The following is a 72,089-nucleotide window of genomic DNA, read 5'->3' as shown; positions in this document are numbered from 1 at the left end:
TTCTGTAGGAATTTATGCAATACAAAGGTGCTTTATAGCCACCAGTGTTTCACTGCAAGTTAAGTATCAAATTACCTGATCAAGAAAAACAAATATCTCATTTACCTCACAAGCCATATACCGAGGGGCCCTCTAAATTCCCATCACCCATCAAGCTTCCAACTTTGTTGATATCATGATTCCTAACACACAGTAAATAAGAAGGCACAAGCACAAGCAAGGGTACAAAGCAAGCAGCACCCCATCCATGGGTTCTGGTCTTGCTTCCCACCAGCCCACTGGAAATGAATTCCTCAGCCCTTGTGACCAGTGCTGATCAGATAATGCACACTGAGTTTGTTAATTTATTGAACTTAAATATCCAATTCAATAATGATGGTGATGATGATAAAGAAATCTCTGTAGGAGAAAACTTCTATATTATTTTCCTTCCAAGGGAAAGGACAAGGATCCAGAAGTTAGGTTCAAATGGTAGCATATCTGTCTAGCAAGTTCAAAACCCAGTACCACCTCTCCCTCAAAAAAGTGTCTAGATTAGGGTACACTAAAAGCAGGGATGGGGCCTCTCCTTTGACTGTCAATTTGATTGGATAGGGAGATGCCCAGAGATTAGTAAAGCATATTCTTCATGCGTCTGGAAGAGGGTTTCCACACAGGAAGACTTGGCTTTCAACGTGGATGGTGGCAGCATCCCTCAGGCTGGGGTCACTCCATGATTGATGAATGTATAACAAACAAATATCCAGCATGCACCAGGTAATTAACTTCAGCCTTAACACTGATTTTAGCCTTAACACTTTTTTTTAGCATGAGTTGGGTCTATTTCCATTCTTCAGCCAAACGTCTATATGTATTAATGCGACTTTATTGTCATGAACTGGAGCACCTTAACAGCCAATGAGTCCTTCTGTGAAAAGATGTTAGCTTTTGGCTAAGTCCAGTAGCTCATGCCTATAATTCTAGCCTACTCAGGGAGCAGATCGAGATAAGGAAGATCACTCTTCAGGGCTAGCAAGGACAAGAAGGTCATGAAACTTCGTCTCAACTGAAAAAAAAAAACCTGAGTGTGACAGCAAGTGCCTGTCATCTACATATGCAGGAAGTATAAATAGGAGGTATGCACCCCAAGACAAATCTGATACAAATGTGAGAACACATTTTTTTAAACAGCAAATTATTTTTTATTTTATTTTTTTCATATATTTTTATTTTAATGAATAGAAGGGTTACATTAAATTCACCAGATAGAAGGTGCATTACTTCACATACATTGATACCCTTTCTCATGTCATGGTCCCCATTTCTCTCCCCTCCCCTGACCCCGCCACTCATGTTGTTTTCCCCCTTCCCTATCCAATTTCAAATAACCAATCAAGCATATATACAATATATCAGATAACAAGGTGAAATACTGTAACAATATGAGAAAACCAAGGGACAGCAAAAGAGATGAGAGATAATATAGTTCATTAAGGACAACAATCACTCATTATATGGCTTTTGTTTCTATATCCTAGAGGTCCTTTCATTTAGCCTCATTCTATATGGCCTTATGTATCTAAGTTTTGTTCTGTTGTAAATCTCTGCTAGGAGAGCCCAAGGTTTCTACAAATTATTCCTCTGAGGTGAGAACACATTTTTAAGGCAGACTTTGAACTCTTGATCCTCTGCCTCAGCTTCCCTTGTACTGTGACTACAAATGTGTGTCACCAGGCTTGGTTCCAAAAACTTTGTATTTTCTAATCTGATATCTGCATTTCTGCATGCTTTCCTCTTAGCTGACAGGATTTAATGAGGATTAAATTGAATACCATCTCAGATCCACTGACTCTTCCAAACAGCCAATCTTAGATGACCACTCCAGCCTCTAAGCAAGCCGCACAGTCAGTCCATGGCAACCCAGTCCCAATTTGGTTTTGTTCATTTCTACATTGCTTTTGAGACTACCAACTACTGAAAAGCTTCTGAATGCACATCACCTGCTCATCTCTGAACCTGCCATGGCACTCAGCACAGTGCCAATCAGCCCGGATTTGTTCACGGCCTGTATGGCTATTTAGAAGCCCAGGGCTAGATGGTTTTAAAGAATGGACAAGAAATGTATGAGCTAAGATTTTGACCTGGCCTTGACTCTAAGAAGAATTTATTGGTTCATGCTATGAAAACATGGGAAACACATGGACGGAATTGGTTTTAGTACATAGGTACAGTCAGCAACTCAAGTGCCCTTAGAGTTTCCTCTTCCTCCAATTCTCCCTATTGATACGATGTAGCCTACTCCACTGGCATTCATCGGTCTATACCCTTCCTGCCATTTAACATCTTCACAAGTCACCTTGATTCTTGCTTTGTTTGTTACCCCCCTCTGAATTTCCCACTTTCACCAAGGAAATTCCCCAGAGAAAGGAATCTCCTGGTTCACTGCTACTTTTCTAGTCAGCAAGTTCTTCACGCAATGGGTAAGGACTATCCTTGCTGGTCCGATCACTGTTTCTAAAATCTGAGGTACCATGGTTTATCTTGAGTTGTGCTGTTGTGTCGGGCTAGGAGGTATCACAGAAAAGAACTAGAGGTGGAGACATACCTCTGACCAACAGTGAAAGTAAAGATGATTTAAGAGGTAGTCTCTCCACAGAAATGGACAGACAAAGGGTGAAGAAATGCAGCAGTGATACTCACAGGACACCGTGTTGAAAATGAACCATACAATTTATGGGTAGGGATGGGAGGGGAAATCTGGGAGACAGTGAGGGAAAGAGTGACATTATCCAAAAGGATATGTACTCATTACATGACTTATGTTCCTGTAACCCTTTGGTACATCCCTTTTATGAAGAGAAGAATGCTAAAAAGAAAAAAATTGGATCATTAAAAAATAGCTTCTTCCATGGTCATAAAGGAAATGCAAATAAAAGCAACCCTAAGATACCACCTTACATCAACAAGAATGGCCAAGATTTTGAACTCAGACAATGACAGATGCTGGCAGGGTTGTGGAGAGAAATGAACCCTACTATGCTGCTGGTGAGATTGGAAACTAGTTCAGCCACTCTGGAAAGCAGTGTGGAGGTTTCTTAAAGAACTGAAAATTGACCTTCCCTACGATCCTGTCATACCTCTTCTGGGCATCTACCTTGAACATCATAATCCAGGATATGATAAGGACACCTGCTCAGCTATGTTCATCTCTGCACTATTCACAATAGCCAGGCGATGGAAACAACCCAGATGCCCTACTGCAGATGAATGGATACAGAAAATGTGGTATATATACACAATGGAATTCTACATAGCCAACAGACAAGATAAAATAATGGCATTTGCAGGGAAGTGAATGAATCTAGAGTGAATCATGTTGAGTGAGACAAGTCAAGACCTAAGGAACAAAAGGTGCATGGTATCCTTAATTTATGGCTATTAGATCCAAACAATACAAGAGCAAGGACTCAATATTTGCATACCCAATGATATGGACATAGTACGGGAAATATAAACACAGCTACATAGACATAAAAACTTATGACTCTATAGACATAATGTTTTATTACATTGATTAATATGTATCTATGATATACAAACCCTTAGCCTAATTTTGATTATGTTCTAAAAATTAAGAGCCTGTGGTTGTATATAGAGATTCCCTTCTTGAATACTTGTTTGTTAAATGTGTCATTTGAAATATGATATAAAAATCAATGTTAATAAATTCTTTAATTAAAAAAAGTGTCCAAAAATAGCCTCTGAGTTCTTGCTTAATGTAAGGTTCTTGTTCCTCAGTTCTCCTTGGAAGCATATGGGCACCATGCCCTCCAGTATTCTAGCTTGTGAGTTATACTGATTTAGATAGATAGATAGATAGATAGATAGATAGATAGATAGATAGATAGATAGACAGATAGATAGAACTATCTTTCAAGCTTGAGTAGTGACAATATTCTCTCCACCAAAATTCACTGGTTCAAGGCCATTGAATATGGAACAAAAAGATGCAGACTCATTCCAAAAACTTCTCAATAGATGTTGGCAATTCCTGTAGGTGTTCACTCCCAAGTGTGTTGGGCAGGCCAGTCACCTTTTAGGCCTTGACCCCATGAATGGCATAAGAGTGGGCATTATCTCACACACATCACTCCCAGTCTTGCTTGCCTCTGGTATCCAGCAATGAATCCAATTTCCTTTAACTATTTGGAAAAGTGGCAAATTATAAGGAACAAATGTCTTTTCCAGCAGCAGAAGAGACACCTGCCTAATGAATCAGCAGTTACACAGATGGTGAGACAGAGAAGCCAAGCAGGAAGGATCTGCAGTCTGCTTGTCCTGATGGGCAATCAGTGCCAGAGCATCTTCCCTGCTCTCTAATCCTGCTGGGCTGGACCACGTGGCTTTGCACACAAATGTAGGTCATTTAAAATGCTGTCAGCAAGCCACAGTTGTTATTGCCAAGACACTGGAAAACCTATAGTGACTAGGAGAAATTATTTCCAAGCTGGTGCTTCTCACTTAAAATAGAGAATCTGGACTGTAAAAGCTGCACTCTACCATTCTACACTGAAGGCCAAATTTATCTTCCAGTGATGTCCAAATAGCCATCGAGTTTCTGCATGTGTTGGAAAGGAAAGGGAGGAGAAGAAAAGGCAGTATGGGCCCTGTTTTTAAAGGAAGGGCCATATACAATTTATTCTTTTTTAAAAAAATTACACATTCTATTATCTTCAAATTGTACAAAGAGATTACCACTCAACAAATCAGTTGGTAAGTATGATGCATCTTGATAAATGCCATCCCTTATAATTTACTCTTGTAGGTATTTTAAAACATTCCATGTGTTTATCAAAAGAATCAAAATATCATCATTTTTGCCAAGACAAGGAGAAAAACATTTGGTCATTAACTTGGCTGCAAAAGAAAAATATCTATTCTGCTGATTGAATTTACCATTTTGCAAAAGTGTCTCTGTTGAATTCATGAAATTTAATCATAATCATGCTGGGATTTATTGCTTCTCATTAAGGTTTCCTTTGAAGATGAGTGGAAAAACCCAGGGTTGAGAGGAAAGAAAGATTCTTTCCAAAGTACTCTAAGACTTAATTTGGACTTTATTAAATCTCGTTAGCTCACTAATATAGAATTTATGACACTTATAACAGAGAGTCAGCTGGTATTTATCTTGGTTTAATCTATGAAAAAGTGTGTTTTCTCTGCAGGTAAATGATATATAAAAGGTCTTATGGGAAAAGTACACATAATAAAATAAATATTCATTAGACACTTGATTTTACACACAAGTGCTGAACTGCTTTCAATTTTTTCCTCCTTATATTTTTAAAAAGTGCTAGAGAATACCACTTCATAGTACTTTGCTGCTTTGCTCACTATTATATTGCTTGTTTATTTGTATACTCTAGTCACTTTGAAAAAGGATCTAAGCCATCCTCGCGAAGAGGGCATGTTTATATAGATAAAACGGAGTGTTTTCTGATTACTGTGCTACACAAAATGTTGAAACAGATTTTTCTCTCAATTCAGAGGCTATTTTGAGGACTGTCTATCTAAAAATATGCAATAAATGTGAGTTCATGTCGAAGAGTTCTGAGAAGTGCTGTAAGAAGATAAGGTAGCAGTTTTTACTGGAAATCCACAAATAACCAGGATGTTTTGACAATGTAAACATATATTTCTGACTCACCAAAGAGAAAGCTCTCATGAAATAGGCCAGACTTTCTAAACAGAGGAGTTCTGATAGAGGAGGCCCTTAGGCTTCGGGACCCAGGGGTTCTCAATTTGTTCCATTATCTTGGTGCTGGCTTCTGTATTTTGGATACCCCACAGCCAGCCCAAGATGGCTACCGTTTCCCAGACAATAGGTGGGATAAAGAAAGACAAAAATCTTGTCTTTCATAATGAGTCAGCACACTTAATTAATCAAGCTTTAAAGAAACACTCACAAAATGTACACTGACAACTCATTGGCTAAAGCTTCTCATTATAAAGAAAACGGATATGAGGACGAACCAGCTCGTCTTTGCCACTAATAGATAATCATTCTCCTGTACAGCTGAAATTGTGACATAATCACTGGAGTGGGAGGGAGAAATAGAAAAACAGGAGCATAGAAAATGAAAGATTTGACACAGAGCTTCTGAGGAGTCAAGATGAAAGGCAGTGAATTATTGGTACGAAAGAAGCAAATACATCAATTTCTTAGCAGAGGCACAGTTTATGCTAGAATTCAAGTCTAACATTTCTCACACAGTGAACACATGTAAGCATAATAGTCACATCTTCTGAATTTTAAAATTACTTGCATTGTTAAATATTCTATCCCCTTGTACTCTTTACATACAATCATCCATGCATATCCAATTTCTAGTTCAGAATGGCCAGCCTCAAAGGATGTTGAACAGAGTGAAAGGCAAATGAAATGTTCTGAAGACATTTTTTACACCAAGTATAAGAAGTGGCTCTGTGGGGATCCGTGGAAGGAATGAGCTAGAAATGTCTTGTGGTATCATCCATGTCAGACCTTTGGGATAGAGGCCTGCGGACCGTATCCTGGCCAGGCATGACTAAGCCTGGAAAGTGGACTCAACTTACATAAAATACACACGAGATGGAGACACATCTGTAATAAGATAAATGTTAAGGTGACCGAACATGCCACCATCGGTGCATTATCTCTCTCTAGTTAAGGTATTTGGGAAGCCCAGAATTGCTCAGATGCTACATGTGGGGTATATAATTGTTTTGTTTTGTTTGCCTGTCCTGGGGCTTGAACGCTGGGCCTGGACACTGTCTTTAGGCTTTCTCAAGGCTAGCACTCTACCCTTGAGTCACAGCACCACTTCTGGCCTTTTTTTTTTTTTTTTATGTATGTGGTACCAAGGAATCAAACACAGGGCTTCATGCATGCTACTCTACTACTCATGCAAGCACTCTACCACTAGGCCATACTTCCAGACCCCTGGGCATATCATTAAAAAAAAAAAACTCTATCATGGGGTCAAAACCCCTGTAATTAGTTCCTTTTCCTCTTGTTAGCAGAACTTCACAGAAATCCATAATATGCTATGAAAACAAGGGAGTAGAGGAAGTGCGCGTTGGTTTGAATACAAACTGTTTCCTCCTCAGCTCATGTGTTGGAGTCTTGGCTCAGACCTGATGCTATTTGGGGAGGAATTGGAAACTTTGGAGATTGGCTTAGTTGGAAGAAGTAAGTCACTGGCGATGTGCCACCTTAAAAGTAATACGTGCTGGGAGCTAGCTGGTGGCTCACGCCTACTACCCTAGTTACTCAGGAGGCTGTGATCAGAGGATCGTGGTTCAAAGCCAGCCTGGGTAGGAAAGTCCATGACACTCATCTCCAATAAACCACCAGAAAAACCAGAAGTGGAGCTGTGGCTCAAAGTGGTATAGGACTAGCCTTGAGTTAAACAGCTTAGAGACAGCTCCCAGGCTCTGACTTCAAGCCCCATGACAAAAAGAAAAGAAACGAAAAGGTAACATGCTTCTATCCTCCCTCTCCCTCCTCTCTCCCTGCTTCCTGCTTCCTGTTTTCCATAAGGTAAGCTGCTTTATTCTACCTTCTATGCATTCTGCTTTTCGATAATCACTGGTAGAAAGCTCCAAACTACAAGAGAAAATAAATCTTTCCTCCTTTATTATTATTTTTCTGCCAGTCCTGGGCCTTGACCTTAGGGCCTGAGCACTGTTCTTGGGCTTTCTCAAGGCTAGAACTCTAGCCCTTGAGCCAAAGCACCACTTCTGACTTTTTTATGTATGTGGTACCAAGGAATGGAAGCCGAGTCTTCACGCATGCTAGGCTAGCACTCTACCATTAGGCCAAACTCCCACCCTCTTTCCTTCTTTATTTTGTTCTCTTTGGTGTGTTGTCCCAGTGGAACAGATGCCTTAGCTTTCTTTTTCTAAGCTTTTATGGCTGCCTGTAACCCATTATGTGTCAAAGCATCCTTGAATAATATACAACAATCATATCATAGCTTCTTACCTACAAAGTTTTTGTTTGTAGACTGAGTCACCACTCCATACAATTTGGTAGTTTCCTCTCTCAAGAGTTATTTTGTATCCAGACTGATCCCTTGTGAAATATCTGGCCATTCTAGTCTTTAATCACCTTTTTTTTTTTAAACCCTCATGGCTTCATGCCATGAAAACAAATCTTTTTGGTCTTTAATATTATATGGATTTCTAATATAAAACTCACCCTGGGATAAAATGTTGGACATTGTGCCAAATCAGATGGTGTTTTACTCCATGGAGAAATTTGTTTTTCTTCAAGTTGAGGCCAGTGGGCAGTGAGAGTACTGCACTGGGTCTTGTCTCCCTCCTGAGGCAGTGTGAACGAAGAAGCGACAACTGTCGGGTGCCAAGGCATAGTCTCCCTCAGCACTTGCTTATGCTAGCATTTTTTCAAAGTGTGGGAATTCGATCTCCTTGATGAATAACTCCACGGCATCCCTAAAGAACCACCTTCCAAGAGGCCTGTGTTAGTCACGCGGTTTACTTAGGAAAACAGGTCTCATAGACTAAAAGGCTTTCTCTGTGATGTGCCAAAAAGAGGGTGGGGGGCAAGAAGAGGCACAGTACCTGGGTCACCTTTGAGCCCCCCAAATCAGATGAGTGATTTTATCTGACACTGCTTAAAACCCAGCTTCTATATTATTGCTCCAAAGGTGCCTGCTGCATGATTCACAAATTTTCCTGGAAGAAAGTTTGTGAAAACTCAACTTTCATTTGCATTTAAATCTTTGTGTGAAGACCTTGTCTACTGAAAATTTGAAATTCCAGCAAAATTGCAATCTGTGTGAAACTCCAGACCTAAATTTACTTAAAGGACTTAAAAAAAAATAGAATCAACAATCTGACAAAATTTCTTGGCAGTGGTGAAGAAAGGTCAAAGATGGTTGGCTGGGGTTGGAGGTGTGGCTCCGTTGGTGGACCACTGGCCAATGAGTGGAAGAGTCAGGTTCAGCATTTGAGTCCTAGTCTCAGATCCAAAAGGAAGGAAAAAGATTTGGTTAGCTGTTTCTTTTAAAGACTAACTGTAGGTTATCTCTGGATCCTCTTCTGACTCTACCTTCCAACACATTTGCAAATAATTCTATGTTAAAGATCCTCTATTTAAAAATATGTGATGTGGTTTATAACTTCTTCTCTGACTCACTACATTTTTTATTAAAGAATTTATTAACATTGATTTTTACATCATATTTCAAATGACACATTTAACAAACAAGTATTCAAGAAGGGAATCTCTATACAGTCACTGACACTTAGATTTTAGAACATAATTAAAATTAGGCTGAGGGTTTGTATGTCATAGATACATATTAATCTATGTAATAAAACATTATGTCTATAGAGGCATAGATTTTTATGTCTATGTAGTTGTGTTTATATTTCCAATACCATGTCCATATCATTGGGTACATAAATATTGAGTCCTTGCTCTTGTATTGTTTGGATCTAATCACCACATATTAAGGATACCATGCGCCTTTTGTTCCTTTGGTTTTGAGTTGTCTCACTCAACATGATTCGCTCTAGATTCATCCACTTCCCTGCAAATGCCATTATTTTATCTTGTCTGTTGGCTATGTAGAATTCCATTGTGTATATATACCACATTTTCTGTATCCATTCATCTGCAGTAGAGCATTTGGGTTGTTTCTATCGCCTGGCTATTGTGAATAGTGAAGAGATGAACATAGCTGAGCAGGTGTCCTTATCATATCCTGGGTTATGATGTTCAAGATAGATGCCCAGGGGTGGTATGGCGGGATCGTAGAGAAGGTCAATTTTCAGTTCTTTAAGAAACCTCCACACTGCTTTCCAGAGTGGCTGAACTAGCTTACAGTCCCACCAGAAGTGGGGTTCCTTTTTCTCCACAACCCCACCAGCAACTGTCATTGTCTGAGTTCAAAATCTTGGCCATTCTTGTTGGGGTAAGGTCATATCTTAGAGTGTTTTTATTTGCATTTCCTTTATGACCATGGATGATGAGCATTTTCTCATATGCTTTTCTGCCATTTTTACCTCTTCTCTTGATAAGTCTCTCTTTAGTTCCCTTGCTCATTTAGTGATTGGTTTGTTGGGTTTGGGGGGAGGGATTAGTTTCTTGAGTTCCCTGTAGATACTGGATATTAAGTATTTGTCTGATGTATTATTGGTAAATATCTTTTCTCAGTTGGTTGGCTGTCTCTCTACTTTAGTGGCTATGCTTTTATCTGTGCAGAAACTTTTTATTTTTAGGTAGTCCCATTTATTGAGTCTCTCTCCAATCTGTTGTGACCCTGGGATTCTGTTCAGGAATCTTTTGCCTGTTCCTATGAGTTCCATTGTCTCTCCAACTCTATCATGTAGCAGTTTCAAGGTTTCTGGTCTGACATTGAGGTCTTTGATCCATTTTGAGTTAATGCTTGTGCATGATGAAAGGCTAGGGTCAATTTTTAGTTTTCTGCTGCCCAGTTTTGCCAGCACCAATAATTGAATTGACTCACTACATTTTATATCATCCTCCAAAGCCATTTAGGATCCACTTGCAAACATAAGGCAGGCTACAAGTAGATGAAAAAGTAAAAAAGGAAATGACAGAACTTGGTGGCTAAATTATTGCCATCATACTGGATAGAACCAAAAAGAAAATCATCATGATCATATTTTCTCATCAGAAAAACTGGATGCAGGGGGAGATCTGACAATTTAGCAGTGGAGAGAGAATATGTGAAAGTGGGGGGGCATATTGTAGGAAATCTGGGGCATATATAGTTACTGTCACAAGACCAGAAACTAGAAAATGTAACTTCTTTTCCACTCCTAGGGCTTGAACCCAGGGCCTGAGCACTGTCCTTGGGTTTTTCCTCAAGTCTAGCACTCTGCCTCTTGAGTCATAGCACTACTTCCAGCTTTTTTTTTTTTTTTTTTGCCAGTCCTGGGCTTGAGCTCAGGGCCTGAGCACTGTCCTTGGACTTTCTCAAGGCTAGAGCTCTACCACTTGAGCCTCAGCACCACTTCCGGTTTTTTTCTATGTATGTGGTACTGAGGAATGAACCCGGGTCTTCATGCATGCTAGGCAAGCACTTCAACCACTAGGCCAAACTCCTGGCCCCCACTTCCAGCTTTTATATGTATATGGTACCAAGAAATCATACCTGGGTCATGGTGTAAGTGAGGTAAGCACTCTACTATCAGGCCAAACTCCCAGCCCAAAAATGTATATTTGGCCATCCATTGCTTGGATAACTAAAGTGGGAAAAATAAGCTGTTTTCTTCAAACAAAATCTTTCTGGGGGGGATATGTAACCATCAGATGTGGGCTTCCTCTTCTTCTGGAGATAGGACCCAGCAGTCTGGGTTTTAACAAGCTTTCCTGGTGTGTCTGGTTCATGCTCAAGATTTTAGTTATACCTAGATGGAGGTGCCAAACCCAAATACCCACTGAGATCACGCAATAATAATAATATAGTCAAAAGGAAATGTGATGAGGACATGAGCTAACTGTGCCTGTCATTTACCTGCAAGACACATAGCTCACACCTGTGATCCTAGCTTCTTGGGAGACTAGCGCCTCCTACAAAGATAGGATAGTGGTTTGAGGCCAAGCAGGGCAAAATGTTTATGGCTTCAAATACTCTTTCTCAACTGATAGCTGGGCATGGTGGCATGCATATGTCAATCCCAGATACACAGAAGGCTAAGAATGAGAGAATGATAGCTCCAGACCAGTCTGAGCTAAAAAAGTTCACAGAACTCCATCTTCAATGGAAAAGAAACAGAGTGTGGTAGTGCATGACTGTCACCCCTGCTATGACCCGAAATAGGACACAGGAAAAAAGCATTCAGGCAAAAAACAAGGCCCTTTGTATAATAAACAAATAGCCAGTATAAAACCAAAGGCCGAAAAGAGTGCATACCCAGTAAGTGTTCAAATCTGAGTACTTACAAAAAAAAAAAAAGGGAGGGAGGGAAAGAGGGAGGGAGGGAGAGGGAGGGAAAAAGAAAGAGTGGAAGAGAGAGAGAGAAGGAAGGAAGGAAGATACAGGTGGTTAGGTCTTTAAATTTTCAAGAGAACACAGAAATTTAAATATTTATATGCATTTACCAGATGTTGGGATGTTGGCAACCAACTCATGGTTCTTCAAGGAGAACTCAAAAGTCTTCGGGTATCACCTTCATCATCTCCCTGCTTTCTTATTGTGAATTGCCAGTTTCTAAGCCATACTCTTGGGTCAGTTTTTAAAGCACAATTAGAAATGGTGACGAAAAACAAAACAAAACTTATTTACCATGGATTTTGTGGCAAACATTAAAATGGGAGTTTACATGAACCATAGGCTATGAAGTAGAAAAGCCTCTAAAATGGCAGTGAAATGGCAGTTGCACTAGTGTGAGATATTGTTCCTGGACAGCCTTTTTATTTCCATCTGTATTTTCTCAGAAAGTCACCAGGGAATCCGTTTTCTTCTACGCAACTCAGTTAAAACCCGGGCCTGTGGTATATAGGCAATTCCCTGTTACCATGGCAACTATTATCTTCTCCTAATTCCTTTTCTTTTCTAAAAATAAAGTGCCCTTTCTCAAAGTATCTTTTTTTTTTCCTTTTCCTTCCGCTTTTTATTTAAATCTCACTTTTTGCAGAAACCTCATCTCCCTTTGACCTGAATGTTAACTTTTGTTTTGCTTGAGAAGAGCTGTGGATAACACATTCTGGGCCTGCCTGCCAGCCAGCTCTGAGTGTTAAATTAGAAGACTAATGAGAGCCACAGACACAGAGCTATGAAACAGCCCCACTGATCTCATGGAGGGGTTATGGTTCTGTTGCTACAACACAGATGCCACTTGGAACCATGTGTCTTCAGCCCGTTATTTCATCTGCTGCTTGCAAAGAACAATTTCCATGACAAAGAAAAGATGAAACCGTGGGTGGCAAGCCCAACACCCAGATGTTCTTATATGGGATGAAGCCTTAGACCCTGCTCCTTTCATCCCATAACCACACAATGCCCCTTCTCTTGGTTGCCTGGCATTGCCCTAGGTTTTCAGTGGCTGACAGAAGAGCCCTCATGATCCCCTTCTGTGGCATTAAAAAAGCTGGAGGGAAAGAAATTTAGCATGGGTCTTAATTTCGTAGCCTTTGTACATCAAAGACCAGGCCTTGATCAATGCAACTACCAAAAGTGGTTGCTTTGGATTTCTGATCTATAAAGGATATGTTCTATAGACAACGTCTTTCTGAGATTATATGCCATGCGAGGGCATCCTACCATGAGACATGATTGTAAGGGTTGAAAGGGTCATGACAAAATAAGGCAAACAGACCTAACTTCTGCTCTCTTTGAGTCTGTACTCAAACAGGACCAAACTCATGTGTCCAAACATGAATAGAAGGTGTGGGTGAAACAAAAGAGTCATGCCTGGCTTTCAGCAGAACATAAGCAAATGCACACTTCAGTTTTCTCAGAGTGGCAACTATGTCATTCTTCCTCCTTGCTCTCCATCCCAGCCTTAGCTGGCCTACTCCTGGACAGCAAATCCACTGTGAAGTCTGTGATGATGAAAAAGCCATTCTCCCCAGTCAAGCAAATGACTCAGCCGCAAATGGAAAAATGGGTCTTTGGCACATAAGCAATGTGTTTGGAGAGGCTTAAAGTATGCCCAGTATGCCTCAGGTTAGGCAGAATCATTATTTTCTTTCTGTTAAGGGGTTCAAGTTCTGTCAATCACTCTTTCCTATCATTATACCATTCTCTTGGATGGTAGTCCTTTGGCTTTCCGAATCTCGACTTGGAGCTTTGTGAGATCCTTACAGAGGAACGTCACTTACCATAACACCAACTTTACACTGTGCCCCTGGCCAGTTGGGACTGAAAATTGATTAGGAACTACTCATTGACCATGTGGCATCCAAGAAGTCCTGGATCACATTTTCATATTGCTCACAGAAAATTATGTTCACCCAGATGACAGACACCTGCCCAGTTCAGCTACAAGGAAGACAAAGGAGAATTTTGATTGTAGCTCTGCCACTCAGCAATCTTGGGACCTTACATGGATCATTTAACCTTTCTGTGTTCTGTCTCTGAAGTTTGCCATAAGAATTAAATGAGTCATTTTATTCACAGAGTGAATACTTAGGAGTGCTAGCACCTACAAATAGCCATATAAATGTTTGTATATTTGTTCAATAAAACTTAGAAAACATTTTAACACCCAGATTGATTCCTTGGCTTCTCCATTTGATCTTGTCTTCCTCATTCCCCCTACCAGCCAGGATTCCTGCATGAAAAATGTAGCCCTCACCCATGCCCTGGCCACAAACGGATAAGAGTTTCAGGGCAGAATCTTAGCTGTTACTAAAACTGGCTTCCAGACCTCATTTTCTAGTTAGTTGCCTAATTTAGAGACCTTGTCAATTTGCATTACATAGAAATAATGCAATAAGACTTCAAAGCTACTTGGAATTGTGCCCTGGAGGCCATCACTCTGAGCTTTCCAAAGTGGGTTGGAGCAATCGTAAATTATTCCACAGCATGAAACTTCTGTGATCACTGGAGCTGAAATATATTTTTTTAGGGGTTGGGGGGTCAGGGGATGAGGAGAGAACTTTATAGAAACAAAATGACCCAAACTGTGCTATTTTATACCTATACACAAAAGGGGAACAAACTGAAATCTCTTCATTGAAATGGTTCATTTTGGATGATAGAAATACAGATTCTCTTTTTAGTTATCTTTGATGCTGGTCTATTATCACAGAAATGATATATTGATGGGGAGTGAGATTAAAGATGGTATTGAAGAGGGATAATCAGGAGGCAACCATAGAATCCAGACAAAATGATGAGGAACTGGACATAAGAGTAGATATTGGGGTGGCACCAGTGACTCATGCTGGTAATCCTCACTACTCAGGAGTCTGAGACCTGAGGATCATGGTCTGAAGCCAGCCTGGGCAAGAAAGTCCCTGTCAGACACTTATCTCCAATTAACAACTCAAAAACCAGAGGTGGCACTGTGGCTCAAGTAGTAGAGTGCTCTCCCTGAGTTCAAAAAGTCTTGGGGACAGCATCCAGACCCTGAGTGCAAGCCCCACAACTGACAAAAAAAAAAAAGAGTGGAAATGGTGTGACAGAGATATTAAAAAGCTAGAATTCATCCGCTTTAGTGATCAACTAAGTGAGGGAGGGGAATGAGCCACAAATGCCTAGAAAGCTGAATCAACAGTGGCTCTCACTTCAGAGAACAGAGGAAAATAGGTCATAAAAATGGTGGAGGGGCTGGGAATATAGCTTAGTGGTATAGTGCTTGCTTAGCATGCACCTGGGTTTGATTCCTTGGTATCACAATAAAAAGAGAGAGAGAGAGAGAGGGAGAGAGAGAGGGAGAGAGAGAACGGAAAGAGGTGACACCTGTTCATGCAAGGCTTGAATGATAACTCTAAACCGTACTCTTCGTTGACTTGTGCCTTCCTTTTCTTGTTCTTTCTCGCCACTGGTTTGCGATTCAAGAGTCCACACATCCAGCTGTAGCCGTTTTATTTGTTTGTTTGGGACAAGCTCCCTCGCTAGGAGGCTTTATTTCCACAAAGATAGGGCCAATGCAATAGGCAGTGCAGGCTTGTCAGAAACAGGTTATCCGAAGAAAAATGATCCACAGCGAAAATTCAGTGACTGGTCCTCTTTATTACCTATGTACTCCAGACTGAGGAGAGCCATTTGCTATAATGAAATAGATGTATTAACTTATTTAATCAGACCCTAAACATTGTACAGAAAAGTAGCCCCGTAGAGTCTGCTAGACAGCAAAATAAGTTTTATAATTTAGTCTCCATCTAAAGGTTGAAGAAAGGTCATGAATGAACTTCCCCTCACTTTGGAAAACATTGTGCATTTCCTTCTATCACACACCTTCAGACATTCTGGAGGGAGCCCTACGTAAAGGTAGGGCTTTACAAAACCCCTTGTAAAGGGATTTGTTAATCAAGTTAATCCAAATGCAGTTTTCATAATGTTAAAAAAAATCAATCTCCCCATTCATTTCACTTGGTGGAATAACATAAGAAAAACAGCTAGAATTACACACACAAATATGTATAATAAAATATATGTATACTTACATAGATATAAATATGTTATATAGCTATATCTATCTGTCTGTCTATCTATAGCTTGAAAAATAGACAGCAAGAAAACCACAACTTTTTTTCTGGTCAAAAGCAAGCCTGCCCATTACAACTGGGGAGTTTAGATATAACCCAACTCAACTATTCTTGGAAAAGACATGACGCTTACAGCTCCATTTCCTACCCGCCTCTATAATTCTATCCCATCCCAACACCCACCTGCACGAATCACGTCTGTAGCTCATGTTTTCAACAGTAATGAACTGTAATCTGAGTCCATTTAAAATAGTGCGAAAAGATAGAATGCCCCTACTGCTCCCACTGCCATTCTACAGACTGCAACTTTGGTGGCAAGCATTTTCCCAGTGATATCCATTATAGTATCTCCATCTTCTGCTCCATTCCATTTGGATCCATTGTGGGCTCCTTCTCTTATAATTACAGTCTATAAGGGCCAATTTCACAATGAGTTGGCAACTAAATTGGGCCCGTGTCTTTTCCACACTATAGTTTCATTTTCCAATAGCTTGATTAAATAAGAAAGCCAACCTAGGTAAACCCCCTTATTTTAAGAAGGCATTCAGGGACACAGGAGGAAATCAGATCTCTTTCTTAAAAGTAGATCTAGGTGTAACATATCAACTAGAAATTTCAAATCAGATGGATGGAACTGTCTAGGCTTCCATGTAAAGCTAAGCCTAGCACAAAGATGCCTCCCTTCCTCCCTTCTGCATTGGTCCCCTTTCTCTCTTACATTACCAAGTTTTTCCCTTGTGAGATGGTTCTCTGGGTGGCTTTAGAATGATTCACTTCTTCCCTCTTGCTTGCTTGTGTGTATTTCTCAAGAATAACTGCAGAATGCACTACTCTGAAATGAGGAGGGAATGCCTGAAACTGCCCAGGCTTTGCTCATCTCTCTTGTAGAATCAGATTCTTTAGAGTTTTGCCCAGTGAGTCACGTAGTCCATGGGGGATATAACTCAGGGTAGGCTGCCTTTCAGGGTCTATCTATTGTGGTATAAAATGGGATACATGTACTACATCCATCATGGGCAGCTTTCTTGAGCCTTGAGAGACCAGTTTCCAGTGGACCTGAGATGTTTTCTGTTCCATGCTGACTATCTGTAACACCGTGTGTGACTTCCATTGTGAGTGTCCTAACTAGGTAGCTCTTTAGAAAGAATAGGTAACTAGTTAAGGTGGGTCTAGACAGTGACTCATGATGTCAAGGATATAAGTGCATGGATTCTATTTCTGCTGGCTGGCACAGTAATGGTCTTTGATATTTTTCACAGTTCAGTGAGGATACTCTTTTGCAATTAGGGATTATTAACAAACCTGCTTTGCACATCTCTCCACTGGATCACTCCTGTCAGCATATAATATTCCTTGCCTATTTAAAAACAAAGCCTTCATGGAATTATCTTTACAATCATAGGTTCTGAAATCAGATTGCCAGGTATTAGGACTTTGGTAAGAAAATCATAGCTCTCTGTACTTTTATTTTCTTATCATGAAATGGAAAAATAGTAACTTTCCTCATGTATGCAATGATTAAATTAGAATATTATATGTATGTATATGTATACACATCTATATGTGCATATATAAATGTGATATATATTACATATATGTATATATCACAGTATCTGGCACAGTATCTGGCAGTGATAGCTAATATTTAAATATATGGCACATGTGCATTTAAACATGGCAGTGATAGCTAATATTTAAACAATGGGATACCGTGTCCAGCAATACCCCTGAAGACTGACTGCTGGAGGGTCACAGATGATTGGATGAAGAGAGACAACATAGATGGTAACAGCCAATGGAGAGAAAGCAGAGCTCAAAGCTCACCGGCTCAGAGAAGCCCTTCTCAGTCACCCCCACCCAACCCCTTCCTCACACACATTTCTATTTTCTCTTTCCTGACAGCATGAAGTACCCCTTGATCTATTATCAGTAGTTCATCTGGATTCTACTAGACAGTAAGTAAAAGATAAGATAAGCTAGGCCGGGAGTTTGGCCTAGTGGTTAAAGTGCTTGCCTAGCATGCATGAAGACCCGGGTTCGATTCCTTGGTACCACATACATAGAAAAAAGCCGGAAGTGGTGCTGAGGCTCAAGTGGTAGAGCTCTAGCCTTGAGAAAGTCCAAGGACAGTGCTCAGGCCCTGAGCTCAGGCCCAGGACTGGCAAAAAAAAAAAAAGATAAGATAAGCTGAAAGATAAGCAGTGAACTCAGAGAAAGGTCCGACAGAGAAAGGTCAAATGCAGGAATACCTGTGGGGGCGAGAAACACAGACTTCTCCAGAACAGGTAAGGAGTATGGGGTGAAGACAGTGCCACTTCAGTGGTGGAACTCACAGTAGTGGCATACCATGGGACTTCACGATGACTTGAACTCATGATAGGGCACAAGCTCAACAGATGGTGGTAGCACTGCCTTTCTGATGTAGGGTCAATGCTCCATCAACCTTCTCATTTTGGTGGTACCAATGTTCCTGTGGATGATGGCAGCAGCCTGTGTGACAGATGCAAGCACGCTATAACATCTGTTGCTAGTTGGATGCCAAGACCTTTAGCAGCAGGGCTGGTGGGAAAACCACCAGCAAGGACCAGCAGGTTCTTGGCCACCCAACAAGGGGGCACCCAATCCCCTGCAGGCAGTTGATGTTACCAAAAAGTACCTAGCAAAGAAGATCCCAATGACTGACACATGCCATCCAAGAACCATGTTTTCCCACGTTTTGGGGGGAAAATATGGCTCTGTTGTGGATACTCCAAGGACCCATAGGAACAAAGGGCATCTTAACTCCATCACTGTGATAGGGCAAGAGCCTGAGTGATATTGTTCGTTCTGGGCCCTAATGTGGACTGGGAGAACTTGGGTGAGAGATTTAACATTATTGGTAGTCCTTAGTTGTGCTCCTACCTTGGTCTGTCCTCTCCAGATAAGCAGAGGAGGAAGCTAGGAAACTTCACAAGGTTCTGTAGAGCAGAACGCACTATGGATAGAAGATGGGATGATTTACACCTCCATGAGTGTGTAATCATCAGAGACCAGTAAGGACTTTCCTGTATCATCTGGACTCCGGATGATATCAGCACCCATCCTGCTTGTTTCTCCATCCCTCCCTTCTAGTCTTCTAATAATTTTGTAACTCAATTCCTGCTAATAAATTTCCCACTTCCTAAGTGCCTACCTTCTCCCTAATAATTTCTGCCTTCTCCCTAATAACCCTGACTGACACAAATATCTGTCTTCCATTGTACAAGTGTGTGGGATTTTTTTTAACTTTTGAATCATTTTATTTAAAATTTCTGGCAATTCTGTAATACTAACAAGTCAGAGACTCTCGTGAACATTTTGTATCAGAAAAGAAAGGCAGACTAGAGGAACCTCATAGCTCTCTTGTCTTTTCTTCCAAACATCTGCGTAATCATGGCTTATGTATTTAATTTTCCCACACCTCAGTTTTCACACCTGTCAAATGAAGATATTGGACTACAGTCATTAGTTTTTGAACAGTTTTCACTTCAACTCACAGTAAGAAATATATTGTATACCACCATCCAGCTCTTACATCTCCATGTATTTAAAACACTTTCTTGCACTAGTACTTCAGAAGATGAGTAAAAACTTTGATTTCTTTGTGATTCTTCTCCCAGACTAATTTACTGGCAGAGCAAGGTGTTCTATGTGCCCGCAGGAGAGAGTTGGCTTCTTTCTGTAGCTTGAATGTAGGTGGGGTTATATCCTATCTGGAATCAGCGGGTTTTTTCCCCTCTACAATCAGGAATGAGACAAGGATGTCTGTTCTCTCCCCTCCTCTTCAACATAGCATTAGAATTCCCAGCTAGAGCAATCAGGCAAGAAGCAAACATAAAGGGGATCCAAATAGGAAAAGATGAAGTAAAACTTTCCCTCTATGCAGATGACAGGATTCTGTATTTAAAGAACCATATAGACTCCACTTCCAAGCTACTCGAGCTGCTATGAAACTTTGGCAAAGTAGCAGGGTATGGTAGTAACCCTCAAAACTCGATGGCTTTCCTGTATATGAAAGATGAGAAGAGCGAGGCTGAAATCAGGAAAGCAACTCCTTTTGCAATAGCTTCAAAAATATACTTAAAAATTAACTAAGGAAGTAAAGGATCTCTATGATGAAAACTTTAAAAACCTGAAGAAATGGGTCTATAGTTCTCTTTCTTTGATGAGTCCCTGTTTGGTTTTGGGTTGAGGGTTATGCTGGCTTCATAGAATGAGTTTGCTGGAGAACTTGAAATTTCATTGAAGAGTCTGAGGCGTATGGCCATTTTCACAGTGTTAATCCTCACAATCCAGGAGCATGGGAGGTTTTTCCACTTCCACAGTTCTGCTTGAACTTCCTTCTTCAGGTAGTATCTGGAGAATTTTGATGTCTCCCAATATTCAAATATGGGTAATATGCTCATTATTCTGGTGTTATTTTTTAAATAATGGAGCAGAATTTGATTCATTTTCTAAGAATACAGGGATGCACAAAATATGAAAAAAGCCAGGTGCTGGTGGCACACACCTATAACCCTAGCTATTCAGGAAGCTGAGATCTGAGGATCGTGCTTTCAAGACTAGGGTCATGCTTTCAAGCCAGCTGTGGCAGAAAAGTCCATGAAACTATTGTCTTCAGTTAACCTCCAAAGAAAGCCACAATTGAAGCTGTGGCTCACATGGTTGAGCAAAAATGCTGAGGGACAGTGCCTGGCCCAGAATTCAAGCCCTAGTACTGGCACAACAGAACAAAAAACAAAACTAATAACTGTTTAAAAATAATAAAAATAGGGCTGGGAGTTTGGCCTAGTGGCAGAGTGGCTGCCTAGCATGCATGAAGACCCAGGTTCGATTCCTCGGTACCACATACATAGAAAAAGCCAGAAGTGGTGTGGTGGCTCAGGGTAGAACACTAGTCTTGAGGAAAGTCCAAGGATAGTGCTCAGGTCCTGAACTCAATCCCAGGACTAGCAAAAAATAAAATAAAATAAAATAAAATAATAACAATAAATTCCTTAAAATATGAGTAAGAGAAGGCCAAAGAAAGTTCGATATATAAAAGATTTATTTCATTCATATTCTCTTTTTATTTGCTACGTTTCAGTCGCCCTGGCCTCTTCTGTCACTAATAGCTCAAGTTTTCTTTGCCTGAGGACCTTGGTATTTTCTGTTCCCTCTACCTAGAATAACCATCTCCTCTATTTCCTCTTTCATTTTGCTCTCAGATCCAATAGCACCTTTTCCAAGAAATCTTCCTTGGACTGCAAAGTAAACAACTGCTCCCATCCCTCTGCTTCCTGACACAATAGCTCATTTTATTTCTTTACTAATAATGCCATGATAAGTGGTTACCTCATATCTATTTGATGCTAACTTTGGCTTTCTCCTTTTGGAATATAACATTCAAACAGTCCAAACTGTTCACAGAATCCAGGCCAGTCTGTATGACCTACATTCGGTCCTGAACCGTGATAGTATAAGTGAATGAGTACAATCTTAAAAGAACACAAGGTCGTTTTGTAAAGAAGGAAAATTGGGGATGGGCATTCTAGGCCAAGAAAATAGAAGAGCTTGAGTGGTTCAGCACTGAGGAATAAACTTTGGGGAAGAAACCAATATGATCTATACCAATAGGTCAAGAAAGGCTTGTATGCCACACTGTGCTACAGAGTAGAACTTATTTCTGCAGGGAGCCAGTGGATACTGACCTATTTTAATCAAAAGAAAATGGAACTGGACTGAGACGGGAGCATGACGTCCGTAGACTGACCTACAGGGGTACAGAAAGTCAGCCGATGAAGGAAGGAAGTGGGGTGCTCAACATCTGCCTGAGGACCTCAGATTGGATCTGCGACAGCTGGGATATTAAATGGATTTGGCAAACACAGTAAGATGAATTGGGGATGGGAGTCACCAGAGTCAGAAAGGCTAATTAGAAGTTTTACATACCCCAGACAGTATGTGACTAGATTCTAAACAAAGATGGCATAATTAACAATGACAAATGGGGAGTGGAGAGACATAGTAATGAAGCAGGAGGCTTTCGTGACAAATTGGCCATTGGGGAAAATGAAGAGTTCAAGTTAACTTCAAAGTTCAAGGCTTCAGAAATGAAGGACGACTGAGGTGATTTTTAAATCAAGAGCTCCGTTATGGGGAAGATAAACATTTGGGTTTCACATGAAATCTGTTCATAATGGTCGAGGCCAAAAGTGGTGACAAAATCAGAAAGTGAAGTTGAACAATGCAAATTTGTACAAGAAGCTCCATTCCTTGCTCAGTCTCTTGAAAGTTGACTCCAAATGTAGGTGACCTTATAGAGCCATGTGTATTGCAACCATTCCCCCATTCTCCATCTACTCTCTCCCATCATCCACCCCATTTATTCCATTTCTCCTTCCCCCATCTCTTTCTTCTCCTATTCAGATCCACCTAGTCTCTCTCCCAACAAGAATCTTCTCCCTTCAGAAGAAATGATAGTATTCTAATTAGGCTAGGACTTAGAAGAAAACTTTCAGCTACTCATTCTGTCATTTGTTCATCAACACACATCTACAGTGTACGAGAACCACAAGATTATGTTTAGGAAACAATAAGTGAACCAAACATGGAAACATTGATACATTTTAGCCCTCTCTCTCACACACACACATGTCTGTCTATCTGTCTGTATGTCTGTATGTATGTCCTATGTAATTCAGGCTATTAAAATAATGTTTGTAGATGTTATTCAATAGTTTGTGGGAAAAGGAGATTATGGACCTGAGACAGATATATTGAAGTTTGTACTTGCTTCATTCATTCAGTCATTAAATCAATTTCAACATGTATATATTGATCCTGCACTGTGTGCCTGACATTATACTAGGAACAAATATAAGGCCTGCTCTTGTGGAGCTTCTCTGTGACTGGGAAGGAAATACACTAACTATTTATTACAAATGTGATAGGTTTGCAAAGGGAAATACAGGACTTAATGAGGATTGGAGGCAGGATTTAACGAGAGAGTCAATGCTTTTCTGGGAAGGTGATGTTAAAGCAGACATCTGAAAATAAAGAAAACATTGGTGGGAGAAGTAAGAAGGTTCCAGTGAATGGGGATAACATACAATTCAGTCCAAGAAGCTTTATGTCTCTGGATGATCAGATTCACATGCTTGATGGAGTGGTGACATTATCTACCTTGTGACAAGTAAATGACCTAAGCGTATTTCAAAACACATATTCTGTCTGGGAGATCCCAAGTCACATGATGGCAAGTAGCCCAGAGGCCACAGGAAGACAAAAGATCCCTGCCCTTCTCCCAAGCATATGGCACCTAGAGGTGATCCAAGCTGGGCCAATCAGATGCTACCGACCAGCTTCTGAATCTGGACACGAAAAAGCTTTGAGGAATAGAGAGATCACTTGTGATGGCTTCAGAGACAGCTGCACAACACACTTCTAAGGGTCTGAAACCAATGATGCTGAATAGTGCATCTCCCTAAAAAGACAATATGAACATGACCATTCCTGCCTCCCTCTCCTATCTTTTGTTGTCTCTTCAGTCTGGCTCTCTAATCGTCTCATCTCACACTGTTGTCAGACACTTTCAGCTCAGCCAGACATAGTTGCTGTAAGTTACACCCAAAAACCCTAATCTTAGCACCTAACAGACATATTAAAAAATAAAGCCCCATGGGCCAGGAGTATGGCCTAGTGGTAGAGTGCTCACCTAGCTTGCACAAAGCCCTGGGTTCAATTCCTCAGTACCACATACACAGAAAAAGTCGGAAGTGGTGGGATGGCTCAAGTGGCAGAGCGCTAGCTTTGAGCAAAAACATGTCCAAGGACAGTGCCCAGGCCCTGAGTTCAAGTCCTAGTTCTGGCAAAAAAAAAAGTCCCATGCAAAACAAATCCAAGATATTTAATTGTTGTTAGAAGAATTTGAAATTAGTAAAATAAAGAGATTAGCTTATTTTTATGAGTACAGAGCAATTCTCAAATGGACACACCCACACTCCCAGAGAATGTTAAATTAAAAACAACTAGGAAAAAAAAGTGAAATATCAGCTCCTCTCGCTCCATGTCAGCCTCTTCCAAGGCTCTCTTTGCTCATGTAGGTTGAACTTGAGAACAGCTCCATTGTTATATGCCTGTGTGACCAGGACTAAGCCATAATTCAAAGCACAGGAAGACCCCAAAGATAAAAGCTGAGCTGAGATGTAAGTTATGAGACAAATGGCTATAGAACTTAAAAATCAAACTCTTTAGGAACAAGGAGTGAGGAGAGAGAGGGTTAATTGGTAGAGCACATGATAAGGCATGTCTGCTATGATTTAATAAAGGCTAGATTAACTGAATCTAATTGTAAGGCCATTTGCAAAATCAAGTTAGTAGATAGCATTTTAAGATGACTCATGGTCCCCTGGAAGTGCTATAGCACAAATGATTATCTGCATTGTTCCTAAAGGGTGTTTTCTGTTCCTCTTAAATCAAAGCTCCTGGAAAACCTGCCACATGTTATCAAACCTGGGCTAGTGATGACTGCCTCTGGCAGGGGGAAAAAAGAAGAAGCACAGCCAACCAAATCACAGGGCAAGTGAGGTTGGTTCTAACCTTTACTTCCTGAATCTGATTGCCTGTCCTCATGGGCAGCCAATGCCCTGTGCCTGGCTGCTGAAACAACGAAATTCTACACTCCCATCAGAAGGAATGATCTTGTGATGTTCATAAGAAGATGGAAAGACCTGGGAAAAATTATATTAAGTGGAGTAAGCCAGACATAAAGGAACAAAGGTTGTATGGGTTTCCCTCATTTACGGTAACTAGAATGTGCCTATAAATCTAAACACGCTGGATGGTTTTTAAAAAAATACACTGGGACATGATAAATTATAGTGATCTCTAGACAGTTACACAGTGAGACCACAGGAGGACACTCATAGGAGCAGATCACAAAGGCGTGATAGTTATGTGTATATGATCATATTTTACAAAATGAACTCCAAGAAATGGAAACAAGATATTTTTTTTGTTGTTGCTGCTGCTGCTGTTTTTGTTGTCTTTTCCTTTTGTCTTATTTGTTAGTTTACTTGTCTTTGGGAGGGTAAGGGGAGATACAGAAAAAGGTAGAACAAAGTGTGAACCAATGCAGCAGTGATACTCACTACACATGATATGAAAAATGAACTATACAACTTGTAGGTAGGAACAAGAGGGAAAAATTGGGAGTGAGGGAAGGGTGACATGGTTCAAACAGAAACTGATTTTTGTAACTATCACCCCCTCCTGTACATCTTCAATACCAATAAAAATACACTTTTAGAAAGGAAATAAAACAGAGGCTACTATTTAGATAACATCCCCAAGGCCAAACTCATATTCATATAACCAAAATTCATGTCATCCTGATGTCCCTAAAAAGCTCTTTAGTCATAAACACAAAACATGAACTCCACATTCTGGTTGGTATGAGTCAGTGAAAAGAAACCAATCCACACAGACAAATCAGCACAAACAGCTGTCCCTAAAAGCATGAGAAACATCTAGAGGCCAATCTCATAAAGGGAGAAAACGTTTCCTCGTTTAGGCTTTATAATCTGTGCTATTGATGTCAGGAGAAAAGCTTCTTATCACCAAGTATGCTGGGGTACAACTGTATGTTCTTTGGTTGTATGCCCATAAACTAGTAATTCTTAAATTCGGTCTGATTTTATTTTTGATATCTCATTTCTGCTCCTTTGCTTTTTGGTTGGTTTCCACCACAGCAGTCAGAGTTATATATGTATGTGCGTACATGTGCTTGTGAGGGCGAGGAGCTTGAACTCAGGGACTTGTGTTCTTGCTTAGCTTTTACACACAAGCTTTTACACTCTATCAATTGAGTCACACTTCCGCTTCTGGCTTTTTTGCTGGTTAAGTGGAAAGAAGAGTCTCTCAGATTTGTCTGTCTAGACTGGCTTCAAACCATGGTCCTCAGATCTTAGTCTCCTGCATAGCTAGGGTTGTATGCATGAGTCACCAATGCCCAGCCCAGTTATCCTTTTAAAGCATGAGACAAAGATCAAAACTCTCCTCAATTCAAAAATGGTTTCTAAGACCTCAGTGATCTGTCATTCACACACATATACATTCCTCTCTGACCTGTCTTGATTCTCTCTTCCCTTGACTCCAGCCATATTGTTCTGTTGTGCCCTCTAGACAATCTCAAATAAGGAGAGATTAGGGCCTTAAGTCCTCTTCTTCAAAAGCTCAACACCCCCATACTTGTAGACAAATTTGGGGAAAACATGAAAAGGAAATGACTTTCCCTCTGCTCATCTTCTGGAACAATATTTAAGGGGACAGAAGGAAAATGATCAAAGAATTCATTGAGTTCTGAAGAATGAAATTTGGGCTCCATGACCTCAAAGGGGATGCCCAGAGAAACAAAATCAAACAGGTGTAAACCTCAACAGGAGCAGAGCAGCAAAGAGAGGGCAAGAACCAAATATGGCTTCCTGGACAGGTATTAGAAAGGCCTCAGGACAACCAGGGTGTTTTCCCCTTAAAAGTCATTCAACGAAGCCCCTGTGTCTAAGTCACACCCCCGAAACAGTAGAGCAGCCTTTAAAGACTGATCACATTCTTCCACTCTACTATGAGAAAAAAAAAGTAGAAATCAAAACATCATCTCTTGCATGCTAGAGTTCAAACCTGCCTCTTTTTATCTTATGTTCAAATAATCACAAGTATTTTCAAGAATGGAATCAGCTGGAAAAAAATAAAAACAAAAACAAAAAAAATAGGAGTGGGGATACAATGCTGAGTAGTAGAGAACTTGTCTAGCATCTGCAAGGCCCTAAGTTTGATTCCTCAGCACCATAAGGAAAACAAACCAACAAAAACCAATCAAACAAGAAATGTGCCAGAAAGAGCCACATTCTGTTCCCAGGAGCTTGGGATAAGCATTGTGTCCTCTGTTGACCTTGTATGTGCTTCTGTAGGGAAATTAGAGATGCACTTGGCGGCTGCACACAGCTGAGTAATTACCATGGCAACCAAAGGCCTATTACCTGAGCTTTCTTCCAAACTGATTTATCAAGAGTGAATTGCAGATGGTCTCAGAAAACAGGAGATGGAAAAAATTCATAGTCTCTTGTTCCTCCTTCTTATGTTTTCATATCAGGGTTCTAAAAATGGCCCGTCTCTCCTCTTCCTAAAATTATTCTCAACATGTTTGATTTTTTTTCCTTTCTCAGATTTACTGTCTGACTCATAGATGCCTGTGCTGGATGAGGTGATGGATTGGGATAGAATTAGCACACAGCAGTTTCCTTGGGGTGTCACCCCCACATACCTCACATCAGCGAGGCTGGCAGAATGATGGTGTGTCCTTGATGGGGCCACGCTGGGACAAGTACATCTCTGGTCTGTTGAAAGAGACCCATGACCTCATCACTCCATTGTCTGGAACAGAGCATAACCAAGATAGAAAGGTTGTCATGTAAGGCTGTTTCCAGGCTCGCGATTGTGTCAATGAATAAGTGATGGCTTTCTATCTGGATCGTTGTGGGTTCTTTTCTCTTTTTTTCCCCTTGTCTAATCCATCACTTGAAGTAGAAGAGAGTAAACATGCAATGATTTGAAGTATGTTTCAGATGATACATTCTTTGGTTGTCATGGTGATTATGCAATTGTGCATCAATATCTCCTTTGTAAACTTTATGCTTTATAAGCATAAAGATTTAACTATGGAGTGTCTAAAATGTTCTCAAAACTTTCTCCAGTGACTGGCTTAGTCGGATGATTAGAGGAATTTGTGTTTTCAACATCTCTTTAAACTTATCAATTCTATATTGACAATATATTTCTTTATGAGCAATCTTATTAGAATGACTACCATAGGCACTAAGAGATGGTCTGTACAAGCTCTCCCCAGTGAGCTAGCTAGCTCTTGTGTCCTTGAGAACAGCCAAAAATGTCTTCAAACAAAAGGATTTTCTCCATGTGTTCATGGAGAAAAAGGAACCCAATGTGAATCTGTTTCCCTGTTATCAATGAATATACCTTTGAGATGATTCAATTGTTGCCAGTAATTAGTTAGGTTGTAATATGTGTAAAATGTGTAAAATCATTTTAGTGGAAGGCATTTTAAAGGAATACCATTTTCTGAATAGTTGATACATCTTACTATTTCTTTGCTCCTAATGTTTCTGCAACACTCAATAAGACCTCAACTAAAAAAATTATCTTACATAGATATGTTGAACCAACATCTTTTCTGCATGTCATATTGATTAATCTGGCTCTCAGAGCCTCACACAAAGCTTGACAGGTCCACTCTGATTTCAGGTTCCCTGTCCAGCTATTTTATATCCGCACCTCTGACTTCTGTTAACTTGGTGTTTGAAGCCATCCTGTCATTGCACATTTCACACTTAATGCTTCTGTGTTTTCAGTAACCAACCTTAAGACATTGTGCTTGAGTGTAATAGTTGAGCTTTCCTGAAACTAATGAAATGCCTCACCTAATGGGTCTTCAGTGAGTGTTCACTTGAATAAATGTCATTGAAGTTCTCTTCCAATGACAATGTTTCATTTTGTTTTACCAGCAATTGCTGGTAATTCTCAAGCCATTCCTGTCCACTTGTGTTTACCACACTTACAATCTAGAGTCCCAGTTCTACAGTGTTTGTCAGACATGTGACAGTCTTTATCTCTCCCGGCAAGTTTTTACTTCCATGTGGGCTCAAGGTAAGCATGGTTCCTAAATACTGGCGACATGTCAGAGCTGTTTAGCCAAAGCTGTTCAGCAAAAGCTTAGCAAAAGAAGGTCAGGAGATATGTTTTTCTCCTGTCCCTTCAGGGTACACACAGAGAGTCTTTTCAATTTTTAAAAATGAGCTTTAGCCTCTTATATGAAAGATTTTTACAATCAAGGTGCACTCTTCTCACAGAGGCATCCTGTCTATATCCTGTGCAAAGACACTGTGCTCCCAATGTTACCTTAAAAATTCATTTTACAGACCCTCTTGAATGGATAGCACCATATCCTGAACACATTATTTATGGTGGGGTCAATGGTGACCTCTACTCACTCACATCCACCTGGAACCTCAGTATATTTAACCTTATTTGGACATAGACTCCTTACAGGTATTCGTTAGCTATGATGTGGTCATACTAGAATAGAATGAATTTTGAATTCGTGCATTTTTGTCCCTATGATTAAATATCTGAGAACAGGTTTTGGTATTTGAAAATCCAAGCTTGGGTAGCTCCATCAGTTGGACCTCTAGAGAGAACTATGCAGCCATATCACAACATGGTGGATGGCATCATGCTAGGGATATAAGGGAGGAAAGATCACAAGACAGGATGTCAGAGATATTCTGAGGCTAGGTATGTTCTTTTCATAAGAGAATTCTTGATCTTGAGAAAACAGATCCCACAGGACCAGCATTAATCCCTTCACAGGGTGATGTCCTATTGACTTCATTAGCAATAGGACCCACCACTTATAGACTCAAATACCTCACTGCTGCCACATTGTGGAACAAGCTTCCAGCACACATTTTGGGGGGAACACATCAAACCATATGCAAATCATAGCACCCCTTAAATGTAGTAGCCCATTTTCTTTTGAAGAAAAGAGGAGTATGCAGATCCACAGCGGTGAAAGTCATGGGATAGCAAAGGCAGAGACTAGAATGAGGCAGCCACAAGTCAAGAATGTCAAGATTTGCAGCCATCTGGAGAGATACAAGAAAGGATTCTTCCCCAGGGCCTGTAGAGGGAACACAGCCCACTGCATCCCTTGATTTCATGCTTTTCCCTTCCAGCCCTATGAGAGCCAGCAAAACAATTCATACTAAGGTAAGAAAATATTGTTCTACACAGGGTAGAATAGAAAGTCAGTGAAGGCTTTGGATAATGGTCCAAAGAACTAAATGGGCAAAGAACTAGATGGAAGGGAAGTTGAACACAAGCTGCCCTAGTAAGACAGACAGCACTGAGTTAAACGTCTCACACATACTCATACACTATATTAATACTTGAATCGATATCCTGGGAGATAGTGGATCCGTTAGGATACATTCAGAATCAAACAAACATAACAGATAAAAAAGTCAGTAAGGATGCAGAGAGACTGAGTAATTAAGTAAAATGACTCATATGTTAAGAGGAACAAAAAAGTCTGATGTCTTTATACAGAGAATACACAAAAATTTTATTCATGGGTCATATACCAAATGGAAGGCAAGTTTCTCTGATACTCCATATTCAATTAATCTAAAGAATTAGTAACCACGTGGGTAAAATGGAACAAGCAATAGTAACTGCACTTCATCAGGACTGCACTTAATCATTTCTGCCTTTCTTTTCTCTGTCTCTGTCAATCTGTGACAGAACCAGACTGGTGCTGGCCAGACAGAGAATCTGCTGTTCCTGGCCCCATTATTAGCTGTGACTAGAGGGGTGGGGGCAAGGACATATTGAAACAGTTCTGGGAGGACAGTGTGGGTTGACAGTGTTTGTGGACATCATTTCAAGAGAATGCATAGTGTTGCTAGCACCACGAAAGCAAAAATGTCTGTTTCATATGGCAGATTGATATGTAAAATCTGAAACCACGTGACTACAAAGACCATGTTTATATTAAAAACAAAGACATTTTTATTTCCCAAGTGCTATTTGCATGGCAACTTCCATTATATCCAATTAAAAAAAAAGGAATACGATGTCCTCTATCAGACACCTACACACAGGTGTGTTCACACACACACACACACACACACACACACACATACCACATTCCATATAGACACAAAGGTGTCATCTTGTGGCACCATGTGGGCAGCAATGGAAGTGTGAGCAAAACCAGCACAGAAAAGTATCTCTAAACACTTATTCATCCTCCCACTGCCTTCCAAAAACATTGTGTTAAGTTTACAGCTTTGAAAATGTAATTAACACCTTTACTTATGGGAGAGTAGATCCTGAGAGTTTTAACAGGACACATAAGAAACAGATTTAACCCTCCATGAGCAATGGCTTAGAAAGGATAAACCAAGTCTAGTCATACTTTTCTGATCTCCTAGGAACTTGGAGACTAATAAGGGTTTAAGTCGACTTTTCTTGGAATCTGTCATTGTTAGACCCCACTGAGTACAGTATAGAACAGCAGCAAAATAAGTCTCCCCGAAAAAAGCCATTTGAAGAAGATCTACAACTTCCTTTTTGCTAGGGTAACTTTATCGGTTGCTGTCATGCCTTGGGATTTGTAACAACACCAAAAAGACTGAGAGATGTATCTTTCCATCTAATATCTCTCATCTATGTCTGCTATGACTTCTGAAATCCTGGATGATGAAAAGACAAGTCTCGTACTTGAAAGGGAGAATCAGAACACTATCCTGATTAGGTACAACCAGCCATTATGGAAGGAGACACAGAATGAGCAAATCTTGGTAGGGAAGACAAGAATCCAGAACAGGACACCCTTGCTGGGCTGGGCAGGAATAGGGAGAAATCTGAGCTCTGTTGTTTCAGAAAGCACCTGGTCCCAGTGTGTGAGAAGTGCCTTCAAGTTGCTATGAGAATGAAGAACAATGCACACAGGTCCAGGGTTACAAAGAATGGAATGGATTGGAAACTGAGATAAGAAGGAAATTTGTGGCCAGGAATTTGGCCTAGTGGTAGAGTGCTTGCACAGCATGCAGGAAGATCTAGGTTCAATTCCCCAGTACCACATACCTAGAAAAAGCCAGAAGAGGTGCTGTGGATCAAGTGGTAGAGCTCTAGCCTTGAGAAAGCCCAAGGAGAGTGCTCAGGCCCTGAGTTCAAGCTCCAGGACTGGCAAAAAAAAAAAAAAAGGATGCTTATATAATAATGATAGACATGACTTCACCCAAACCAGAACATACCTAGTTTAATTCTAACTATCAAGGAACATTCCAGACACCAATGGGTTCTAGGTCCAATCTGAAGCTCTGGGAAACCAGGTGGGTAAAACTGTCCAGGGCAAACACAGCAATTATAATTCAAGATGGCTATAGTCAGAACAAGTTGAATCTCTAAACCTGGAAGCCAAGAAAGCTATAGGGAAAGGAAAGGGGAAGAAAGAGTTACCAAAGCAAACTTCACCTACATTTTTCGTTTACCTAGGGCTAAGAAGACAGAAGAGTGGCATTGGGTATTGCCGTAGAAGCCACCAGATAAAAATAAGAACCTCGCCCTAGACAGCTGCTTATGGGTGAATATGTGAGACTTATATTGTTGTCTACTAAATCATACAGATCTGCATTGAGGTTAATCACAATTGTGGTTAATCATACTGGGCTCTAACTTCATATTTCATACATACAGTAGGGCCTCTTGGCTGTTGATCTGGCTGCCTTAAGATTTTCTCAGCTCTACCTCCTGTGAGTGGAGGCCACTGCACAGCTGGAAGCCTGCTTGCAAATGAGCTTTCAGCATGTCAAACTCAGAAGCTTTGTTCTGCAGAAGCTATGTCAAGAACAGATCTGGCACAGTACGGAGAAAATACATTTTTTTCAAGTAAAATCCTTGAAAAAATGTTTTCTGGTTGGGATTCTCTTAGGGATCACAAACCCAATAGAAAGGACTGGAGCAGGGCAGTTTGGATCAATTGGTAGAGTGCTTGCCTTTCTAGTGCCAGGCTGTAAACAGATAGTAAATGATACGTGGATGGATGGATAGACAGAAAAACAAAATAAGCGCACTATAAGAATACAGGATGCAGATACATTAATGACTCATTTCTATCAGAGCCAACTAGGATCTTTTTCTGTGAGCCTCACAGAATGCTGAGAAGACCCTAATGAAACAGAAAAAGTGACTGGAAAAACCATGGAACTATCACGATCCTTTCTAGGAGATACTACATTATTTGTGAATCACTTGTTCTCAGTCACATCTGCATACTCATGGGACTTCTGGGGAGCTGCTACCTGTTCATTACAGGCTGAGGAAGACAGCATTCAACATATTGGGATTACCAACTATGCCACTTAATATCTACCCAACTTTGGGCAAGTTATGTCATCTTTCTAAGGTTATCATTAGCAAAAAGGAAGTCAAATATAGTAACTAGAAGAGATGTAGAGATTACACAAAACAGCCAGGCACCTGTGGCTCATGCCTTTAATCCTAGCGACTCAGGAGGTTAAGATCTGAGGATCATGGCTCAAAAGCAACAAGAAAGCCCATGAAATTCTTTTCTTTTTTGCCAATCCCAGGGCCTGAACTCAGGGCCTGGGCACTGTCTTTGGGTTTTCTCAAGGCTAGGGCTCTATCCCTTGAGCCACAGCACCACTTCCTGTTTTTTCTATGTACGTGGTACCAAGGAATCAAACCCAGCGCTTTGTGCATATTAAGCAAGCACTCTACCACTAGGCTATACTCCTGGCCTTAGATTGTGTCTTTTAAGCAATTTAGAAAAGTGTTAGCAATCATTTAGCAAATAGTTGTCAACTTTGACATGACCACAGCCCTATACACCATTTCAATGGCATAATCAACATCACAATGAAGAAAACTGCAGCCTAGGGTAAATAGTTATTTTTCTTTCCATAGTCCTGTTTGATATAATATAAAAACATAATTATTCATCCCACATTTGGAAAAAGGTAACAGCCTTGTTGAGAAAACTATTTGTTGCAAACTGTAATTAATGAGGCTCCATCTGTGAGAACCAGTGCTGTTTGCATAAGCTGTGACTATCTTGGCAAATTTTTATGCTTTTTAGCCATATGGGAAGGAGAAAAGGGTGTCACCAAATAGGAATGTGACATGCGTTATCTAACCAGGTACATAGTCTATGTGGTTTAAGAACATTTTATTTAGAAAAAAATATACTCATTTTCATGCTCTTCCAAGAAAACTTGATTCAAAATCAACATCCATCTTTGTCTTCTACCTAATTTTTAAATTTCACCTCCAGATCAATACTTACAAAACATCTGCTTCTGTGTTGTAGTCCTCTGAGCCCTAGAAAAGTTAGCTCTAGTGATCAGCTCTACTACATCTATCATTCAACTCCTTTGTCTCAGAATTCTTTCTGGGGGGTGGGCAGGGGAAGCACAGTTTCAGTCATGGGGCTCAGGGCCTAGGCACTATCCCTGAGCTCTTTTGCTCAAGGCTACTGCTCTACCACTTTGCATTTCAATTTTCTAGTGGTTAATTAGAGATGAGTCTCATATACTTTCCTGTCCAGGCTGGCTTCAAACCAAGATCCTCAGATCTCAGCCTCCAGCTACAGATGTGACCGACCAGAGCTGGTCCAGAATTCATATCCTAATGACTCCACTACCCTTGTCTGGAAAGTCTCTCAATAACCTCTTTCCTCATGATCAAAACGTCTGCTAATTTTTCAAGATAAAACAGCTCATCCAATAATTTTCTCTGTATGTCTTCAATACTTATTCGTGTAATAAAGGTTTATAAAGATAAAGTACTTCAGAGTGTCTGTAAAGGGGCCAGGAGCATGGCCTAGTGGTAGAGCGCTTGCCTCGAATGCACGAAGACCTGGGTTCAATTCTTTGATACCACATACATAGAAAAAACCAGAAGTGGTGCTGTGGCTCAACTGGTAGAGTGCGAGCCTTAAGAAGGCCCAAGGATGAACAGCATGACCCAGGATATTATAAAGACACCTGCTCAGCTATGTTCATCTCTGCACTATTCACAATAGCCAGGCGATGGAAACAACCCAGATGCCCTACTGCAGATGAATGGATACAGAAAATGTGGTATATATACACAATGGAATTCTACATAGCCAACAGACAAGATAAAATAATGGCATTCGCAGGGAAGTGGATGAATCTAGAGCGAATCATGTTGAGTGAGACAAGTCAAGACCTAAGGAACAAAGGGCGCACAGTATCCTTAATATGCGGCTATTAAATCCAAAGAGTACAAGAGCAAGGACTCAATAACTGCATACCCAAAGCTATGGACATGGTAATGGAAATACAAACATAACTATATAGACATAAAAACCTATGACTCTATAGACATAATGTTTTATTTCATAAATTGATACGTTTCTATGACATACAAACCCTTAGCCTAATTTTGATTAAGTTCTAAATACTAAGTCCCAGAGATTGTAATTAGATTCCCTCCTTGAACACTTGTTTGTTAAACTTGTCATTTAAAATATGACGTAAACATAAGCCATATAATGAATGATTGTTGTTCTTAAGATACTATGTTATCTCTCATCACTTTTGCTGTCCCTTGGTTATCTCATATTGTTACACTATCTCACTTTGTTACCTGATATATCGGATATATTTGTATTCGGTTATCTGAAATTGGACAGGGAACGGGGGAAAACAAGATGAGGGGTAGGGGAGGGGGGGAGGGAAATGGGGACCAAGACATGTGAAAGGGTATCAATGTATGGGAATTAATGCACCATCTATCTGGCAAATATCATGTAACCCTTCTATTAATTACAATAAAAAATATATGGAAAAAAAAGAAGGCCCAAGGACCGTGCCTAGGCCCTGAGTTCAAGCCCTAGGACTGGCAAAAAAGAAAAAGAAAAGAATGTTAAAATAGCATGGGATTGAGTAGGCTATCTTAAATACAATCATATCTGTAATCTCAGCTACTAGAAAGGCAAAGATCAGAAAGGTCATAGTTAGGAGACAGCCCAGGTAAAAAGCCAGTAAGACCCTATCTCAATAAATAAGTTGGGTATGTTGGTTCATATCTATAATCCTGCTAGGTGGATTCAGTTTACATACTCTAAAGATACTTCTGACCTCTAATAATCTACAATCCTTTGAACCCAATTTCATTGTTGTTCAGCTAAGTGGTCAGCTAAGTTATTTAACAATCTAATTACTTATTCAATAAATTATTAAGCTATTTACACAAAAATAAACAATAAATAGTTTTATGAAATTAAAACAAATATAGCCATATCTGAAGGTTTATGTTTGAGTGGCCCTAATCTAACACATTGTTGTGTGAGTAGTATAATGAAGTTAAAGACAGTCTAGTACCTTACCAGGACTTACAGTATGGTAGTGAGGTACGGGCTCTATGGGGTTAACTACAGGTTTGCAACTTTATTTTCAATGATGGTGTTTTCATTGTGGTACTGTGATGTACCAAAGCAGATTTTCAGGGGAAAAAGTGGTGGCATGCCTTTAAAGCAAAACTAAAGAGCTGATTTATATATTACTAGACTAAAAACCAAGTCATTTGAGATCAAGGAATTAAAAACTCAGGAGAAATTATAAAATTATAGTGTTTTACATACTGATTTATTTTAAGGCGCAATATATAATGACAAAAATTTGGTAAAAATAGTTTGAAATACAACTTTAAGTTTCCAATGAAATTCTAGTTATAATAAATATATACAGTATTTGACATGAAAGCACAGCTTTGAAGGTAGATTTCAAATCCCTAAAGCTACATGATGTCTTAAGGACTTTTAAAATGTACATTTGTAGAAATTTGAGGAAACTCAAATTCTGGTAAAAAGAAACAAACATCTACCCTGTAAGGTAAGAGAATATTTCAAACTGTACTTAGAATTCTTTAAATCAGCTGGTAATTGTGGTAAACCTCTAGTCTTGGCATGTGGATGGCTGAGGAGGGAGAATTCCAAGTTCAAAGCCAATCAGGTATACATAGCAAGAGACCCTGTCTCAAAAACAAAACAAATCCTTAAGTCTTGCTTTTTATAATATCATCTTCAAAAGTTATTATAAAGTTATTATATTCTAGTCTCCAATTTCTTATATGACACTTTCACTAAGTCTTTTTCCTCTTGTGTAAAAACATCTTGAATCTGAGGAATCATCAGAGCATGGCAAAATGCTGGCGTAATTGTTTAATTAAGTGTTGTGTGTCCACATGATCAGGAAATGCTTCCTCTGACTTCTGGGCAGCAACGTAGCTCCTCTGCACATCTCCAATCTGTGATAAATGCCAGGAAGAGAACAGAATGGGATCAGAAGATGAGTAAGGAAGCAAGAAAAAGACACAAGGAGCATCTGTAAAATGTTAAGAGTTTTAAACTTTTAAAGGCAAATTACTCATTTTATGCCTCTCATAATGAAGAATTCTATCCCATAGATTATAACCCCCCATCATGAACATTATAGGAGACAAAATAATCCATTATGTAAGTAATTTATGCTCCATTCCAGTTGTCTAGTTATGAATTCAGAAACCTGTGTTTTCTTTTCCTGCCACTGACAATATTATAAACACAAAATGACAATTTGCATACATAAATAGCTGGTACTTTGTAGCTTAGGTAATTATTGGTAATGTAGCACTAAGACATATTTTGATTAGGGTATTATCAGGAAATTTAAACAGTACATTCTTAACAATACAATAATGCTGAGAAGATATCTTGTTTTTAAAGTTTACAAAAGTCTATTCACCCATCCCTTGAAGTGAAAATGGTTGTATATATAAAATAAGGTTTAAAACCCATTTCTTTCAGATTGTAAAATCAGTCTTCTTCAGTTCACAAAGATTAAGTCAGACTTGTTGTATTTAGCTGGAATTTCTTAAGCCCAGAAGGAACAAGAAACAGATGTGGTGATAAATTTAAAAAGAAAGAGAATAATACCTTATCAGATACTGTTGCAAAATTAAAATGTGGTTCATACAAACAGGGAGCTAAGGAAGATGCAGTTTGTAATAGTGCACTTGCCTGTGTCAAAAGAAAAAAGGAAAAGTCAAAGGCATATAAATATACATTAGAACTGTCTGTGATTTCTCTTGGTAATGAACTGTCTAGTATAGGACCTTAATATGATCCTGTGATAAACACATGCTGCTCTTCATGAAATACAGGGCTTTACTAAAATACAATTAGCTACTGATAGCCTGCCAAAATAATGTTCACAATAAACATTTCAAAAGACAGAAAAAGAGAATTGAAAATTCAGAGTCGATTTATTACTCAAAAATCACTGCCTTATAAATATAAATCTCATTATAATATATTACTTAAAATATTATTTTAATGTAAAAAGAAGTCTCCTAAATCTAGTTCTTGTGGGTGGTGACCTGAGTTAACAAGCTTTCATGATCTGTTCCCAAATGCAATAATATTACCAGAAAATACATAATAAATTTCAAACCTCAAAGTCTTGTGTTGGATGACGATGAGAAAGCATTCATTACAAAGTAAAATAGCAATAAAAAAAATGACAAGCTTTCTGGTCTCTACAGTACTCACAACACAAAATTCACATTATATTTTGTCCCTTTGGGGACCAAATCATCCTACATTGCAGAAACCATAGAGTGGCATAAATGATTTATTGTTACAAGCATGAATACCATAATAAGGTACTACTGAAGCTAAATCTCAAATTTGTATCCATGACCCTGGAGACAATTATATATACCTTTTTTTCCTTAACAGAAAATAAGAGGATGTAGACATTCACTTTTCATAATAAAATGGGGTTAGTATGCAGCCTTTCACCTAAATATTTCAAGTTGACTATATCCTAAGGAAACTACAGTAAGCAGGAAGGACAGAAAAACACCAACTTGGAGGCAGAGGCAGTCACAAAAAGCACAGAGCAAAGTTCCTTAACAAAGCAAGTACCCATTCTCGAATAGCTGATGTTTATGAAACATAAATCCACCTTATCTACTTTGGGAGAATTTGAAATAAAGCTAGTTCCATCCTTATTTTTGTTAAGAGGTTATCATTGTGCTCTGAAAACCAAGCTCATGTCCCCACCTGCTGTTCAACGTGTCTGTGACCTTTGGTAAAGTTACTTGTGTACTGGTGGCTCACTCCTGTAATACTTGCTACTCAGGAGCCTGAGATCTGAGGATCATGGTTCAAAGCCAGCCTAGGCACTAAAGTCTATGAGACTCATCTCCAGTTAAAAAACAGAAAACTGGACGTGGTACTGTGGCTCAAAGTGGTAATGTGTTAACCTTGAGCTGAAGAGCTCAGGGATAATACCTAAGCCCAGTTCAATTCCTACAACCAACAAAAAGAGAAAAAAGGTAAAGCTACTTGCCCTCCTCTCAAGTCTCCATTTCTTCATCCAAGATGGCAGATCTAACATTTACCTTTAGCATTTCAAACTTCTTGCTACGCAGATAATAATAGTACACTGATGAATGAGGCAATGAAATGACCATGTATTCAACACTTGGCTTCAACTATGACAGAGCTTCAGGCTTGTGACCTAATCTTCACAGCGACACCTTCAAGTGGGTATTATTTTTATTAGTCCATGTTACCAACTACCCACTTATTTCAGAAATATTCACTGAACACTTTCCAGGTACAGGAGCTGTTCTGGTCAAATAATAACTGTGAAACAATAGAGCAGGACACAGCTCTCTCCTGAGGGTGTGTTTTAGATGGATATTGAGATGGCCTTGCTGAAAAGGTAGTATTGAAGCTCTGAGTGACAAAGAGAACTTCTAATAAGATCTAAGAGAAGAACATTTCAAAGGTCCTAAAGGAAGAAGCAGTGGAAGCCTGGAAGTTCAAGGAAAAGATGAAAGATGTGGTCTGAGAGGGAGGCAGGCTATGCACAACCTCACAGGCAATGCTTGGAAGCCCAAGTTTTATTCCAAATACAAAGAAATGGCCTTGAAGGATTTTAAGCAGAGTAGTAATAATATTGAATTGTTGTTTTTTAAACGCTTACAACCATTCTAAGGAGGATGTAGTTTTGGGGAAGCTTACTAGAGTCAGTGGGGAAAAGAAAAGTTTTGGACTGCTAGTCCACAAAAGAGAAGAAAGCAAAGTTGTCACAGGATGTAACACTAAAAAGGACTGACAATCTGTTGACTATGAGGAGAGTGTGAGAGTATCAGAGGTAAGAAGGAGGAAAGAAGGTTTTGGGAATAGCTCTTAGGATTTTTGTAAACGCAATTAGATGATGGATGGGACACAGTGAATGTTAGATCCACTCATTTCTAAGCTAAGGAAGACAATGAACGTACATATAGTCCCAATAAAATCAAATGTGATATTCTGGATGCAGAAAAGTACAATTACTTTCCCAGTATCACATAGCTAGTGCACAGGCTTCTTCAACCCAAGCCTGGGAGACTGAAGAGCTTATTTTAAAATAATAACCTGACAGCCACATGTGACAGTTTTCCTTTGGAAAAAGCAGACTGTACACGGGGCCACTGACCCCGTGTTCTCTGACCTGTTCCACGTGGCCTTTCCGCATCTCCAGCACGGCCAAGTTGTTGTAGGCTGGGGCATGGTAGTTGTTGTTGACCAGAGCCAGCCCGAAGCACTGATGAGCCAAGTTCATATCTCCGATCCCCTAAAAAGAGAAGCAAACATCACTATGTACAAATCATGCTATATCTTTCCTGCTACACAGAGAAAGTCACCAAGTACTGACTGTACAGTGTAAATTCTGTGTAAGCGAACTTGAGGACTGAAATGACCTACAGTGACTAAGCAAACTCTAAATTGCCACTTACATTTACAATACCTGATATTTAATCAAAAGAACTTAGGACTACCTTTTCTATAATAGATATTATTTGGAAATAATAACAAAAACAACATACCACAGCTATGTGTCCCAAGTTGTACCAGACCTCAGCTGCCTCTTCTTCGTTTTCAGCCAGAGAGAGGGCACGCTCAAATGAGGTCAGAGTCATATCATACTGCTGGGCATAGAAGCAGCACAGCCCCAGATTGTTAAAAAGCTGGCAATTATAAACACCCATCTGCAGGAGTCGCCTTGTTTAAAAAAAAAAAAAAGGTTGTGCATAAATGTTAGTGTCAAACCAACTTGTACATGTTAGGATGGATTTTCATAAAGTTAAGAATGCATCTATTTAAGAATTGTAGTACCTGCAGAGAGTATAAATACAAAGTGTTTACAGCAAGTAAATAAATGTTTAAAGCAAACACAAAAGTTTATCATTCCTAACTAGTCAGAAGACAAGGTCAGCATTTTCCCAAAAGCTTTGGGAAATAAGCAATAGTCACAGGAAAGTGAAGACCACACATTTTAGTGTTATAAAACTTCAGTGCTTGTAGGTAGGTTCCTAAGACCTAATCTAATGTAAGGATTGTATGTTCTATGTATTGGTTCAGCTTTCAATGGAGTTGGTTCCCATTCTAGCTATCTGTAAGTCCAATGACCTTCCACAGAGGAAGAGATGACCACTACAGGAAAGGTAGATCACTGGATTATCCACTCAGCTTTCACACTACAGAGCTAAAGCCCCATTTTGCTTGAAGGCATGATTAACTCCAAGGGACAAAAGAAAATCGAGTTCAGATATTCCAATGAAAATCCAGCCCAGCTGCCATGGGTCAGCCATGACCCACTGGGGTGGAGAACAGGACCAGCTGCTTGTGTACAGGGAGTAATTACGTATTTTATGTTTCTAGTATGTATTGGAAAGCATTCTTGTCAGTCATCTCCTTGTATATGTCTTCAGGGCTGAAATCATAATTTAAAAATGAACTTTAGAAGTTAGATGTAGAATAAAATAAGCATGCACTCAAAAGAGAATCAGGGAGTAGTTTAGTTAGCCTTTAAGAAACACAGTTGAAAAATAAGAGATGACAATATTTCCCAAAGCAGGCAATCCTGCTTCAAGGCCTCACAAATATTCAGAACATGGGGCTAGCTGCTCTTTGCAAAGCTCTTCACTATTTCAATCTTAATGTCTTTAGATTTACCAGTGTTCATGAACGCAGTGAAGATAAGTACTTTAAGTAACCATTAAGCTTGTATTGTTTGTGAATAAAATCAATGACATACAATAAGTTAAAAAAAAAACTCAAGCATGCAGGTGTTCCAAATTCCCGAAAGTCACTCTGATATGCATAAAACATATTAGGACTGAAAATTTTAGATTTGTAAACTCATGGCCTATATAATATTTACCCATTTATATTTTAATTCCATCTTTGTTTCTATTTCACCAATAGCTCCCAGAAAAGTAATCCTAATAAACTATACAAGCATACCTGTAAAACCGGAGAGCTATTTCTGGTTGGTCAGAATAGAAATGGTGGCTTCCAATGTATGCAATGGCTTCCACATGTGTGTTATCTTGTTTCAACACTTTTTCATAGTATTCAGCTGCAGGTGAATAATAATTCATTTCCTATTCTCCATCAAGACCAAAGAACAATGCTTTATTAATATCAGACAAGAAATGATTTATCCTGATCAATTGAAGCCCATTCACTTAACAAATATTTATTGTCAACTGGCCATGTGCTGACTCTACTCTAGGCTGTAACAATATAATATGGCAAAAAGATGAAGTCATTCTCCTAAAGGAAGATGAGGAGATAAAAAAACGAATACGTACATAACATAATGTCATATAATCATCATGAGTGAGTGGGAAGAAAATGGCAAGAGACGGAGGGAGGGAGGGAGGGAGGGAGGGACGGAGGGAGGAGGGATGCTGCTCTTCAAGGGGTGTTCCCCTTGAAGCAGGGGTTATTTCAAAGGAAGGCTAAATGAAGTGAGGGATCAAAACCAGAACATTTCTAGCAGCAGCTCACAGTGGACTGAGAGACTAGCAAACATAGGAGTCTAAGACTGGGAGAGAAAGAGAGAGACAAACAGAGAGACAGACAGAGAAGCATTTGAAAGGAAGCTGTTGTATCATCTCTGGAGTGACTTCACGGGCAACTCCATGGACTGATAGGAAAATAAGATTCTACAAAAAAGCACCCTTGGTATGTGTTGAGGAAACCTTGCTTTCAGAGTATTTACATTCTTCCCCAAGTAAATAAGAATGTATGTGTGTGTGTGTGTGTATGTGTGTGTGTGTGTGTGTGTGTGTGTTTGTATATGTAATCCCTTCATCTTTAGTTTTGTTTGCCAGTCCTGGGGCTTGAACTCAGGGCCTGGGCACTGTCTTTGAATATTTTTTTGCTGAAGGCTAGCTCTCTGCCACTTGAGCCACAGCACCACTTCTGGCTTTTTCTGGGTATGTGGTACTGGGGAAACAAACCAGCTCTGTACATGCGAGGCAAGTGCTCAACCATTAGGCTACACTCCCGGCCCATTTTTAGCAAATTCTAAGCAAGGTTCACACTGAAGCAATTAAAAGCAATCCTATCATTACTCAGGACCTCACACTGAGCAGGCATTCTACCATGTGAGCCACATCTTCCAGCCCACATTTGTGTTTTCTCTGAAAACTTCGTGCTTTATTTTATTTTGATAGTTTAACTTTTTAAGCTTTAAATCTGGCAGTAATAGATTCTTTTAAGTGGGGATGGAGGTGTGACTCAGTTGGCAGAGTACTAGCTAAAGAGCATTCGGGTGCTGAGTTCAAGTTCCAATCTCAGACCAAAAAAAGAGAAAGAAACGAAGAAAAGAAATAACCAACCCTAAAAGAGAAAGAAAAAGAAATCAGTGTTCATCAGCTTTACTTTCAAACTATTATTTAATAATCGTAAGTAGTCTTTACCACACCATAAATTTTCATAGGTTTGAACATATATGGATTCTATTTTGGTTCTTAAATTTATTCCAGCATTGGAATTGCTTAAATTACACTAGTCCTAGAATACATTTTATTAATGTATACTTAAAATAACATTTTCAAGTATATAAATATCACTTCAGGTGTTTAATAAACTTGGCATCATTTTAAGTGATCCCCCCTGCTCCCACAGTGGTTATTTTTGAAGGAATTCAAAAAAATATAAACAAGCTGGGCACTGGTGGCTCATGTCTGTTATCCTAGCTACTCAGGAAGCTGATATTAGAGGACTACGGTTCAAAGCCACCCCAGAAAAAAAAGTCTGTCAGACTCTTATTTCCAATAAACTACTCAAAAAAATTCAGAAGTGGGGCTATGGCTTGAGTGTTAGCCTTGAGCACAAAAAGAATCAGGGATAGCACCCTGAGTTCAAGTCCCGTGACTGGCAAAAAAATAAATAAATAAAACTTTGTTCTAAAGCTATTCTCTATCCTAGTCAAAATAAAAGTAACCATAACAGAGGCTAGGATGGAATTCTTCTGGACAGAATCCTCACAGTAAAGATGCAATGGTTCTCCAGCTCTTTCTGCTAGCATCTCGGCTAATAGAAAGGCAAAGGACTGAGAAGCACAGAAGGAAGGTCCCAAAGATCCTAGAGCTCCAAATGCATCAGGAGAGTAACGCTGGAACAAACAGAAATTCCATTGGTTTCAAAAGGTGATTCTACACCCAGATTGATGGCTCAAGCCTGCAACGCTAGCTGTTTGGAAGCTATTTAGGGAATTAGTTCAAGGCCAGTTCATGCCAAAAATAAGAAAAATTCCATGAGACTACCCCCAACAAATGACTGGGTGCAGTAATACACGCCTTCTATCCCATAGACAAAGGTAAGAACTAACAGGAAGATTATAGTCCAAGTAAAACCAGGCATCAAACAAGATTACTTAAAAACTAACCAACACTAAAAAGGGAGCTGCAGGAGAGACTCTTGTGATAGAATACCTGCCTAGCAAGCACCAAGGCCTGAATAGTTGAGCAAGCAATAGACAAATGGAACATAGCTGAAAGCCTCAAAGCCTATCTATCAAAAATAGAAAAATATGACATTTGATGTTACAGAACTTGGGAAAGAACTGATAAATGCTGGGATGATCCATACAGAAAAACTAGCTTAGATTTCTATCTTACACAGTAGTCTGTACTCTCCTGTGTATCTGAAATACTTCATACTACAATCTTTGTTTGCCTAAGTGCACTCTGCTGACTCTTAATTTTATAAACTATTCTCCATGCTAGGATTGCAAGGACCTATAAACTTATTTAAGTACTGTACAACCGCCATTTTTAAACTTCTAATATAAATCTCACCTCATAGATCCTGGCGATTCCACAAAGCAGGGTTACTTCTCCTGGAAATTTATCTAAGCCTTGTTTGAAAATATTTAAAGCAGTCACAGGTTGATCCAACCAGATATAAACCTAAAAGCAAGATGCAATTGAATAGAATTATCAGTTCTTAAAGTAATGGTGTTTGTAATGCAAGTTCAGAATTATTGACATCCAGGAGTAAATTATCACCTAGATCCTACAGTTAAAAAGAAAATTCAGGGGCCATGAATTTGGCCTAGAGGTAGAGTGTTTGCGTAGTATGCACAAAGACCTGGGTTCGATTCCTTGATACTACATCCATAGAAAAGAGCCGAAAGTGGTGATGAGGCTTAAGTGGTAGAGCTCTAGCCTTGAGAAAGTTCAAGGACATTGCTCAGGCCCTGAGCTCGAGCCCAGAGCTGGCAAAAAAAAAAAAAAAAAAAAAAAGAAAATTCAGAAATGAGCTAGGCATGGTGTTTCAAACCTGTAATCCTAGCTAATTTGGAGGTAGAGATATTACTTCTTTTTGGCCTTACCCCACAGGGTAAGACTCTGGTAACCTTTCTTCCTGCTGTTCATGATCCTCACTGCATAGCTGGGACCATAGTGATACCACTTCAACCGCAGAAGTCAGGCAAAACACCATACTTCCTTTTATGTCTCATCTGTTGTTTTTTCCTTTTTGGAGGGGACAGCTTGGGTTTGAACTCAGGACTTCATACTTATTAGGCAGGTGTTCTATCACTGGAGCCACATTGCCAATTCTTTCTAGCTTTAGTTATTTTTCACATAAGGCTGGTCTCAGGCTTAGATTCTTTTACTTGTAATTCCTATGTAGTTAGGATTATAGTCTGTTGCCAGTCTATTGGCTAGTTGGTTTAAATAGGTTATTGCTGACCTGTTCCAAGCTAGACTCAAACTCAGTATTCCCAATCTTCACCTCCAAGTAGCTGGGATTACAGGCATGAGCTATTATTGCACCTAGCCTCAGTACTACACTTTTAATTATAATTTAGAAAACTTGTAAAATATAGCAAGATAAATGTCATAACTACCATTTTGCCAAGTATTTTTCTTTCAGAGTAATCTTGGGTGAAGGTAGAGAAGTAACTTTATTCCAAAACAGGTTCCCCTTATCTGAAATGTTTTGAAACAGAAATATTTTATATTTCAGATGCTGGGGGAGGTCTGGAATATATATATATATATATATATATATATATATAGAGAGAGAGAGAGAGAGAGAGAGAGAGAGAGAGAGAGATACCTCAAAGATGAAACCTAGTCTAAGTACAAAATTTATTTACATTGTATATGTATAACTGACACTTTTAGTGCAACTGCTTTTTGACTCTAACTTAACATACGAGGTCAAGTGTGGAATTTTCCACTTGTGACATCATGCTGGCTGGTACTCGAAAGTTTCAGATTTGGGAACATTTCAGATTTCTGATTTTTTGATAAGGAATATTTGGCTTGTACTGACAATTCCAGGTGGCTCCACAATGCCTGTGGCTGTGGGTGGCACTGTGCAGCAATGAGTAGGCATTTCAAGACGTACATTTGAATGTCGGTTATTAATAGCTCAGTGACCCTGAAAAAAAACAACCCTTTTTGAGGTCTTATTTTCCTTAAGAATACAAAAGAAATAAAATCTACTATGCAGGACTGCTTTGGTTTTTGTTTTTTGTTTTTCTTTTTGCCAGTCGTGGGCTTGAGCTCTACCACTTGAGCCTCGACACCACTTCCAGCTTTTTTCTATGCATGTGGTACCGAGGAATCGAACCCGGGTCTTCATGCATGCTCGGCAAGCACTCTACCATTAGGCCAAACTCCCGGCCCTGCAGGATTGTTTTGAGAGTAAACTTAAACCACAAATATAAATTAACCTGATGCACTTCCTTATATTGAGTAGGTGGTCAACAAATGGAAAATAGGGTCTTTATTGTTACAGTAGAGTTGAATAACTTAGGTCCTATAAAATCAGCCCCTGTTCTCAGAACTAGGTGTGGTGGCACATATCTATTAGTCTAGCTACCCAGGAAGATGGTGAATTCAGCACCAGTTTGAGAAAGGAAGGAGATAATAGAAGAAGAAAAAGGGGGAAGAGAGTGAGGAGAGAAAGAAGAGGAAGAAGGCAAGAAGGAGAAAGAGAAAGGAAAGAAAGAAGAGGAAGCTGAGGGAAGATGAGAAATGAAAGAAGAGGCAGAAGAGGAAGGTTGAAGAGAAGGAAAGAAAGAAGAAAAGGAAGAGGATGAGGAGGAGAGAAAGAAGAGGAGAAAAGAGGAGAAGGGTTTTCTTTTTCATTGCAATTAATTGCTCCTGAGGTTTTTACTCTCTCTGTCATTTCTCCTTTGCTATAAAGAAAAATACGTTAAATCTACATAAATATTAATTTTTGTCAAATATTCTTGAAGAACTAGCAAGTCTTTCTGTGCAATGACAAGAATTCTAACAGATTTCACTCAAGTTAATAACATTTACTTACTTTTGCCAAATAGTGAAACGTATCTACCATTTCCTGCTGTTTCAGAGCTGATTTAAATTGCTCTTCTGCTTCACGGTACATTCTCAGCCTAAAAACAGCCATTAAAAAGTTAGAGAGTCAATTTAAAGGTACATATGACATCATTTTTTCAAGCCCTGGGGAGAGAAATGAAGCTAAATTACATCTTAAAAGCAAGCACATGCTAAAGAAGATCATGTGCATAAACACATATCAACAGGAATGTCAGTAGAACTTAGCAAAACATTGCCTATCTCTCATACTCACTGGCTATCTAATCCTCAAATGGTGTGGAAAGAGTCTGTCTGCAGCCTATTCACTACAGGACAAATAGCTGCCAGTAAGCCAGGTCATATCAGTTCACCACTCAAAGAGCTTATGATCAGCTGGACATATGGCAAGTGACCTGAATAAACGCTTAACCGGGAGAACTGAAAGATGATGTTTCTTTGAAAACACCCTCTGCTGTGAGACAAAAGACTAGTTTTTACTTATCCTTTGACTATTTTGGTGTAATAACTGCTATCCAAGTTGCAACAGTACCTTATTGTTCTAGAAACTATCTTTATTAAGTATCTGATAGTGGCTACTCTAGTCTATGAATCTGAGACTTGTTTACTATGATTGTCCTGATGTCAGTGCCCACCTGTTCTGTGCAGGAGTAGTTTCCACTAAATCACACATGAAAGCACACATAGCTCACATGGCTTCTCCTCGGGAAATGTATGAGGCTTTCTTAGAACTACTCATCCTTAGCCATCTAACAGCTGTTCAGATATATGAGGATTTATTTTGTGACATTAAATCAGAGTGATATATAATATGTTGAGTGATTTTCACTCAAAGACTTCAAAGAAAAGGAAAACAGATTTTAAAACCCAAACAAAAAAAAACAAAACAGGAGAGCCGAGAGTTTGGCCTCGTGGTAGAGAGCTTGCCTAGCATGCACGAAGACCCAGGTTCAATTCCTCGGTACCACGTACATAGCAAAAAGCCAGAAGTGGTGCTGTGGCTCAAGTAGTAGAGCTCTAGCCTTGAGAAAGCCCAAGGACAGTGCCCAGGCCGAGTTCAAGGCCGAGGACTGGCAAAAAAAAAAAAAAATTTACCTGAAATAACATTTTCCAATCTGTACCTTCCACCACCAATCCTTGTACTGAGCATACTCTGTGGAAAGGGCCGCCAGATCCAATGCCTTTGAAAACAATTCATGTTGGATTAGGTTCTCTTTTCTAACAATAAACAGTCATAAATAATGAAATAAACCATATAATTAGCACCAATCAAAATATGCATTAGGAACCAGCCAGAAACTCAAGTTGTTCAGGTTTTCCAGATGGCCTCACTGATTGTCCCTAATCAATTCCAGACCAGAAGCCCAGCAGCAGATGAGTTACAAACACTGATTAAAGTGAAGCATATGTACAATATATATCAGAGGCAATTTTCAAAACTGATACTAAAAAAATCCCTAAGCTTTGACTCTTTTCCTATGATTGACCTATGTCTAATACTCAAAATGTCTTCAAACTCAGTGTTGGCCAAGCTTTTTGTCTTGTCAGGTGGATCAAATGTCAGTCCCCATTTTAAACACAATGTAGAGCAATAGGTACAGATCAGTAAGCAGACAGAAAAGGAGTATCCTTAACATTAACTCTTCTGTAAATGAATGTCAGAAAAGTCCCTTCAATCTCCTATTGTAAAATTACTTTCCCATGAGTTCTCTACCTGCTATGCTCCAGGGGAAACCTCAAATATCCAAACAAGTTACAAAGGAATGGTGTCATCAAGCTAGACTTCTACTAGAATTGAAAAATTTACTTGAAAGCTAGGAAAATCAACAAGCCACACACTACTTTCAGATACTTATTTTTTTCTCCCTAGCCCCTCCAGTCAGGAATAAAAATTAAGCAAAAACTTAAGGGGAAAATATAACTTCAATTAGCATTAACTATGTCTGAAAACACTAGAAAAACATAATTTCAATCTGTTTAATTCAGTTGTGCATTGCAAATACCTAGATATGATAATGCTTAATCTTTATAAAGACCTTTTTTCTAGCAAATGGATTATATTTACTGTCAGGTTTAAGGCAGACAGATCTTCTAGTTTTTAGGAAAAAAAATCTATCATTCAAAAGAAATTTTTTTAAATTAAAGAATTTATTAACAATTTTTACATCATATTTCAAATGACATATTTAACAAACAAGTATTCAAGAAGGGAATCTCTATATACAATCACTGGCACTTAGATTTTAGAACATAATTAAAATTCGGCTGAGGGTTTGTATGTCATAGATACGTATTAATCTATGTAATAAAACAGTATGTCTATAGAGTCGTAAATGTTTGTCTATATAGTTGTGTTTATATTCCCAATACCATGTCCATAGAATTGGGTACGCAAATATTGAGTCCTTGCTCATGTACTGTTTAGATCTAATAGCCACATATTAAGGATACCATGTGCCTTTTGTTCCTCAAAGGAAATTTTTTTTACATGCTTTAACTTTCCAGAATTGGAACACAGGCAGATTTTACATCCAGATTTGTTCTGAGTGTTCCCTGAAAGGACCTTGCGTTTGTACTGCTCCAATTAAGAAAAAAAAAAAAAAAAAAATATATATATATATATATATATTACTGATACAAAATAAAAATAGTAGAAAAAAGTTTCTTATCTTCTTTTTCAAAATTGGCAATAATAAGAAGGAAAAACATTATCAGGTACTACAGAATTAACTTCATTTGGTTTGATAAAATTTGTGGTTTCTACCCCTTTACATTGTAGTAAACATAAAAATTAAAACATATTTGAAAAGTTGTATGTACAATGACTTCAAAAGTAGAAAGTTACTGGCTGGGAGTGTGGTCTAGTTGCAGTGTGCTCATAGAGTGGGTTCGATTCCTTGGTACCACATACACAGAAAAAGCCAGAAGTGGTGCTGTGGCTCAAGTGATAGAGCACTAGCCTTGAGAAAGCCCAAGGACAGTACCCAAGCCCTGAGTTCAAACCCCAGGACTGGCAAAAAAACGTGATAAGCTGCTAAGATGATTCACTATTACTGAAGCTGGATGATAAGTGATATAGTCTTTATATTATTCTTTCTACTTCTGTACGTTTGAAATTCTCAATCATAAAATGTTAAAGCAAAAGGAAGCATACTATAAAGAAACCAGAAACATATGTATTAATGAATATAACACACTGTAAAGTTGAAAGAAAAATGGAGCAACAATGATACTAGTATCAAGAATAAATTTTAACAAGCATATTATACAGCATCCTCAGTTATCTGTTACCCTTTAGCAGAGCCACACACTCTATAAACTAGCACAGTTCTTATAATTCTATTTGTATGCAAATTTCCCCACTGAAATAGTAGTTTGGGAAATATTAGTAATTCTCTAATCTTTAATACCACTTGTTCATAATGTAGGAAACAGAACGTTTTAGAATCTAAATTCCCAATGTCATAAAAATTTCAATGAAAGAAACAAGCATGAACCCACAACTTACAGTCTTAACATCATTTTCGTGATGAAAGATATATTCAAACAAAGCCTGTGAAGAAAAGTCATATGCAAAATACATTCAGTTTTATTTTTAATAAAAGTGTACTATTGTTATAGCAAAATTCAAAGCTTGCTCAATACAAAAAATAACCAAGATACCACTGGACATCAATGTGCCTGGGAGTTCTAAGTAAATAATATACTAACATTTGGTGTAATTATCCATTTTCTTAATTATCATTTACAATTGATTACTGGGTTTGTTTGGATTTTTTTGGTGCCAGTCCTGGGAATTGAATTCAGGGCCTGGGTACTGTCCTTGAGTTTTTTTGCTCAAGGCTTCCACTCTACCACTTGAGATACAGCTCCACTTTTGCTTTTGGTAGTTCATTAGAAATAAGAATCTCATAAACTTTTGTGCCTGGGCTGGCTTCAAACCATGATCCTCATATCTCAGCCTCTTGAGAAGTTAGGATTACAGGCGTGAGCCATCAACAACCAACTTGATTCCTGTTTTATAAACTATAAACTAGAAATGCAAATAAATGAACCTTTTCCCATACACACATTATATATACGAGTTTATTAGAGACAAATGAAAAGATTACTTCCTAAAGGCCAATGTTAGACTTATCATCAAAACAGTTTCAGTCACTTTTTATGCTCTATATTTATACTGATTATGATTTAATTACACTAATTAGAAATGGGAAATCTGAAATAACATAGAATGTGTTCAGTAGAAATTTTGAAACTAAGAGAATTTTTTCATATTGCAGTAACTGGATATGTCCATTTCAATCAATACACCATCTTTTCTTCACAACTTTTTATATTATTTTCTACAAGATCACTCCCACCATATTTCTACTATTAGTTCATAACTTAAAAATCATACCTTTGCCAACTTGGGTTGCTGAGAATATTTGGTTAAATTCAGTCTAGATAAATTTATAAATGGTCCATCAGGACTGGTAAGCATGGAAGCCTACAAAAGGGAAGAAAAAGACAGAATAAGAAACTTTATCTTAAAACATTAAGTTTGAATTCAATATGCATAAGATTATAAAGGCAGGCGAGGTGTGTTTGCTCAGGCCAATAATCTCAACTACTTAGGAGGCAGAAAGTGGGAAGACTACAGTTAGACCACTAATTCACAATTTAAAAAAATGAGTGTGATGGTTCACCCCTTGACATCCCACTTACTCAGGAAATGGAAGGAGGAGAACTGCAGTTCAGGACATCCTAATAAATACTTAAGCAAAATGGGCTAACATAAATGTATAATAAGCACAAGCCCCAGAAAATAAGCAAAATGAATCACCTTTAAATTTTTCTATGTAATTCTCTACCATAACAATAGTGGAAAAGGAAGTGATGTCGCATAAGGTTGCTTGACTAACACAAAACTATAGGAAGGCTGACAGAACTTACTGTACCCATCCTGACAAATCTTCCTGATGAGCTGGTGATAGGGCGTGCTGTGTAGGCAGTTCTCGGTGTTCTAATGGCCTGTTCCATGGTTCCTGGCCTTCCACTCTGTGTTCCAGACCTAACGAAACCTGTAATGGGTCTGCCAGCTTGAGTGATTGGCCTGTGAAATTGTTATTATACAAATAAGCTCAATTAAGGAAAGACGTATACAATTTGGTCAATATTCAATGGCAAAGGTATGAAACAGAAATACTTACCTTACAGCCTGACTAGGTCCTCCTGTCTGATTTGTTCCAGGGAGTTTCAAAGATGTTCCAGGGCCTGAGAGATGAGATGTAAATTCAACATCAGCCAGGAGCCAGTGCTTCACACTTGTAATCCAAGCTATTCAGAAGGCTGAGATCTGAAGATCAAGAGTCAAAGCCAACCCAAGCAAAATCCATGAGACACATGGATTAACAATTAGCCAGCAAAAAATAAAAAGCAGGAAGTGGAACTCTGGTTCAATGTTGTAATGCCCTGAGTTCAAGGTCCAGGACTGGAACAACAACAATAACAACAAAAATTAATTTATATCTTATTGGTTAACTTGTAAAAACCATCAGTTAAGTCTAATTTTCTTAACCATGCTGGTCTTGTGGTAAAGACAGTAACTGCAAGACCCAGGTTCGATTCCTCGATACCACATACATAGAAAAAAGCCAGAACTGGTGCTGACGCTCAAGTTGTAGAGCTCTAGCTTTGAGAAAGCCCAAGGACAGTGCTCAGGCCCTGAGTTCAAGCCCCAGGACTGGCAAAAAAAAAATGCATTTGAGACTAATATTCAATGAGTGCCTATCATATTACTTGTTTTTATCACATTTAATCATCATAATAAAACCATAATTAAGGTAGGTATTAACTCATTTGACAAAAGTTGATAGAATCAAGTAAACAGATAAACCTAATAGCAGAGTTTTGACTCCAATTCAAGACTAGTAGGTTCCGAAGTTCCTATTCATACAAATTCCTTATTTTTGATGAAAACTTCTCCCAATAAAAGATCACTTACCAACCATATCTAGAATTTAGACATTTTTGCTCTAAAAGAACAAATAGGAGGGGCCAGGAGTTTGGCCTAGTGGTTAAAGTGCTTGCCTAGCATGCATGAAGACCCGGGTTCGATTCCTCGGTACCACATACATAGAAAAAAGCCGGAAGTGGTGCTGAGGCTCAAGTGGTAGAGCTCTAGCCTTGAGAAAGTCCAAGGACAGTACTCAGACCCTGGGCTCAAGCCCAGGACTGGCAAAAAAAAAAAAAAAAAAAGAACAAATAGGAAAGAAAGTCATTTTAAAAATGATTTATATAATTGCAAATAAAAATAACCCTAAGACACCACCTTACCCCAATCAGAATGACCAATATTCTGAACTCAGATAACAACAAATGCTGCCAAGGATGTGGAGAAAGAGGAACTCTACTGCACTGCTGGTGGGAAACTAGTACAACCACTCTGGAAGGCAGTTTGGAGGTTCCTGAAAAAACTAAAAGTAGACTTTCCCTATGACCCAGCCATACACTCCTAGGCATCTACCCTGAGCATCATAACCCAGGATATGATAAGGACACCTACTCACCCATGTTCAGGCTACACTATTCACAATAGCCAAGTGATGCAAACAAACCAGATGCCCTACTACATGGATACAAAAAGTATGGTACATATATACAATGGAGTTCTACATAGCCACTAGACAAGATAAAATGGCATTCTCTGGGAAGTGGATGAAACTAGAGCAAATCATATTGAGATAAACACCCAAAGGACCAAAGGAACAAAAGGCACATGGTCTCCTTGATATGCAGATATTAGATCCAAACAGTTCAAGAGGGATGACTCAATACTCGGGTACCCAAGGTCATTGAAATTAATTTGGAAATATAATTATATAGACATATAAATCTATGACAGGGTATATATTCTACAGACAAACTGATATATAGATTGATCTGTATCTATGACATACAAACTCTCAGCTTAATTTTAATTTTGTTCTTAAATTTATGTGCCAGTGATTGCATACAGAGATTCCATTCTGGAATACTTGTTTGTTAAACTTGACACTTGAAATATGATATAAAAAATCAGTGTTAATAAAATCTTGTAACAAAAAATGATTTCTATTATTCTTCTCAAATTCCAATTTAATCTTTAAAACAGTTACTAGCTTACAAAACATACAAATAATTGAGAACAAATCATCAGAAAAACCACCATATGTCATGGTAATGATGCCAACCCTGAGACAATCCCTATAGACATTCACAGCTCAGCAGAGCACCTCCTCACCTCACCTCAAGCACTGAACCAACTAAACCTCGACTGTAAAAACAGAAGGATCCTTTCTAATGATGCTTTCAATACTTTCAGAAGACCTCTGTCTAAACATAGAACACTTTGTGTTTAGATTTCCAGATAAACAATCTTCTATTAGATAAGTCACCTAAGTTTAAATGCATTATGTAGCTTTTACTAGAAAATTAGTAATAACCATTTATACCTTAATATAATAAAATGGTGGTAAGGAAGCCTTTGTACTATGTTGCAGAATAGAAATCATTTAAGGTAAAAATTTTTCAGACAGACAAACAGATGGTTCACTATGTTTATATAATATTATATAATATATAAGAATAGCCAATGCTAGTAGATCATATCTGTAATCCTAGCTACTGTGGAGGCTGAGATTCAAGGATCACAGTTCAAAGCCAACCCAGGCAGGAAAGTCTGAGAGATTTTTATCTCCAATAAATTACCAAAAAATCAGAAAGTAGGGCTGTGGTTCAAGTGGTAAAATGTTAGCCTTGAGCAAAAGAAGCTCAGAGACAATGCCTGGGCCCTGACTTCAAGCCCTAGGACCAGCAAAAGTAAAAATAAAAATAATAATAATATATACATATATGCATATACACATACACACATATATATACATATGCATGTGCATGTATTTCTTGTGCATGTAAGTGTTCCTCCTCTTAATAGTATTTTGTTAATTGAAGAACCATACTTACGTGGAACTTGGGCAATAGCATTCTCATCCAAAATCATTTCTGCAATTCCTTCCTCATCTATATCAATTTCATCTATATATACCATTTCAGTTAGTGCTCGTGCCTTCAAAATCCAGGCTGCCTACAAAACATGGATAAATAAAACAAATGTTGAAATAGCATTAAAATGCTATACAGTTTATGGAAGCTAGATATCTTTTATTCCTTCTCTTTTTATTAAGCATATTTTGAATCAATCGCAAATCATCCACCGCATCAATTACCTAGTAAATAAGCAAGCGGCAATTTTCTAGACTCATCTTTTAAAATTCCTTGTCATAAGAAAACAACCATTTTTAAGAGACAGTTTTACTAGAACAATAATTAGAAAATAACTTAATCAAGCAACAGCTTCTGCGCTCTTTCTGCTTTCCTCCCTCAGCATGAAGACCTTCATGAAGCTTTCCCCAATTCATCTGACCCTTTTCTAGTGTTCTCTTTATGCCTTGAGTCTTACGCACTTATTCTGTTTGATAAACACTGTAATTATTTAAGCACTCTTAACCTTTTCTCCACAGAATTCAAGCTTTTATACTTTGTTTACTTTTGAACCTTCCATTATACATATAAACTTTTGAATTTTTCATAGTACACCTAAGTTTTATCCCCCTCCCCACCCTTCCACTGGAACTTCGTACCTGCTGCTGCTTTTGCTCTTTGGTTACCACTCTACCAACTGAGCCAGACCCTGTTTGTTTGTTTTTTTAATAGGTTTCGTTATATAGTAGCTATTCAAGAAATGCTGGTTGACCAAAGCTTTCAAATAATACATCAACACTGAAAATTTTGTGATATAGTCAACAGAAGACGTTCTAGAAATAAGGGAGACATAGTAGAAAAGGTAATTAAGGAAGTTCATCTAGAAAATATCTTATTAGCTTTCCTTTAGCTTGAGAAACTCAGTGTGAGGGCTGTACATTTCACTTTCTGGTCAAATACGTGTAAGTGGATTTTTCCCCCTTTCTCAGAAGCAGAGAATGACTGGAGTTCAGCATTCTGTGGAGGATTTGGAAAGCCAATCCTTGACATATCCATCTTAATCCAGTGTAGAATGAATAGCAAAGAAAATCTAAGGATGGACCAGGGCTCAGTATACTAGGAATATAATTGTGCAGTGGGAGGAGTGAAAGCCAAAGGAGTTACAGGATGGCCACAAAGCCCTTGTATAAACAACAGTCTTTAAGTTAGTGTAAATCTATATTTATTGAGTAATTCCCAATTATAATAGCATTGAGGCAGGTTCTGAGAAAGAAACACAAGATGGAAACACACAACCTAATTTTCTTGAATGCATCACCACGTACACTGAATGACAAAGCAAGGCTGTGTGTGAAAGGTGACAAGTATGGCAGAGAATATAAATTTCACAGAAATTGGAAAGTAGAGATCTTTTTTAACTTAATTCATTGTAGTACATCATTGAACCTTTTTTTGAAAGCATACAGAAGCATCATGCCTTCATTTCTGTAGTTATTTAAAAGGCTGCCTTCATATTTTTAGGTTGCAAAAGTGAACTACATTTGGCTAGATGACTAGCTTTTTGGCTTGTACTTTCCTAGTTGAGTTTTACTGGATTCTTACCAGATAAGTTATAACAAAATGCCTTACATATATATGTGTGAATTTAACAAAATTGAATGCATAGAATATAAATTCGGGAACAAATTTGTTCACTTAAGAAAATCAGTTTTAATTGTTCTTAATTTGTGAGAACCGCCAAAGTATAGACTTCACTCATAAAAGATTAGGAAAGATGATAGATATATAAAACTATTTCTAGAAGTCAAGAGCATCGACCTTAGCTTGAACTACTGGTTTAATTTTGCTTCAAAGTGGAACTAAGCATTCTTGATTCATCTTAAATCTCCATAGTTCATACTTCCTTACAAGGACATCTTGTGATCTTGCCTCTCACCGAAGGATGAAGAACTGCAGCATTTGCTGTTGAAAAAGGAAAGCAGAGGAGCCTAGGCTCTGCATACACCTACATTAGGCTACATCCTGGGAATATAGAGAGAATAAATTGCAGTTCTAGTTTAAGCTCAAAAGCATTCAATGGAATGAGAAAAATGAAACCATAAAAACAAGAAGCTGGGCAATGGTGGGTCATGTCTGCCCATCCTAGTTATTCAGGAAGCTGAGCTATAAGGATTGAGGTTCCAAGCCAGCTCAGGCATCAAAGTCTATGAAGCTCTTTATTTTCAATTAATCAACAGAAAACCGGAAGTGGTGCTGTGGCTCAGCGTGGTAGAGCAGTAGCCTTGAGCTGAAGTGCTTAGAGACAGTGCCCTTTCACAGAGTTCAAGCCCCAAGAATTGCCTGTGTTTAAAAATCAGGTTGAGGGTGGGGAGTTTGGCCTAGTGGTTAAAGTGCTTGCCTAGCATGCATGAAGACCCGGGTTCAATTCCTTAGTACCACATATATACAAAAAAGCTGGAAGTGGTGCTGAGGCTCAAGTGGTAGAGCTCTAGCCTTGAGAAAGTCCAAGGACAGTGCTCAGGCCCTGAGCTCAAGCCCAGTACTAGCAAAAAAAAAAAAAAAAAAAAAAAAAAAAAAAAAAATCAGGTTGAAATGAAGGCGTATTCAGAGAACAAAACTGGAGGAAAAGCTGAGGACAAGTGATGGGTCTTGTGGGCCACAAGTAAAGGATTTGGTATCTAGTGAGGAGCTAACCAAACTTCAGAACTAATACTAAGAGTTCTACTTAAATCAATATTTTAAAAGCGAAACTTTTATAATTAGCTATTATTTACAAGGTTAGTAAGCATCCACAAGCCTACTTTATTTTAGCTATTTATCATGATATTGATGTCCATCCCCCAACTAACCTCCTAAAACTCAGAGATCAAAATGTTTACATTTGGTCTGGAGAAAAGGACTCAGTGAAGTGAATCCTCTATTCCCTCCCTAACAGGTGAATAACAAATCAGCTTTTTCAAATAGATTTATATTTATATCAATGTTTAAAAATCTAATTCCTAAGAAATGGAAAATGAGGCATGAGTTTTTAATATTTAAAGATCTGTAATAAAATTTACTCAAGCCATTATTCAATTTAAAATTTTATCAGTGTTTGAAAAAAAGTAATCTTCCCAGTTTTTCTTTTAACAAAAAATGACCTTGAAAGTCATGTATCACGGTTTGATTACACATCAGATTATAGTCCAAGAATTACTTCTGGCAATGTGAACAGTTCTTGAGATTTTAATGAAAACAGCAGATGGGCTTTGGCTTTAATTTTTTTTTAAATAAGCCACGTATGTTTCATAGCCCTTAAATCCCCTGCCTATTAAAAAAAAAGCAGCATCATAATAAACTACTCCTTAATCTCAATACCTAATTGTTAATCTGTCCCTTGAATTAGAATAAAACTATACATTTGTTCTGATACATCTGACATGATAGAAACTTGCAGCTTAAAATAATCATTTATTTGAGGGGCTGGAAATTTAGCCTACTGGTAGACTGCTTGCCTAGAATGCACAAAGACCTGGGTTCAATTCCTCGGTACCACATACACAGAAAAAGCCAGAAGTGGTGCTGTGGCTCAAATGGTAGAGCTCTAATCTTGAGTAAACCCAAGGACAGTGCTCAGGCACTGAGCTCAAGCCTGGGACTAACAAAAACAAAGAAAAAAACAAAAAACCAATCATTTATTTGAGTATTTATGTATTGGGAGTACAATAAAAATAAAAAGATATACATTGAAACTTTTTAAGGGAAAAACACAAATCATTCCAATCTAAATGAAGAAACATTATACCAATAATTTCTCTTTATATCTTGGAAAATAATTTTATCTTGTTCAGTAACACTCTTTCAAGGCACATACTAGTCAGCTAACATCAGAAAAGTGCTGACTTCCATATTTTAACTTTTATGAGATTCATCCAATTTTGGTAAGGAAAATAAATTTATCAAAAAGTAAATCTCAATTGACTGAGCAATATATGTTTACATTATTCTATTTCCATCATTAATATAATATTGAAACCAATAGTTTAAGGCACGTAAGAAATAATTTTGATAGCTTATAACTGCAGTGAGTCTACCAAAAGAAGTCTGTCTGATCTAAACTGGACATTATAAAAAGCAGTATTCATATTTGATACTTGTTGAAAATGAATTATACAACTTATGGGTGGGGATAGGAGGGAAAAACTGGGGGAAAGTAAGGGAAAGGGTGACAATGTCCCAAAATAAATATATTCTTTATTTGACTTATGTAACTGTAACCCCTCTATATATTACCTTAATAAGAAGAACAATTTTTAAATATTTGGCACTGTGCCTACAATTATGGAAATGAAAATTTTGGCATATTGAATTATATTACTGGCAAGTCCTGTGATGACTTTGACATAAAATGTCTCCAAAGGCTAATATGTTGAAGGTTTGTTCCCAGCTTGGGGTGCTACTGAGAAGTACTAACCTTCAATCTCATCAGATTATGAGGTGACTCATCATCTGGAAGTTTATACCACTGATGAGCCATAGCTGAATGGGCTATTAGGAAGTGAGGCAGATCTAGTTGGAGAAAAGAGGTGACCTAGAGTGGTAAAGGAGACATGCCTTTAAAGGGTAGAACTGTCCTTGGCCCCTTGGCTGCCATGAGGTGAGCAGTGTTCCTCTGCCATGCCTGTCTGCCATGTTTCTGCCTAAAAGGCCTAAAAGTAATATACCCAACTAAAATCAATATATCGTGATCCAACATAAGTAAGGCTTTGAGTTGTTTTACTCATGTATTATGTTGCAGTAATGACTAACAGAAGACACATTTCTTTTCAAGTTGCAAATATGAAAAAAGGTAGATTCTAAAATGTGTAAATAATGAATCCAAAGAATCCAGCCAACTTTTTTCTCTTTTAAATTGTTATCCCATGTAGAATTAAATCTACAAGAATAGAACAAGAAGGTTAATGCTAAATATAGGGGGCCTCTTGAGTGGTCTCTGTATTACTTTGAAACTTTGCAATGACAGCTTTCCAATTATATCCACCACCATAACCTTCCAAATTTCTAAGTATAAAAGCTAGATTTATTCTTGCAAGTCTTTTAGTAAGTTTCCCCGCATCTATCAGTTCTGTAAATCAAGATTATAAACATTAAAAGACAAATGCCATCCCTTTAAAGAACATAGTGGCACACTGTAGCTTACTTACAAAATTTGTTTACTATTATACACATCTCCACAAGAGTACTTTTCTACTGTAAAAATTGTGTTACTCACATGAACCTCATATGAGATACAAATCACTTATTTGTCTATAAAATACTACTGATATCCTATGTCATTTCGCAGAACAAATCTGGCAACATTGAAGCTGTCTGATTTAGAGTTTTCTTTACCTCTTCTCCTTATCTTTAGACTCAGTGGAAACCCTCCAGGGCTAAAAGCTTCACTAATCAAGCAGCTCCCCCTAACCAGAATCTGTCTGTCCCAGGGCCTTCAGAGTCATTCTCTTCTGCTTTATACAGTTAGTAGGGCTCCCTGCCTAAGTGCCAACTCTAGCCAGTAGGTGTGGCTGTCTACAGTTCCTTCCTTCCCTTTCTCTCTTCCCTTCCTGCTTCCTTTCCTCCCCTTCCTCTCCCTTCCTTCTTCAATATGGCAGGTTCCTCCCTTTTACAGTTACATAAAGATCTTCATAAGCAGACGGAGGCCATTCTACTCTAAACCCACTGCCCTGTTCTTCAGTCTGTGACTTTACTGACTGCTTGGTATCCTTCCTAGGTCCATTATTTCCTCACCTTCTTTGTTTTCCTCATCTTTCTAGTCAATTTTGGTCATTTCTGATTAAACTGCAAGTCATAATAACTAGAGCATGTTAGTTCCATAAGCTATTTATATATGCCAAAGTATAAGAAATATAAGTTTATTTACATAGGAACATACAGATGTCTGGTAGACAAAGCTAATTTTCTAACACTACAAGTAGAGATGCAGCAGACTTTCTAATCTACATTAAAACTAAGGACTAGTAACTAAAGCATTTCTAAACTAAATGCTATAGCTAAACTTTTACCTGAAGCATCGGCAAACCAGAAGCTGGTTCCTTGAAAGCATTAAGAAGTTGGTAAACATTTTTAAGAAATCAAAAGCTTTAAGAACTAACCACACATTAACAGGTGAACATTAACTCATATAATAAAAATCCAAATACTAACTTCAATCTTTTCCCTACGTGGCCTCAAGACGTGGTGGCTCGAGTCTACTATAATCCTAGCTACTCAGAAGATGAGATCCAAGGGTCACAATTCAAAGCCAGCCCAGGCACTATAGTCAGTAAGACTCTTGTCTCCAATTAACCACTAGAAAACCAGAAGTGGTGCTGTGGCTTAAGGAGTAGGGTGGTAGCCTTGAGCTGAAGAGCTCAGGAACAGTACCCAGGCCGAGTCCAAGCCCCATGACCCACAAAAAAAAATTTTTTTTAAAGAACAGAATTCAATAAAACTATAGCAGATTCAGCCTAATTTAGAGAACAAAATGTGAGTACCTCAATTACTTATTTAGTGAAGACACAGTATCTCAAGTGTCAAGAATAATCTTATAACTATACTAAGGAAATATTTCTTTGTACTCAAAAACAAGTAAGTTCATGGTGGTTAAAACATTCAGGCTTTAATCACTTGGAAAAGAGAAGGAAAGTCCAAATAATATAAAGCCTTTTATTCCACATTAAGTAAGATAGGATTAATGGCTGATAATAAGAAATTAATTCTAACTGCAATGTTCTCTGTTACAGACTACACAATACCCATTAGTGCCAGATGCTAGTAAATGCATCATCTGAGCCTTTTCTATTCAAATTAAATAGAAACCCATCTATTTAAAAAATCAGACTTTCAACAAAATCATTTTTAAAACACCGACGCTTACATGTCTATGCAACAGCATCTGTTGAGCACTTAATCTGTTCCATGTTTTACTGGGAAACTACTACTAAGAAATAGAAAAGAGAGAGCTCCCTGCTTTCTGCAGCTCTAAAACCCCACAAGAATATATTTTAAGTAGATATATATTTTAAGTAGATAATTATCTCGACAAATAATATGCAAACCACATGGTCACAAGCAAAGATCCCATTTATTTGGCATGATATATGATAGGAAGATGAGAGGAAAAGTCAATGTGAGGCTATAAGATGAGGGACTCAAAGACTGGGACTTACACAAGATTTGGCAATCAACTGAACATAAAACACAACTGGAATATACACAGCAATTAAGTTTGCAAATTCCAGAGCACCTAACAAAGATCTAGAAAAACTAAACATTTCCTAAATACAGTCCCTTGCGAAAGAAACACAGCTATAGAAAATGGGATAGTAGATGACAAAAGTAACCTTTCCTATTCACTCTTTTATGCATCTAAATGCATTTGAAAAAAATTAGTAGATATTATTACCCATTTTACACATAAAGAAATAAATCCAGGGGCCGAGAGTTTGGCCTAGTGGTAGAGTGCTTGCCTAGCATGCACGAAGACCCGGGTTCGATTCCTCGGTACCACATACATAGAAAAAAGCCAGAAATGGTGCTGAGGCTCAAGTGGTAGAGCTCTAACCTTGAGAAAGTCCAAGGACAGTGCTCAGGCCCTGAGCTCAAGCCCATGACTGGCAAAAAAAAAAAAAAAAGAAAGAAATCCAGAGATGTGAAGCCATTTGTTCAAAGTCACAAATGATTGGCAGAAGCAAGAACTCTTTCTTACTAATGCCTCATGGAAGTTAAGTTTTAAAAGCACTAGAAATTGGGCTGGGAGCGTGGCCTACTGGTAGAGAGCTTGCCTAGCATGCATGAAGACCCAGGTTCACTTCCTCGGTACCACATACACAAAAAAAATCCGGAAGTGGCGTTGTGGCTCAAGTGGTAGAACACTAGCCTTGAGAAAGCCCAAGGACAGTGCCCAGGTCCTGAGTTCAAAGCGAAAGAAAGAAAAGAAAGAAAAGAAAAGAAAGAAAGAAGGGGGGAAGGAAAGAAGGGAGAGAGAGAGAGAGAGAGAGAGAGAGAGAGAGAGAGAGAGAGAGAGAGAGAGAGAGAGAGAGAGAGAGATAACAAAGCAAGACTGAAGGGCAAATTTTCAGTGAGGTATAGATCAGGGATTAGAGTTTGTGCTTAACATGCATGAGGTTCAACATACTGGGTTCAAGCTCCAGTAGAGCAACAAGTAAAAAAAGTTTAGGAGACTTACAAGGTAAGACCAGTGCAGGAGGTGGGAAGGAAGGAACAGAGTTAGGACACAGAAGCCACTGACACAGAGCAAAAGCTGAATGATGTTATTCAAGGGCAGGGAGATTCTCCAGTAGCCTAAACTGATACTACCGTTCAGGCTCTCAGGATTCTGCTCACTGATGAAGGGCTCATGAACTCTGTCATGTTCTTCTCCCTTGGGATTATATGTGTTAGTGTGCAGGGGAAAATTGGTAGTGAGAAGGTCAGAGAAGAAAAAACGTAGGGTAGCACAGGGACAGGTAACATACAACCCATAAATGAAGACAGGGCTTTGGTGGTGGGAAGTAGAGAATATACTAATTTCTACATGTTCCTGGCATCCCCAGCACCTATGAAGATGCCAAACATTCTATGGGGAAAAACATAAACACTACAGTACACTGTGTTAAATGCTATACTCATGTTTATAAACGAATTGCAACTCCAGTACACAGGAAAGATCTATAAAAGATATAGATTTCCTGGCCGGGAGTTTGGCCTAGTGGTTAAAGTGCTTGCCTAGCATGCACGAAGACCCGGGTTCGATTCCTTGGTACCACATACATAGAAAAAAGCCAGAAGTGGTGCTGAGGCTCAAGTGGTACAGCTCTATCCTTGAGAAAGTCCAAGGACAGTGCTCACGCTCTGAGCTCAAGCCTAGGACTGGCAAAAAAAAAAAAGATATAGATTTCCTAAACACAGTCCATGCTTATTGGAGGAAAAGCTAAAGACATCAGAGATAAGAAGAGAAGCAGATGGGCCGGGAGTTTGGCCTAGTGGTTAAAGTGCTTGCCCAGCATGCATGAAGACCCGGGTTCGATTCCTCGGTACCACATACATAGAAAAAAGCCGGAAATGGTGCTGAGGCTCAAGTGGTAGAGCTCTAGCCTTGAGAAAGTCCAAGGACAGCGCTCAGGCCCTGAGCTCAAGCCCAGGACTGGCAAAAAAAAAAGAAGAGAAGCAGAGAAAAGGGAGATTGTTCTGGAAAGCATGCAATGTCAGTTATATGGGAACTATATCATTTTGCCACTCATTTCAGTAGACATTATCTTCACAAATGCTTTCCAGATTACCAACAGTTCTTTAAGATAAACACAGATAACAGTATTCTGCATGTTAATATCTTGAGGGTAAACGATGTCAGAATCAAAATGGAATTTGCTCATGTCAAAATGTTAAAAAAGAAAAATAATAGCTTGGCACTGGTGACTCATGTTTATAATCCTAGCTACTGGGGAGGCTGATATCTCAGGATCATGTTCAAAGCCAGCCCAGGACTAAAGTCTGTGAGATTCTTATCTCCAATTAACCACCAAATAACCAGAAGTGGCACTGTGGCTCAAAGGGTAGAGCACTAGCCTTGAGCTGAAGAGCCCAGGGACAGTGCCCAGGCCCAGAGTTCAAGCCCCATGACCAACAAAATAATAATTATAATAATACAAAGCTATAAAGTTATGAAAGAGCGAAGCTCATGCATATATGCCTGATATCAAGAACTCTCACAAAGACTGCCAGAATCATAATCTTATACAAACACGACTGAAATCTTAAACCAAAAGTTATTTCAACAAGGATATCTATTTACTACTAGTCCATTCAACCTTGGAGTTCCTACAATACCCTTGCTGTTAATCCTGTGACCAAGGGGATTATTATTTCTAAATAATTTACATAATCCTCTTCATTTTGCCTTTACCCCATCCCCTCTGAATATGCCCATGGTTGCCATGGTATTTCCAGTTCCACATGGCAATGCTCACTGCTAATTTCCAAAGAATTAGCTCTTTCCCTTAATTGTTCTCTTTATGTTCATAATATATAATGACATACATATAAAGATTATATAACATATGATAGTTGCAACTAATGTTTTTGGCCACTTATCATGTATTAATAGAACTTGCATGGACTTGACACACATGAGCAGGTGCCTTGTCTAGTGTCAGAAGATGTGGGTTTGTCCTTGGGAACAACTCAAGTACCGTGAACCAAGAAGTCATGCAACTTTCAGTACTTATCCCAAAATAAAGCAACAATACCTACTTTCTGGGATCATTATAAGGTGTAATATTAAAATCTCATGGTTTTTTTCCTAATAAAAGGAATACTTTATAATGTAAAGTTCTTTCACAATAATGCAATAATAATTAATTATAAGGTAACAGAAAAGCAGAAAAACAGGTTAAATTAAAACTGCTCTGAATCTCCTTAATGTGGGTAAAGGACTTGGAAAGCAGAGTGGTATTGCCTAGAACCAGCAAATACTCATTAGCATCAACTTCCAACTCAGAGACGTTTCCTTCCTTCCTCCCTGGGGTACGGCTTTTCTCTTAGGCTGCTCTTACTTCAGGGAGTTACATCTCCAGATCTATCTGAATGCAACTTCCTAATTACTACCAACACTTCACTGCAGCTAATGAGTCTATCTATCTCTACTCTTAAAATGCTGAGTTGGTATTCAGAATTTAGTAATAACAGGAAGGAGAAACCTGTAAGAATAAAGAAATGGATGAATTCAGTTTAGAAAGATCGGGTGACTAAGCAGCTACATAAGGAATATAATCTGCACAATTAAGTAGGAATAAAAATTCATAAAATGAACTTACTGGCAGTATATTGAACTAATGGATTAAGTCTAGGTAGGTCTCCATGGCCCCAAACAGGAAAAAAAATTAGGTAATTATACAGAAAGATGGTTTTGGGGGGAGCAACAAAGGGCTAGATCATTATTTATTCAACCAACCACTAATACACAGCTCACAGGGGAAATCTTGTATCACATCTCTCATATAAACCAGTAGCTTTCAGCCTTTTATCAACCTTCAAATCATTTATGATAATAACTCCTCTTTTTTTTTTTTTTTGGCCCCCTTCTCTTTCTGGCCCCGCTCGCTCCGGCCACCACTCGGTTGGGCTCTGTTCACTTCAGCTCAGCTCGCTTCTTTCGCTCTCTGTCGCCGTCGCAGTCTTGTCTCTGCCACTTTTTCCGGCTTGGTTGTGTCTCGTCTCTGCCACTTCCGGCTTGGTTGTGTATGTGGGATACCGAGGAATCGAACCCGGGTCTTTGTGCATGCTAGGCAAGCACTTTAACCGCTAGGCCAAACTCCCGGGCCCTGATAATAACTCCTCTTTTCTGTATTCACTCTCATTCCAAGTAGACAGGAAGAAGTAAAGAAGAAAACCTTGCTACCTCATTCTGATATATACCTAATATACCAACCATCCTAATTTCAACAATCTGAAAATCTACCAGAAACCTACCCTATTCATGACAGCTCATTGTCTTTTAAAAAATGTTTTTGCATGAGCTGTTTAACTGGAATAGAGAAAAAAATCAGAATCAAAGACTAGTTTTAAAGCCATGAATCTGACGTATGGAATTCAGACAACAGTAATCAGATTAAGCAATTAATCAGGATGGTCAACATCAACAGTAGGATCAAGCATTCACTCTAGGTAATACTGCGGTGTGGAAAACTACTTTGTATTTCCTACTCTTACCTACACATTACTTATCAATTTTTGATCGTAAGTTAAAAAAAAGGCACTTGTTCTCTCTAAATCAGTTCTTCCTACTACATAAAAAAGTAAGTTATGATAAATGGTTCCCATCTTTCTTTATTCTTACAGATCCAAACATTAATATCCTTCATGTTTGGGGGCCCTGCCCTCAGCTTCTTATTATTTTGTGTCTGGGGTTCAGAATCCATGCTCTTCAAGAAACCTTCCTTGCAACCAAAATTGAATTATTATTCAAACTACTCTTCAGTTCTTGACTAGCCAAATCAAGCTGGAAACCTGCTATTCCATAGCACTGCATGCTTCTCCGAGTGGTCTGATTATGACTTTACCAGAAACTAAAAAATAAATAAATAAACTTCAGTGTCCTAGCATAAAAGTCACTGATTACAGATTTTTGAAGATATTATATCAAAAGAGTACCTGTTAAGGTTAATCAAACCTGATGAATGTAACTGTAACCCCTCTATACATTACTCCAACAATAAAATTTTAAAAAATGGAAAATTAACAGTAACAACAACAACAAAAAAGGTTAATCAGATGAATGGAGGGGGGTGTAGTGCTCTGCTACAGTGCTTGGTTGGCCTGCACTCCAAGTTCTACATCTAGCCCTAAGGTGAGAGCAAAGGCGGTGCAGACTTAAATAAAAGTGGGCTTCATTCAACAGGCGGGTATATCAAGACCAAAAAGTCATGTATTGGAGCTTTTTGACCCAGCTTATGATAAGATTAGAATAACAATCACTTCATAGAAGTTCTCATCATCTGGAAGAAAACTAAACAAAAACCAAAGTGATAAACATCATTCTTACAAAACTATCACTTGTTTGTTTCTTTTTTTTGGCGCAGGGGGGGGGGGATCAAGAGCAGAAGTGAATCCAATGTGGCACTCAGAAGAAATATTTCAATTTCCTTGCTTCTCTATGTGTCAGTGCAACTTATTGACAAGAAAATCTGTTGGTGGTTGAGGAACAGTAATTCAAGTATTTGTAAGGTTGAAAAGTACTCTCCACTACGGAAACTGGGAAAAGGCTCACAGGCTAAAGAAGTACTTGAAGACAAACTGGAGCTATGAACCAGGTGCTCCTAATCTGGTTGCACTGGTAACTTTTCATAGATGGAAAATCCATTCAATCCCTGCACCGAAACAATAAGAGCACCCTAAGAAATACCAATGACAGGGCTGGGAGTTTGGCCTAGTGGTAGAGTGCTTGCCTAGCATGTACGAAGACCCGGGTTCGATTCCTTGGTACCACATACTTAGGAAAAGCCAGAACTGGTGCTGAGGCTCAAGTGCTAGAGTTCTAGCCTTGAGAAAAATCCAAGGACAGTCCTCTGGCCCTGAGTTTAAGCCCAGGACTGGTAAAAAAAAAAAAAAAAAGAAAGAAAGAAATACCAATGACAATCACTATTACTAGAAACATGGCCTGTGGAATCCTGAAAGAGTTTGCTAAACTGATTCTTTTCTTCTGACCCTCAAATAAGAAATGAACGAAGACTGCCCATCAAGCGTTTCATTTGTTTAAAAGAGTGAATGTACTAGGAATAAAAGGGCAAGAGAAGACATACCAACAAGCTATGGTAATGAGAAGAATGAGGAAGAAATAATAAGGAATAGGAAGAAATAAAATCATCAGAGAACGGGAATAATATCCATAGAGAGGAATCTGGCATATATCTTCACCAAAACACATATATGGCCAGGTACGATGGTATAGACCAATAATCCCAGCTACTCAGAAACAGAGATAGGAGGATCAAGATTCCAGTCCAGCAATGCAAAGTTATCAAGATCCTATGTCAAAACAAAACAAAAAACAAATCTTGTGTGTTGATATGTGCACTGCAATCCTACCTATTCAGAAAGTAGAGGTAGGAGGATCTTGGTTCAAGTACAGCCTAGGGAAACTTAGGACCCCATCTGAAAAGGAAAGTAAAAGCAAAAGGGATTGGGGGCATGGCTCAAGTGAAAAGGCACATGCTCAAGCCTAGTCAGAGGTGAGATCCCATCTAAAAAATAGCCAGCATGGCCGGGAGTTTGGTCTAGTGGTAGAGTGCTGGCCTAGCATACATGAAGACCAGGATTCGATTCCTCTGTACCACACACATAGAAAAAAGCCAGAAGTGGTGCTGAGGCTCAAGTGGTAGAGCTCTAGCCTTGACAAAGTCCAAAGACAGTGCTCAGGCCCTAAGCTCAAGCCCAGGACTGGCAAAAAAAAAAAAAAGGGCTAAGGTTGTGGCTCAGATGATGGCAGACAACCTATTAAATTGAAACCAAACTCCAAGACCATCAAAAAAGAAAAACTTTGAGCGCAATGCTTCAAACAAAATCTCAATTCACAGGTGTCACCATGACCTTGAGATAGATGCTAGAGTGTTCCTCGCTATTTAAAAACACTACTGCTTTGCCTACAACAATTCCTAATGGTATCTCAGAAATACATCTGAGCCTTGCCCTGAGGCCAAAAGGAATCAGGGGTCAAATAAGCTCTACAACTACACACCAAAATTAGGTTTAATTTCTTCAGAATTATTCAGGGCTTTCAGGGTGCAGACAAAATCTCTATCAATGGGATCTATAGCTCCCAAAAGCATTTAATGAGGAAACTTTGTTTCACATAACAGCTCTTGGGATTAGTGTCAAGAGGAACACTGAATGGAAACTACTCTAACTCAATGGAAAAATGGAAGAAGCAACAAAGCTTTCTGCAAACTATCATGCCTAAACAATGTGAAAAGATCTTAACAAACTTCCATCACAACAAAAGTAAAGGTGTCAATGTTTTCACAGTTTCCAAACAAACCAGATTGTGGATTTTTGGTCTTTTTTTAAAGCAGCATCTGTGGGACTACCGGTGCAAGGAAAACACCCATGGCAAAAATATCTGCCAACATAAACAGTCCTATTCACAAACAACCCAGGTTGGAATTACAACTACGACTATTCTGTGAGATCTATTCTGTCAATTACAAGCTTTTCTGCTAGAGATGGGCTGTCCATAGGTTATCTTTCAGCTACGGTGCTGAAAGATGAATCAGAGCCTAAGAACAACTTCCACACTCAAACCTCCTCTTTCAACACTCCCTTCAATTCTTCTTATCTTTTTTATCATCACCAAGGCAATGCTACTGGAGGAAAAGCTAGGGAAACAGAACTACACAGGTACATTCTGCATTTACTAAAATTCAAAAATCTTTCCTTTCTTTCTCTTTTTGTTTGTACAACGTTGGCTACCAAAGTTGCACCTTTTGTGCATATTATTGCCACTACACACAATCTCACTTGTTTTTAAAGTTTCTTTTAATCACTGTCATCACTTTGTATCTTATCCCTCCCTCCCACCACAGGAAGTGCCCACGTAGTGTCTTTACTGACAAACATCTTTTCTCCTACATTTTTTTTTCCCCCTCCTTTGCACACTTACGTCAAGCTAAACTTATGGCCCGGAGTTAAAAGCTCTTCCATCTGCGTGGATGCAGATGAGGTGGCATGACTGCATGTTTAAATGAAAGGGGGTCGAGGGCCCCAAGTCTGTAGGTAAGTGTAACTTTTGGGAAATTCAAAAGAAGCCTTCCTGAGCATAAGTGAATTACCAAAGGTCTTCTTCACCCGTGTCAAGTCCAAGGCCTCTTAAGGAAAAGAGGACGTGCTGAAGTTTGAGGAGCAGGCGGTCCGGGCTCGGAACGTGGGATCCCCCGGGGCTACAGGGGGGTAGAGACCCTCCAATTGCGGCCCCAAGGGATCCCGCTCCAGTTACCTCCGTGGCTGAAAGGTCAGCAGCCTCACTTTGGGTCTTCCGCCCTGGCCTCCCCGCTCCGGGGCCGGGGACCCCCCGCCCCGCCCCCCCAGCCCCAGCCCTCGGCGTGAGGAGCCACTCGGGCTGCCGAGGGCCAGCTGGTACCTGGTCATAAGGGGACTTCTCCAGCATCTGCGTACACAGATCGGCGCAGAGCTGGAACTTCCTGCGTCTAAAATAGCTCCAGGCCAGAAGCAGCGGGTCCATGTCCGAGGCCATGGTGGCCCAGGAAGGCCCGTGAAGGAAGAAGCCGAGTGGGTCGGGCCCAGAGAAGGCGATGGGCGGGAAGCGGGAAACAAGCGGCGTCAGGCTCTGCCGGGCAACGCGTAGCGACGGGACCTTGCCGGAGAGGCGTCCAAAGCATGCCTGAGGAAAAATAATAATCATCATCATCTTTTTAATCTTAAAACACCACTCGCAGAACTCGACTATAGAGTATGCCCAAACGTACACACCAAAAATGTGTGCTTCAGTCCAGATTGTTGTTAATTTCGAAAAGTAAGACATTAAGAGTTAGCAACTTAGACACCTCGCCTCGGGTCCTTCGCCCTCCCGGGAGATGCAGTTGCCTAGCAACCGTACGCTCCGCTTAAGCCCCCAGTTCCGAAAAGTCCCTGGGGTCGACCGCGGTCGCGTTCTCTCATTCATCATGGAAACAGTGTCATCCCGCCCGTCACTATCCGAACCCTCAGCCTTCCACTTCCTCCAGGTCCCGGTCGGAATTGCAAAGAGAAAGCTTCGTTCATTTAGAGAGCTTTCGACTCCGGGCTGTTAATTTTGCAATCGAAATCAAGGATATTTTCGAAGTAGATAATGTATGCAAAAAAAAAATTTAGAACTTAACGTTTCTCTATGTAGCCACGCTGGCCTCGCGTTCTCTGTCTTCCTGCCTCAGCCTCTCTCGTGGTGGGATTACAGCCATGCACTACCATGCGTGTTTAAGGGCATATCATGATTTTTCAAATATTAGTTCAAATTATTATTTTTTTTCCAGCCCAGGATTTTGTGCATACTGAGCAGGGGCTGTAT

At 39.0% G+C, this 72,089-nt stretch overlaps 1 protein-coding gene across 1 annotated transcript; it reads right to left on the bottom strand.

Annotated features, from left to right (window-relative positions):
- Positions 1–36,490: 36,490 nt before the first annotated feature.
- Ttc8 (tetratricopeptide repeat domain 8) lies at positions 36,491–71,346 on the bottom strand. Its single transcript, XM_090344681.1, has 14 exons — positions 71,166–71,346; positions 55,496–55,616; positions 52,702–52,765; positions 52,445–52,604; positions 51,909–51,998; positions 51,015–51,059; positions 48,602–48,687; positions 47,478–47,565; positions 44,990–45,100; positions 42,141–42,280; positions 40,721–40,895; positions 40,345–40,467; positions 37,773–37,856; positions 36,491–37,105 (listed from the first exon to the last, which is right to left on the bottom strand). The coding sequence occupies exons 1-14, from the start codon at positions 71,277–71,279 to the stop codon at positions 36,989–36,991; spliced, it is 1,518 nt and encodes a 505-aa protein (XP_090200807.1). The 5' UTR covers positions 71,280–71,346; the 3' UTR covers positions 36,491–36,988.
- Between the last annotated feature and the right edge of the window lie 743 nt (positions 71,347–72,089).

This window comes from Megascapheus bottae, chromosome 14 (genome assembly GCF_031878675.1).
Source record: "Megascapheus bottae isolate mThoBot1 chromosome 14, mThoBot2.hap1, whole genome shotgun sequence".
NCBI lineage: Eukaryota > Metazoa > Chordata > Mammalia > Rodentia > Geomyidae > Megascapheus > Megascapheus bottae.
This window is presented reverse-complemented; position numbering and strand designations above follow the sequence as displayed.

What these genes read in the sequence shown, in the direction of transcription:
- Ttc8 (XM_090344681.1), bottom strand. Translation starts at nt 71,279, where the DNA reads ATGGCCTCGGACATGGACCCGCTGCTTCTGGCCTGGAGCTATTTTAGA. An exon ending in GGACCTAGTCAGGCTGTAAG is followed by an intron (nt 52,605 to 52,701) that starts GTAAGTATTTCT and finishes ACAATTTCACAG; the next exon opens with GCCAATCACTCAAGCTGGCA. An exon ending in AGCAACCCAAGTTGGCAAAG is followed by an intron (nt 51,060 to 51,908) that starts GTATGATTTTTA and finishes TTTTCTTCACAG; the next exon opens with GCTTTGTTTGAATATATCTT.